Below are 72089 nucleotides of genomic sequence, written 5' to 3' on the forward strand. Positions count from 1 at the left end.
CTTGTCCGAGTTCAGCTTCAGACGGCTGATCTTCATCCAGTCGGTGACGGACTTCATTCTTTTGTGGAGGTTGGCTTTGGCGGTGATGGGGTCCTTGGTGAGGGAGAGGATCAGTTGGGTATCGTCGGTGTAGGAGATTATGTTGAGGTCGTGCTGCCGGGCGACGTGTGCGAGCAGGGCACCCTTGTGTGCTGCATGGCTGTCTGGAGTCTGTTCACTGTGCCATTTCTTCTCTAGTTTCCGGCAAGCTTGCTTGGAGGCTAGGAGTTCTGGGGTGAACCAGCTGGCCCTCTTGCTGGCGTCTCTGTGGGGGAGTTTCTTCAGCGGGCGAAGGTGTTGGCGCAGTCCTCGATCCAGCATCTGAGGCTGTGGGCAGTGTCGTCGGTGTTGGAGGATACAGTGGGTGGGCTGAGAGCGAGGTTTGCATGTAGTTGATCTTCAGTGATTTTGCTCCAGCAGCAGCGGGGGATCTGTTGGGTGCGGTGGTGTGTGGTGGGTTTCTGGAAGGTGAAGTGGATGCAGCGGTGGTTGGTCCAGAGGAGTTCGGTGGTGTGGTTGAAGGAGACGTGCGGGCTTGAGGAGAAGACGGGGTCGAGCGTGTGGCCAGCGGAGTGGGTGGGCATTGTGACGAGTTGCCTCAGTCCGAGGTTGGCGAGGTTATCGATCAGGGTTGTGGTGTTGCTGTCATTGTTGTTCTAAAGGTGAAAGTTCAGGTTTCCGAGGAGGATGTAGTTGGTGGAGGTCAGGGTGTGCATGCTGATGAAGTCGGCGATGGGGGCGGGGTCCGGTGGTCGGTAGACGAGTGTGCCTCTGAGGGTGGAATTGGGGTCTGTGTGGATCTGGAAATGCATGTGTTCGGCAGTGCTGAGAGTGTCGTCGGTGCTAGTCGAGACCCTGATGCTGTTCTTGTGGACGATGACGATTCCTCCTCCGACTCCGTTGGTGCGGTCTCTGCGGGTGATCTTGTAGCTGTCTGAGATGGCTATGGCGATGTCGGATGCGGAGGAGTCATTCATCCATGTCTCTGTCAGGAAGGCGACATCTGGGGATGTTGTGTCGAGCAGGTCCCAGAGCTCGATGGTGTGTTTGCATGCGTAGCAGGTGTTCAGTAGTACGCATCGGAGGTGGTTGAGGTCTTTCTTGGCGGGTGGTTCGTCACTTCTAAGGCTGATCTAGCTGCAGTTCCGGCAGGTGAAGTGACCGTGTGTGCGTTTCGGGGCGGCCTTGAAGCAAGTGTGGGTCAATCCGGGGTTGAGAGCATGGACCAGGGGTTCAGGCACTGGGCGCGGTCCTGGCGTGGATGGGCGCAGACGGGCAGCTGGGGCAGGGACACATAGGCGGTGCTGTGTGGAGGGGGAGCGACCTACCTGGTAGGGTCATGGGTCGCTCTCCTCACCGTGCAGCGGCTGGCATATATGGGGAGGTGGGAGGGAGGAGCAGCTGGGAGGCGAGGCAGCGAATGGGCAGTCAGGGGGGCGGGGTTGCAGGGGATGCAGCGGCGGGAGCGGTGCAGGACGACGAAGGGCACGGAAGGCAAAAGGTCACAAAAATAGAGGGGCAACGAGTGGAACAGAAGGCAAAAGGGCACAGAAATACAGGGACGACTGCAACAGAAGGCAAAAACGGGCACAGGGTTACGGGGCATTGAGGGAACAGAAAGCAAAAACGGGCACAGGGTTACAAAAGCGGGCACAGGGTTACAGGGGCAGCTAAGGAACACAAGGCAAAAACAGGCAGAGAGACACAGGGGCAGCGAGGGGGACAGGAGGAAAAAACCGGGCAGGGAGACACGGGGACAGCGAGGGGGACAGAAGGAAAAACCGGGCAGAGAGACACGGGACAGTGAGGGGAACAGAGGGAAAAAACGGGCACAGATCAGGTACAGGCAGCGGGGGAGGACAGAGAACAGTAGTCACAGACACAACAATGACAGTAAAGGCAATACAGTGAATACAATAAATAGCGGAAGATGAGCAAACCTACCTACGGCCTACCACTGGCCACCAGGGATGAGGCGCAGGTGGTAGCCTGCAGGTGGAGGAGGGCCTCAAACTTCCTCAGCAGTGGCAGCTGGGCCAGGGACACACAGGCGGTGCTGTGCGGAGGGGGAGCGAACTACCTGGTAGCATGGTTTGTAGCTATGACATATTTATCAAAATACATACATAAATAACATATGCTAAAATGTGATACTCATCTGATGCTTCTAACTTGTTCTACCCCAGTGTACCTAACCTAAGTGTAGAGCGAGGTTTGAAGTAGGTGCTATTTCTAAAGTATAGCTAGCTATATTTTAGTGTAGCCATGAGTTGCCAAAAGTTTCTCTAAGTTCTAGTCAGCTCCATATCTGAGAATGAGAGAGGTTGGAATCTCTTTTCTGGACTCAATAGTCTAACCCCCCGCAAGGGAAGTCAGAGAGCACTGGAGCTGGATTCTCTGCGAGGAGGATGGCAGCGTCTGGTCAGTGGATCAGGCTGGAACTCGATCTCCTTCCGAACTTGCTGTGGCAAACCGCATAGTCTGGGTTGGATCGAATCCTCCGGGAACCGCAATTTGCCAAGGCAAGTGCTGGTATATTTATACCTTGAAGGTGTCTAGGAATGCCAGAATTGACGTAAAAGTCGGACAGAGGAACGTCATGAACGAACCCCTAAGGAATAGATGTTCATGCATACTTAATGAGTTCTTGGAGAAATCAATATTCAAGCTGGGGGAAACTCCTTAAGGCTTAAGGGTCTGGTTTTCCAAGAATTTGTTGTGACGTGGATGGACGGATGTAGGTGGCCATGCATGTATTTGGTTTGTAAGGAAAATGTCTAAATAAGGGACGTATTTCTATGTCCAAATAAGGGCAATGTGAATTGTACCTATGTAAGGGCATAAATCGGGATACCTATAAACAGAATCTAAATCTACACACAACACTAGGGGAGGCGGGGAAAACTCTAAGGAGTGTTGTTTGCATTTCAAAGCAGGAGTAGGGAAACACTTAACTTGTGTATACTTTATCATTTGTTTTGGGAATGGCATTAACAATGGAGGAAAGTGAATAGATAAAGGTAGCTGAGAAGGACACAACCTTAATGTATGGGATACATCTTGCAGCTGGCAAACTCACTATACTTGAAACTAATTCTAACCATTATCTAGATAACAATCAATTCAAGATAGTAGTACAGAAGGTGTGCTTTCTAGTCTAGATTAGTTGTGCATTTGTTATAAAAGCTTTTCCATTTATTTTCCAGCCCTAAAAGTTGCAGATTTTCATCACCCATGCAGAGTCAGATATACAGAGATCCTCAAAAAAGTATACCAAAAGTTATAGCGAACACAGACGTTTATGATAAAGTTATTCATTGCTGTAAATAGCAATGCTCCCAAAGGCATAGCGAGCCCATCAGGAAGAACAGGCAGTGTGAAGATATCCAATGTTTTTGTTATCTATCTATTGTCCAATTCCTCTTTACCAGGTCGACTGCAGACCAGCATAACATACTGGCATGGTGGCGATTGGGATCAGGGAAGTGCAGATAGTAGCTTTGCTACCTGATAACAAGACCTAAGAGCATGCTGTATCTTTGTCTTTTATACCAACCCAGCTTTTCTGCATTCTGACACTGTTGGCAAGAATGACTGGTCTGGACTCATCAAACTTTATCGTCTTCTATGCAGGGTCAGTATTAAAGAGAATTCAGGCTTCGCTCGTTTTATCACCCTGATGTGCACTGCCAAGGGAATGTCATAGGACAACTGCATCAGGAAGTTAAATCTACAGCAACCACCAGCAAATAACTCCTGTAACTTTGGAAGGCTCAAGGACTCAAACACCTAGCTAGAAGCAGGGTGCTACCTCTCCTACATCCTTAGAAAAATGTTCATCTAAGAAGTCTGGTCTTGGTTCCTCTTGGGCATCATGGGAATTCCCAGTGCCCCTACTGCATCACGGTTGTTCGCATGATCTTGAAATAGTCTGACTCATTCTAGAATAGATGGTCCCATCTTGCTGACTTTTATTATTACAGAGATGCCACAACAACACGTTTTTATATCAGCACTTTGAGGATGAAGCTCTTGCTAAGTACTCTTGACTAGGAACTTGAAGATGTGGGAGTTCTGTCTACTCTTTAAGGTGTGGGAATTAGATGTCCTGCGTACTTGGGGCCAGATGTATGAAGGCAAGTGTTTGCGATTACCAAATAGCGAATTTTTGCGATTCGATAATCGCACACAGCAATGTACAAATATGCGTTTAACACATTTTGTGATCCGCAGTGGGTCACAACTAGACCTACCGCATTAATATTCATGAAGTAGGTTCCGGTTTGTGACAGTAATGAAGGCCATGACCATTAAAGCTTGAATTCAAAGGCCAATTTATTGCGAGGTAACACCCACAACGTCCTGCGACCTGACAGGATCCCCTTCAGGAATGTCTCAACTGAATCTGCAATCCACACTCACTGCTCACAGGGCACACAAGATACATTTATATGTACACGCATTTAATTAACAATATCAAACTACCCACTTGCCTGTCACCAGCACAAAACAATAATCACACAACAGGTGCGCTTAACATATACACTAATACTTACTACATCACCTTCCCCCCTCAAATAAAATGAAATGAGAAAACTCAAGCAATCAATATTATCTCTCAAAACAAAACGCACCAAAATACATGTGAAACTAAGTCACCACATATAAGAACATTTTTTAACCTGGCTGGTACCCTAATATCACGTGTCGCAGGCTCAATACATCAGAAAATCCTTGAACTTGGTTGGCACCCTGATATCGTGTGTGCTTCTCTGTCTCCTGTGTGTAGGTGTGGTCACAACAGCAGAATCAGTCAGGCAGGAAAATTCAGGTTTCCTAAAATCATCAGATGTGGTCTGCGTGGATTGTAACAAGGTTGCCCAATCATGTTCCAATCCAGGTTTTCCTTTGCTCAGTATAATGTTGGCTTGGTGTTTATTCCACAGCCCTCTGCCCTCAAGTAGTGCAGCAGTGTTGCTGACACTTACAACTTTAAGAGAAGCTGAGTAAATGGATTCTCCCTTTTTAACTTTAACTGGACTTCTAGTACCCAGTCACCTTTATCAATGTCCTGGGATAACACATTGTGCTTTCTGTCAAAATTCTACCTTCATCTTACTTTGATTGGCGATTTCTTTTGAGACAACGTTTCTTTGTGCACAGTGCCACTTGTCTCCGCATTACCAACTTGTTTTTGCAACCAAGTGGAAAAAAGGGTTGCATGAAAGTTTCTGCCCCTGAGCAAGGAAAACGATGTAACCCCTATACTACAATGGGGTGTGGTACTGTAACACCACACTTTCTGCTTAAGTAACACTTTCACATCCAGAATAGCAGCTAAAGCCATTTGTGCCTCCTCCTTAATGATCCTGTTCTCTCTCTTTACGTGTCCATTGGAGGAAGAGGGAATACAACGCCACCTGCAGATGTGTGATATTGAACTTGGACATGCATTCAGAGGTAAAGTGTGGCCCATTGTCAGTGACAATGCTCCAGGGTGAACCTTCCTTACTGAAAACCTGCGCTACAAATTCCACTGCTGACTCGGTGTCAGGTGATTTTACAAAAGAAAAGTACATCCATTTTGAGTGTTGGTCCACCACCAGAATCAAATACTTCATATGAACAGGTAATAAGGTATACGGTCCAGAAAAATCCAGACCTAATTTCTCCCAAGCTGCATCTGGTTATGGTACAGGAGTATTGTGCACTTTCCAGTGCTTGTCTGACAACAGGCATACTGGACACTTATCAATTAAATATCTAACTTGTGCATCAATACCTAGCCACCCGTAATATTGTTTCACTCGCATAATGGGTTTGGTTGCACCAAAGTGGCTTTGATGCGTAATAATGGCATTGTGTAGCTTGATGGGAGGTATGTGCACATCCCCTCTCAACAGTAGACCATTAGCCAAAGACAATTTATCTACCACATGCCAGAACTGCTTCAATTCTCAAACTAGTTGTCTTTAATTAGGCCACCCAAACAATGCACTCACCCACTTTGTGCAAGACCTCATCACGTTGACAAGCAGCCAACCACTCAGACCTATACTGTACTCCCTACTGACAGCCATCGACCAAAGCTACACACACCACTTCAACCAGCAAATCGTCATCACGCGAGTCCTCAATCGGCATACGTGAGAGGCAGTCTACTCAAAAGATTTTACCTCCTGGGACATGCCTAATCTCAAAAACAAATTCTTCTAGTTTGGAAACAAGCCTAGTCAGTCTGGCTGATAAGTTGGTGCTTGTCCCTAGAGTAAAAATATGAACTGAAGGCATGTGATCTGTATTGAACAGAGATTTACAGCGCCACACATACATTTTGAACTTGTGGATGGCCCACATACAAGCCAATGCTTCGCGCTCAATTGTACTGTGCTGTTTATCTTACTTGAAGTAAAGGCCACTGTGCATTATTTTACTGACATTCTTTGACTTAAAATTGCCCCAAAACACATCTGGCTTGCATCTACAGTGATAATGGAAGTTTGCCCTTCTTGAAAAGCACTCAACTCAGGGGCCTTTTCTAAGAGTACCTTGATCTCGTTGAAGGCACTTTCCTTGTCAGTGGAACAATGAATTTTCGCAGCTTTTCTCAACAAACTCCTCAGAGGTTCTACTGCCTGGGCATAATCAATCAATCAATCAGGGGTTTGTAAAGTTTGTTACTCACCCGTGAGGGTCTCAAGGCACTGGGGGGGAGCAGCTCCGGATCAGTCGAAGAGCCAGGTCTTGAGGGCCTTCCTGAACGTGTGCAGGGTCGGGGCGCGTCTGATGTTCACAGGTAGATCGTTCCAGGACTTGGCCGCGAGGTAGGAGAAAACTCTTCCCCCAGTTCCTTTCCTGCAGATGCATGGGACCTCTGCCAGGGCGAGTTTGGCACAGTGGAGGTCCGTCTTGGGTACGAGGAAGGATACTCTCTCGTTGAGGTATTTGGGCCCGATGTTGTTGAGGGATTTGTAGGTATGAGTGAGTAGTTCAAAGGTGACCCGCTTCTCCACAGGCAGCCAGTGGAGGTCTCATAGGTGCTGGTGTGTTCGTGGTGCGGAGTCCCGGGAATGAGTCTGGCTGCAGCGTTCTGGATGGTTTGGAGTCTGTGTAGAAGGGTTCTGTCGATTCCAGTGTATAGGGAGTTGCCGTAGTCCAGTCTGCTGGTTAGGAGTGCATGGGTGACGGTCCTTCTGCAGTCGGGGGGATCCATTTGAATGTCTTGCCGAGGATGCATAGGCAGTTGAAACTGGTGGAGGCGAAGGCGTTGATCTGGCGGTTCATGGAGAGGGTGGAGTCGAGGATGATGCTGAGGTTTTGTGCGTGGTCTTTAGTGGTGAGTGGGTTGCCGGGGCGGAGGGCCACCAGGTGTTGTCCCAGGGGGAGGTGCATGGTCCGAGGATGAGGACTTCAGTCTTCTCTGAGTTGAGCTTCAGACAGCTGTCTTTCATCCAGGTGCGACGTTCTTCATTCCTTCCTGACAACAGAGTCTGGTGTCTTCGGGGTTCTTCTTGAGTGAGAGGATGAGCTGGGTGTCATCGGCGTAGGATGCAATGCTGAGCCCATGCTGTCTGACGATGGTGGCGAGGGGGGCTATGTAGATGTTGAAGAGTGTGGGGCTGAGCGAAGATCCTTGATGTACTCTGCAGTTGATGTCTGTGGGTTCGGAGAGGAAGGGAGGGAGTCTGATCCTCCGAGTTCGGCCGGAGAGAAAGGATTGGATCCAGTCTAGAGCGGTCCCTTGTATCCCTGCTTCGTGAAGTCTGGCTGTGAGTGTTTGGTGTGAGACGGTGTAGAAAGCTGCGGAGAGGTCTAGCAGGATGAGGGCCGTAGTGTGTCCCTGGTCGAGTAGCATGCAGATGTCATCGTTGGCTGCGAGGAGGGCTGTCTCGGGTGCTGTGGTTGCTGCGGAATCCAGACTGGGAGACGTCCAGGACTGAGTTCTCTTCAATGAAGGCGGTCAGCTGGGCGTTTCCGAGTCTCTCAGTGACTTTGGCCATGAAGGGGAGGAGAGAAATGGCCCAGTAGTTTTTCAGGTTTGTTGGGTCAGCCGTTGACTTCTTGAGGAGTGATTTTACCTCCGCCCGCTTCCAGTCATCTGGGAAGGTGCCGATATGAAGGAGGCGTTGATGGTCCCTCCTAGTTCGGGTGCGATGGCGGTGGCGGCCTTGTGGAATATGTGCGGAGGGCAGGGGTCTGTAGGGGTTCCCGAGTGGGTTTTCTTCATGGTTGCAGTGATGTGTTCTACCGTGGCAGGATTCCAGGTCTTGACAGATGGCTTATCGTCGGCGTAGGGGGGGTGTCCGGCGTCTGTTCGCTGAAGTGGTCATAGAGGGTCTTGATCTTCAGATGGAAGTAGGAGCTGAGCTTGTCGCAGAGTTCCTGGGAAGGAGTGACCTCCGTGGCTTCGCTGGGGGGTTTCGCGAGCTGCTGTATGACGTTGAACAGTTCCTTGGCGTTGGTCGTGTTGGTCTGAACTTTGTTTCTTATGAAGGTACGTTTGGTGTCTCTAATGCATTGGTGGTATTGCTTCAGGGCGCTCTTGTGGTTGTTTCGTGCTTCCGTGTTTTTCTGGTTTCGCCAGGTCTTCTCTAGGCATCTGCAGGAGCGTCTGGCTTCTTGGAGTTCGGTGGTGAACCAGGCGGCCTTCAGAGGGCGTTGTTTGACGGGGTGGCGGAGGGTTGCCAGCTTGTCGGCGCAGCAGGAGATCCAGCAGTGAAATTCTTTGGCTGCGGAGTTGGTGTCGGTCATAGCGCTGGGGGGGGTCTTGGAGGAGGGTGGTGTTGAGGTGTTCCTCTGTTACCTTGCTCCAGTTTCTTCATGGAGGACGCTGGGGAGGCTGGGGTGCGGTGGTGGTGTTGAAAGTAAAATGGATGCAGTGGTGGTCTGTCCAGGGGGGCTGGGTGGTGTGGCTGAAAAAGATGTTTTTTCCTCCTGCGAATTTGGGGTCGAGGGTGTGTCCAGCTTTGTGAGTGGGCGTGTTGACCAGTTGCTTCAGTCCGAGGTTGCCGAGGAGAGCAGTGGAGTCGTGGTCGTCACAGTTGTCGAGGTGGAAGATCAAGTCTCCGAGTAGGATGTAGTCCGTGGAGGTGATGGCTTGGGGTGCGGCAATCTCGGCGATTGATGTTGAGGACTGGGTGTGAGGTCCCGGCGGTCTGTAGATGAGGGGGCCTCGCAACATGGTTCTGGGTCTGGACCTGGAAGTGGAGGTGTTCCGTGTTGGAGTGGGGTGTCACTCGTGCTGGATGTAGCGAGTCGGAGAGGGGTCTTGTGTGCGATGGCAAGTCCTCCTCCTGGGCGGTGGGGGCGGTCTTTTCTCTGGAACTTGTAGCCGTTGGGAATGGCAGTGGCGATGTCGGGGCCGGAGGTGGCGTTGGTCCAGGTTTCCTTGAGGAATGCAATGTCGGGCGAGGGGGTTTCGATCGGGTCCCAGATCTCGACGGCATGTCGGTGCAGGGAGCGCACATTGAGGAGAATGCATGTCAGGGTTTTGCCGGCGTGTGCGTTAGGCGGGCCTTCGGTGGTTGTAGTGAATTTGTTGATGGTGAAGGTTTTTCGGCAGTGTCTGCACGAGAAAGGTCCATGGGTGTCTTTAGGTGAGGCTCCTTGGCAGTCGGTGTGTCTATCGGGGTTGAGTGTACGGAGTTCTGCAGAGTTGTATTGGCGGGGTCCTGACGATCCAGGGTTCCTGGCGCTGGCCACGGTCGGGTCGCGGACGGGCGCAGATGGGCTTGCCTTAGGCACGCCTTTGGTGCGCCAGCGGCGCGACCGCGCAGCGATCACCATAAGTAAGGTACGAGCAGCTGGGAGGCGGGAGCGGGCCCCCCAGAACAGCGGGAAGAAAACAGTGTCGAGGGGACAGTGAGGGGGGCTGAGAGGGGAGATGGGCACGAGTGGAGAGGTAGCAATTAAACAGAAAGGCACAACATTAAAGCACACAATACAACAATATAATGGAAGGATAGGAAATTACAATACTAAACACCGGGCACAGAGCAAAAAGGTAGAAATGGTGGAGAGCAGTATCGAACCCTACCAGCTTGGGGCTCAGGGCAGCACAGTAACGCGGAGCTGTGGGGGAGAGAGCAGCCCTCATAACCGGGAACAAACCTAGCGTAGTACTCTGCAAGACCAAACAGGGAGCGCAGGGCATCTCTGTCAGATAGAGATTTAGCCTCCTTAATGGCAGTGCTTAATTTGAGCTGGTGGTTTCTGGTGCTCAGCACTGGCAGTTAATTGACAGCACCGGCACTTATGGCAGCCTGCCACATGGTGAGCTGTTTGCCTCATTTAGAGTGAGCACAACAAGAGCTGTTTACAAATTCAATATACGTTACAAATGACTAATACCTGCTGCCCATGTTAATCTTATAGCTTTCGGGCTTTGAATAGTCTGAATTGTCACACTCGTAGGAGTGTGATGTTAAGGAGCTGGTTTGGCACTGTCATTGGTAGCACTAGCAGGGGCAATGGGTGGTGTAGGCAGAAGTGGCATCCTGATGAGGGTCACGGCACTTAATTTTTTACAAATTAAGCCCTGCTTAACGGCCCTGATGAGGGAATACCTAGGCTTGATACCAGATGCAGAAATGGTATGACCTAAATAATTCTAGTTCACTGGTGGCAAATTTGCATTTGTCTTCTCTGACTGTCCTGTTTCTTTCTGAAACAATAGACAGTACCTGTCTCAGCAAACCGCTATGTTCCTTCATGGTGCCTGGTGCCTGCAAAAATTAGAACATCGTCCTTGTAGGCCTGCAGCCCCGAGATTGCCAAACAGATGATCCATGAGCTTTTGAAAAACAATGGCTGCAGATGCCAGACTGAATGGCAATCTCACGTACTTGAATGCCCAAATGGCATGACCAACGTGGTCAACTTCTGTGACTCTTTCGACAGAGCCATTTGATGATAGGCTGAACCTTAAATCAATCAAAGAGAAGTACTTTGCCCCCTAAGTTTGCTAGCAGCTCCTAAACCCTAAGGAGAGGATGCCAACTTATGAGTATGTTAGCATTTAGGCTCCTCAAGTCAGCACAGTCTGATGACCCCAGACCTCTTGCGCACGGCCACAATGGGTGCGACCCAAACTCAAGTGTCACAAAGCTCAAAAATGCCTTAAGAGCCCAAATCCTGCAACGTGAGTTTCAATTCTTCTCTGACACTCACTGGAACCAGTCTCACCTTGTGCACCACCGGTTGGACTTGAGGTTTGAGTCTAATGCAGTGCTCACAGCCAATTACACTACCCACTTCTTCATAGAAAATTATTACAATTCAGCCAGACTGTCTTTATCAGGATCTGTTACTCCACAGACCTAATCGGCGGTAACTCCCCTAATACAATAAGCATGTCATCACCTGCTTTAAATAGTAAGCCCATTTTGGCCAAATCCCGCAACGCCAAAATGTTTTTACTTTCACAGCTACATAGATCTTGGTGGTAGTTTCCCTACCCATGCAAAATACTTTGGCCAACAATAAACCCAGCATCTCTATGTCTCTCTTGCTAAATACCTGGAGGTTTACATCAGTAGGTGTCAAAGATCCATGCCAGTGCTCGTGAAAAGTAATATCTTTCTGGATCTTAATTGGAGATCCTGAGTCAGCCTTGAATTTTAATGTGACACCATCTATCAAGGCTTCACAGGTGGGATCCATAATGGATGTACAAATAAAATTGCATTCTATTGGCAAAACAAGATTATTGATGAACTCTGTACAATTATCAATGCCAGTATCCACACTGCTAATTCTGACAGTACTGTTCTTGCTACTTCTGCAGACTGACTGGAAATGGCCTATTTTCTTGTGAGAGAGGTAACGTTTCCCAATGGCTGGACATTGTAAAATTGCTAATGTGGCTCTTAGAACCACACCTGAAACACACGGTTGGAGGAGTTTTCAGCTGTTCACCTTCATAGTTTCAGTTTCAAGTATTCACCAAACATACAGGCTGAGCCTGACAAATCTCATCAGCAGACAGTGCATTCACTGAAGCCTCAGCATATAGAACTTTCAATGAGATAAAGAGATTGTTCAATGCGTTTGGCAAGGTCAATGATCTCATTTAATGTAGGATTGCGGCAACTAAGTAATCTTTCTTGAATTTTGCGGGAAGAGCACCTGAACACAAATTGATCATGTATACTTGTGTCTACATTAGAACCAAAACCACAAGTGGAAGCTAAGATCCTAAGCACAGTAACATATTCCTCTTCTCCTTCATCCTCAGCTTGCTTACATTTGAAAAAATGATAGCACTAACATAATACTAGGTTCCTCTGAAAATTGTTTTCATAATCGCCCGAGCGCTTCAACATATATATTCCATTGAGTAGCCCCAGACTGGGCTGCGGGCGGTAATATAGAAGGCAAACTGTCAAATATTTCCTGTTCTGCGATACCCAAACTGCCCTACAATCATTCGAACTATGTAATTACCTGCATCAATGGCTACAATATAATTTCCAAAATCTAAGCCATTGTGACCATTTGATGGTTAGCTTGCTAGGTCTGGCCAAAAAGGGAGGTGGCTGGGTGATTTGTTGAGGGGTTGCTGTATCACAAAAAGCCGATTTGTAACTTAAAGTTAGATGTACTCAAAGCTGCTGCAGAAAGTAATAATATGCAGAAGGAAAATGTAACACAAAATAACTGTTAGGAAGCCAAAACACCTTGTCAACTGCCAGCAGTCACTACCTAAGCAGTGATGAAAGAAGCAATTGTTTTGGTAGCAAGTGTGAGGAGCAATGGACACTTGAGGCAAGTGTTAGGAGCGGTAACCTCTGAAACTTGACACAATGTCAGAAATGCCCTGAAGTAATATGGCCGACACGTTGACCGACGATGTGACGTTAGGACGTTGCACTCTGGGATGTTGGTGTGCGCTCACAGGCATGCGTGAGTGCATGAGCCACGATACCTGTGTCGAATCCAAAAGTAGAAATAAGCAAATCCACTCCAGAAAATGCAGAGGGCGTGTGCCTGGTGTCTGCAAATGAAGACACTGTGGGGCAAAAAAGAATTAAATAAATCCAGCTGAAGCGGTGTTTTGGCGAAGCGTGATGAAAAGGTAATAAACTCCCAAAAAGGCATCAGTGGGTGAATAGTGATGCAGGGTCCGCTTGTCGCCAATATGTAATGAAGCGATGACCATTAAAGCATGAATTCAAAGGTCAGTTTATTCAGAGTTAACACCCACGATGTCCTGCGATCGGCCAGACAGGATCCCCGTTCAGGAATGCCTCATCTGAACCTGGAATCCACACTTGCCTCTCGCAGGGCACACAACATACATTTATATGTGTACATGTTTAAATAACAATATCAAATTACCCACGTGCCTGTCGCCAGCACAAAACAAAAATTACATGACAGGCCCACATCATCTGGCTTCTGAATCCTGACTTGGGTAAGGCAACCCAGCCTCTGGCTGAAAGGTGACTGTGACTGCTGTGGGCAGAGAGAAAAGAAAAAAAAAAAGGACAACTGTTTCACACAAACGTATTGATGTTTAAAAGGGGTATCAGGGGCCCTAAGTATTAGCGGGGCAACACCCCCATGCCCTTTAGGGCACACCGCTGCTAGTATTCATGCTTAGATATACAGTCAGACACCAGAGCTCAGGCAGAAACTTCAGTACCTTTCAAGCACAATAAATCTCCAAACAAAATTGATCCCACACATGTCCAGCTGTACATTTCATGAACCTAATAATGCATTGCATGCCTCTGAACTGAGGCACGGGTTTGGTAGTGGCTACTTCTATTAGAACTTTAGTACACCCCTCATCCCTTTCAACAGACTGTTATGGACTGCTAGGTCTGGGGTTCGGTTCACTCAGGGCATTCATTTTTAGTGTTCCCATTCTTGCCACTGCCAAAGCTACCTTCTTTCAGACGGAACCAAGCACCCCTGCCTCAGTGGATGGATCTATTACTATTGGGTTTCTGTCCCAGCTGAGTCCTAGGAATTGTCACAGTGCACAGTGTTCCAGTAATGCTGCAGGCCACGGTCCCCCAACCAGTGCAGCCTGTGCCTTGTATCCTACTGTTTCCTACCCATGTATTTATAGGCAGCTCCTAGGGACCAGCAATTTGAGTCAGGCAGCAAGACTCCACCTCATCCGGGGGAGATTCTGTCGGAGCTGCAAACTACTTGCCACAATCTCCAGCCAATGTCAATGGTGCTGAATGTCACCGCGAGCACCATTACCAGCCATTACCTGCATGCGGTGGGTGTCATGGTAAACCTTGCTAAACCTGGCAGGGTCAAGCATGGAGCTTGTCTTGCATCTGAATTGCATAATTAGGTGAAATGTGAAATGGACTTGGAACAGCAACAGAAGATCCTTGGATTAATTAAATTAAATTTCAGCTGGTAGATGCCTTTTGCATAGAAATAGTTTTATATGAAGCACTCTGCATTCCTGCTGTTTAGCATTTAGGTATCCTTGGGGAATCAACACTATCCCTGCACTTTCCTACCTATGAGAATACGTGTTGCAAGTATTGCACGTAAAAAGCAGGAATCCTCTTCAGGACTCCAACAGACATCACCGTGGAACCGTTCAGAAGGCTGGAGCTACCAGGGGGACATGGATCTCTGGCATTCTACTTTCGAGTCAACTTCCAGAGAGAGCCAAGATGTCTGAATACACATAGATTTTGGGCTGTCCTTTGTGTCCTGGTACTTGAGAGCAGAGCCTTAGTAGGCTATGAATAGTGCTGCATGGTTATTGTAGCTGCTATAGTTACTTGGGTATGGTTCCTATCAGCGTATTAATGAGTTAATATTACTTTGTTTTGATACCATATGTGTAGAAAGTCTTATCTTGTCCAAGTTCAAGTTGCTGACAATGTATGTATTGTCTTGTATGAATCCTTACAATTAATTGTGTCACTGATGACTGATATACTGATGCTGGCTCTCCAGCTTGATAAAAATTATCATCAGAGCAAGAAAACAAAAGAAGCACTGTAGGGGAGATGGGATCTTTCCCCAAAGCCACCACCCACAGGGCAAGAGTCTGCACATCAGTCTGCAGGCAAGAACCATTTAAAGTCTGACATTGATAAATTATTACTCTGATTAGGAGATAAATAGTCATTGGAGGGGGCCATTTCCTGCAGGTGCTGTGCATGAATTTTGCTTAGCTGGTTTGAGTGCTGAGCTACGAGCCACAGTCACCTCGGAGATTCCATCAAGGAAGCTAGAAACATTTTTATACCTTGTTGTTTTGTTGAATCCTGTTCATCTTAGTAGTGGCATCACCAGGAAGGGTCTTTGGAGCACCCAAACCAAAGACTGACTGCTTGGTGCTGGACCGGGCATGGCTGCTACCCAAGATGGGTACAGTGCTGAGCATTTAAAGACCAGCTGCAAGGAACAAGTGCATTCAATCTCCTTTCATTGTAGTCAACCTTTTGAGGGTTGCAGTCCAAATGGCCACAAAGAGATGGAAGTTTACCAGGCAATTAGCAACAAACTGGAAGCACCATATGATATTGGGAACATAGATGTGATTTGTCCTACACTGTTCCCTAAGAAATCCTTCAGTTGTGAAAAATTTCTGCAGTAAATTATTAAATAAAAGACTGTTTTTGTGCTTTGTTGATGAGGTGGTTAGCGCATTATTCAGTTAGGACTATGAAACACTAACATTGAATATATTTATTTGCCTTACAGAGTCTAATTTACAGTTTGCAGGCCTCTGACTTTTGAAAATTAAAGTGCTTCCTCAGGCCACTGTCAAGATAGATCTCAAAGTATTGTTACTAGGGCTGGGGTCTTCATGGTGGTTGTGGTATGTCATAAAGGTGGATACTTGGGATGTCTAGGTGCTCCTGAATGCAAAAATGCAGAATACTTTACATGTTATTAAAAATACAAATCTGTACGCCTACTGAGCATTTTCCATGATGCATTATTAAATACTGTGTGTTTTTAGATAGGTCTGTACATTTTACCTTTGATGACAAATAATTTAACAATATCCGATCACGGGGTTTGGTTTGGTATCCGTTTTTCTTGTGGACAGTGCCTCATTATGGGCATGTGTCAGATGCACTTCATGGCAGGATTGAACATAATTACTGGCATTCTAGTTAACAAAAGCACCTACCCAGCACATCTTTTGACTCCAGATTAGGTCATTCAGCAGCTGCCATGGCACCTGCCAAGGAGAACTCAACAATCTTATTTATTTGAACATAGATGAGAATTGTGATCACTTGGAAGTCTGCCATATTGGCATTTCTCATCCGTAAGATGATTAAGTATTGTCAAGTTTAAATGGATGTTGTGACTTGGAAAAACAATAGGGAATTGTGAAAAATGTCATTAAAATGAACACAAAACATGTTACAAGATTAATAAAATCATCTTCATTAACATATATGAATACCAATAAGGATTAACATCATTTTAATTTATATTAAGAGAAACTTAACAAACTTAAAAAACTTAACTTAAAATCCTCCACCAGATTTCTTTGTCAATGCTTAACACCATAAGTAGGCTTTTAATGTAATGGCTGTTCAAAGCCTATATCTCATTCATGTCAGATTATGAATTCATCGTGCACAGTTACTTGACTACAACAATGGTACATTTTGCTTATACACAAGTTGTCATGACCCCGTATTACTCAGAGAGATTTCATGATCTGCTTTTACTTGGGCATAGAAATATTTAGTCATGTTACAAAAAACTTTTGCATTTGTGAAACAACATTGCAAATCTACAGGCATCCTTTCTGCTGTTTGTGAGAATGGAGATAGTGGCATTGGTTCAATGGTAAACAGAGCACAAACTAATTCATAATATTTAGCTGTGCCTACAAAACAAGAAAAAACATTTTATCCAAATGCCACATGTAAAGGTTGGACAGTTTGATTACGTACCATCTACCCATTTCATAGGGTGAATGTACTCAAAAGCTAGCAGAGCACCGTACAGGGTCTGAGAGAGCTTACAGTCAATGGGTGATAGGAGGTGGTTGGTTTCTAAACAGTCAATGCACTGTGAAGTAGTATGCCTTAAATATGTGAGTCTTCATCTTTTTCGTACATTGGAGCAGCGTTGGGGTGATCCTCATGGATACGGGGATGTTGGTCCATATCCTGTGTGTTTAGATAGAAACTGCCTGCTGTCGGCTGGTGTCCTGGCTACAGGCGTGTGAGAGCCACAAGATGAGTCGGGTGCTGGGTGTGATGGCTTTGTAAATGATGCAAGTGATTTTGAGGATGGTGCAAGCCGGCCAGGGAGCTATTGGATTTTCTTCAGGATAGGGGTGATGTGATCATATTTCTTCAGGCCCTAGATAAAATGTGCTGCTTTGTCTATAATGCCTTTAAGGAGTGCCAGTGCGGAGTTCGGGAGGCCGTGGAGCAAGATGTTACCGCATCCAGATGAGTGAGTACGAGGGGTTGAATGGAAATTCTGAAGCTGTTTTCTGGAAGAAACCATTTAATTTTCTCTAGAAGAGAGAGCTGCTACCATGCAGCCTTTATTTTTTTGGCAATGAGTTGCTTCAGGATAAGGCCCGAAGACCAGTGTTGTAATGTATGAAACAAAATCAGTTCCTTGGTATTTTATAAGGAACAGGAAGTTTTGTTTTTTGAAAAAACGTTTGTCACAAGCCAAGATACTTTGTTGGATTGTCATGTATTCAATTTATACAACTGAGAAGCCCTAGCACAAAAATCTGTCTGTGGTACCAACCGGTGCATAACACCTTTTCCTTAATAAACAAGTAGAAAAAATGCATACATTGTTTTTCTCTGCTTTTGGCACCAATACAATGTGCTGTTCTCATTCTACAAGTCACATCATTTCTTCACTTACAAAGGGCGTTCATCATTGCTGGGGCATGGGACTTAATTTCTTAATCCCATGCCCGTCTGCTCAGTGATGAACACCGAGCACATTGACAAGTAGCTAAGTGCAGGCATAACATTATATTTCACTGCAAGGCTTTGAAGCGCCCTCTGTTGGACTCTCCAGAAAAAAGGAAATTCTAGTTCGAGTCTCCACAGCAGACAGTCAAAATTTCTTGCAACTTCTATTCACAAACTGCTCTGCAACTCCTGATTGTAGCGTGTTTACCCTGGTTAACAGTTTACTCCACTGATAGGTCTGTAAAGTCTGGACCTTACAATAACAGGGTTTATATTTATATCACTAATCTCTATAGTTATGTGCAAGTGCCCTTTTTACTGCTGTTGCTCAAAACTGCTATCCCTCCAGAAGTAATAAGGTCACTTGCATAGGCAGCCCATTCAGCAGTTCTTTAAATATTTTTGCTTAAGCAATGACGCTCTTACTGAAAATTAACATATTTCTCAATCATTGTTTTCCACGCCTTGTGAATCTCTAGTTGCACATGCTGCTATTTCATGATTTTTTTTTACTCTCTATGACTGAATATTACTGGGAAAGCTGACAGGGGAGCTTATTTTTGCAGTTTCTTCACAGACCGTAAGCCTTTGCATGGCAAGCAGCCCCAAAAAAGGCCCTTCATGTTTACTGCAGCTGAAAATATTTTCTTGTGTGCTTGCAGATGGTAAATTAGAATTGATAGCCAAGTGAGGTTATATTCTTTGATACAAAATTAGGTATGAAAAATGAAATAACTTGTTCCCATATCCAATACAATAGTAGGTTTTAGCTTTTTTTTCACCAGCAACGACCATTAGGTCAGGAGAGCTTCTCCCTTACTCAATGCAGTGTATGTTGTTTCATCCTGAAGCTAATCTCTGATGCAAAGTTAGACTCAATTATGCAATAAATTACTTTCCATAGCCACTGAGTGAGTATGTTTTTTCACCTGTGTGCATCTGTTGATGGATCTCCAGAAACACTGATTTAATAGAGCTTTTTCTACAGTCTCTCCAGGTGTATGCTTTTCTCCCTGTGTGTTCACTGATGGCTCTTTAGATGTGCTAATTGACTGAGGCTACTTCCACCTGTTTGGTTTTATAGAAGTGTGTTTGTTTATGTCTCTTTAGGTGTATAAATTGAGTAAAGCTCTTTCCACATTCACTGCATGAATATGGTTTTTCCCCGGTGTGTGTTCGTTCATGAGTCTTTAAAGTCGATGCTTTATTGAAATTCTTTCCACATTCACAACAGGTGTATGGTTTTTCACCAGTGTGTGTTCGCTGATGGCTCTTTAGGTTTGCAAAGTGAGTAAAGCTCTTTCCACATTCACTGCATGAATATGGTTTTTCCCCGGTGTGTGTTCGTTGATGAGTCTTTAAAGTTGATGCTCTATTGAAATTCTTTCCACATTCACAACATGTGAATGGTTTTTCACCAGTGTGTGTTCGCTGATGGCTCTTTAGGTTTGCAGAGTGAGTAAAGCTCTTTCCACATTCACAGCATTTATATGGTTTTTCCCCAGTGTGTGTTAGTTCATGTCTATTCAGGTGTGTAGATTGAGTAAAGCTCTTTCCACATTCACTGCAGGTGTATGGTCTTTCTCCTGTGTGTGTTTGTTTATGTCTCTTTAGGTTTACAAAGTAAGAGAAGTTCTTTCCACATTTACTGCAGGTGTATGGTTTTTCCCCTGTATGTGTTCTCTGATGAATTTTTAGGGCTGCTGATTGACTAAAGCTCTTTCCACATTCATTGCATGTATATGGTTTTTCCCCTGTGTGCGTTCGCTGATGAGAGTTTAGATTTGATATTGTATTAAAATCCCTTCCACATTCACAGCATGTGTATGGTTTTTCCCCTGTGTGTGTCCGCTGATGGTTCTTTAGGAGTGTTAAGTCAGAAAAGCTCTTTTTACATTCACTGCATGGGTAAGGTTTTTCACCTGTGTGTGTTCGCTCATGGCTCTTTAGACCCACCAATTGCTTAAAGCTCTTACCACATTCATTGCATGTGTATGGTTTTCCCCCTGTGTGTATCCAATGATGGTACTTTAGGGTTGTTAAGTAAGGAAAGCACTTTCCACATTCACTGCATATGTATGGTTTTTCACCAGTGTGTGTTCGCTGATGGCTCTTTAGGTTTGCAAAGTGATTAAAGCTCTTTCCACATTCACAGCATTTATATGGTTTTTCCCCAGTGTGTGTTAGTTTATGTCTATTCAGGTGTGTAGATTGAGTAAAGCTCTTTCCACATTTACTGCATGCATATGGTTTCTCCCCTGTGTGTATTCGCTGATGAGCCTTTAGAGTTGATGTTGCACTAAAATTCTTTCCACATTCAGAGCATAAGTATGGTTTTTCCCCTGTGTGTGTTCGCTGATGGATCTTTAGGGTTGCTGAATCGCTATAGCTCTTTCCACATTCACTGCAGGTGTATGGTCTTTCTCCTGTGTGTGTTTGTTTATGTCTCTTTAGGTTTACAAAGTAAGAGAAGTTCTTTCCACATTTACTGCATGTGTATGGTTTTTCCCCTGTGTGTGTCCGCTGATGGTTCTTTAGGAGTGTTAAGTCAGAAAAGCTCTTTTTACATTCACTGCATGGGTAAGGTTTTTCACCTGTGTGTGTTCGCTCATGGCTCTTTAGACGCACCAATTGCTTAAAGCTCTTGCCACATTCACTGCATGTGTATGTTTTTTTTCCTGTGTGTGTTCTCTGATGTCTCTTTAGGGATGTTGAGTCACTGTAGCTCTTTCCACATTCACTGCATGTGTATGATTTCCCCCCCTTGTGTGCTCTCTGATGAATCTTAAGATTTCCAGCATGAGCAAAGCTCTTTTCACAATCATCGCATTTGTATGGTTTTTCCTCTATGTGGGTTCGCTGATGCCCTTTTAGTTGTGTACCCCGAGTAAAACTCCTTACACATTTACTGTATGCATTTGATGGTCCTCCTGTAGATGTTTCATAATCATCCCCTTGAACTGATGTTGCATTATAACTCCTCTTTCTTTCAATGCATCTGAATGTTTTTGATCTTTGTGGTTGTTGTTGGCAAAGTATAGTGGCTACCCTTGCTCACCAAAATTTCTCCTGTGTAGTTTTTCTTCTGTTATTGTTTGTGAGAGGACTTTTAGCTGTGATGCTTGATGAATGGACTTCCCAAAGTCACTCTGCCTTCATGAGCGGTCTCCTGTTTGCTGATACTGCTTCAGTATCAAGTTGTAACCAAAGTTAACCCTTTGTTTGCTGTGTATGTATGATGTTTCTTCAGTGTTTAAGGTCCATGGGTCATTCACATTTTGGCATGCACATCAAAGGGGTGCTGAACTTCTAACAATGCTGACAGACTGTGGTTGCTGAAATACTGTAAATTTACTAACATTCAGTACATATATGTGGTATTTCCAACAGGTGTGTTTTGTACCTTTAAATATAATGTTGTCTAGAATCCTTGCCAATACGTATGCTGTTTCTGCTGAGGCATGAATCTTCGATCTTGATTAAACATTTTCAAATAACTGAGCAAAGAATAAACATCATTGCTGACTAACTACGTATTGCAATTGATTGATTAACTTGGGATTTCTAAAGTGCAACAGCTAACCAAAGTTTGCCCGAGCTCTAGTAACAACAGTAATTCTAATACGGAAAAGGAATTAACAACGGATTAGATTTCCCTGGAAAAGGTCAGACGCTGTTTCAGAAAGGAAAGCAAGTTGTTGCCAAGTCTGAGTTCAATTGGAAGGGAGTCCTTAGGGAGGGTACAAGAAACCTGTACGATCCATCTCCTTGCCTAGAAAGATTTACTCTTTTTATAGTTGCTAAAAGTATATTTTCAGAGCAAAGGCTTCTCCTACGAACATGATTCTGGATGTTACAGCTAAGTTATGATGATCCCGAATCAGGATAGGCTTTGTGGGTGATACATAAGAGAGGAGTTGGCCTAACGGCTAGGGCAGTCGTCCTTGAATCTGGGGATCTGGGTTTGAGTCTCGGCAACAACGCTGAACATCCTGTGATTCTGGACAAATCACTTAATCTCCCCATGCCTAACAAAAAATATGAATGTGTCCTCATGTAACGCAACTGGTGCTATGTAAAGCGCTCTGATACCAGATACCTTCGGGTCATGTTCGCGCTACATAAAACTCCGTAAAATAAAAAATTAACTTTAAAAAAAAAAAAGTCTTAAACCAAATTCCTTTCTTCACCAGAAGCCAGTGAAGTTTCACCAGATTTTCGAGGTTAATCAGACATCCGGTCTAGCTGCCGCATTTTGGACAGTTTAAAAGCCTTTGCGCAAGATACCGAGATTAGCCAAAATTTATGACATTTCCACAATCCTAGCTCAAGCCAAACAGTGGTCCGATGACAGTATTCCTAGAGGTAATGAGTAGCAGTAGAACAATTTGAATAGCATATCCAGAATTACATACCAAGTGGAAACGACCTTCTTCATGTGCTTAGTAAAAATTAACTGGCTATTCAAAAGGATTCCCAAAATGTTGGGCTCTTCAATTTGGGCCATTTTTGCCACACATGCAAGCACAGTATGAACTTCATTGCCAAGTCTGTGCATACTAGGATACTGTTCTGCATTGGAAGTAGCTGAAATATTCTATTATTTTAAACTTCAGTCGTTTGCCTCACGATTAATGTGTTGCACACATTTGATCTTTTTCTGTGGTTCATAAGGTATAGTGCAACAGATTGTATGATGGACTAAAGCCAAAGCATGGTTCTTATCGTGTTCGATAGTCAGCACATCCTTTAATAAAGAATGTCCAGTGCAATTACAGATGGTGTAATTTGATACTATGCAGATCTTAGGGGTAATGCGGCATGGTTGTTCTCTGATTCTTGGAGCGACTGGATTGCTCTTGATGCAAGTTGTAGCATTTCATCATGTGTGAGTTCTTCTGTCTCTTACTGTGCTGTTCGGTTTCTGGTGTCATCTTTGTTCTTCTTCATCGTATTACATATTTATGACTCTGCTCTCTGTGGAAATAAAAAGAATTGTAATCACTAAATGTATAGGATGCATATAGAACACAGCGTGGTAAAGGGCATAACTAATTTCGATTAAATGTACACTAAGTCTGACGATATTTATGTTACTGTAATAATCACAGCCACTGTACAGATTTTCAGTTATTTGTTGTATTGCTCACTTTGCCTCTAAAGACTGGAACCATCCTTATAAAAACATGTCTTGATCTTGCTCGATTGAGAACAGTGAAGCTCAAACTGCAAGGCAAACGTCACACTGAACAAGAGCAAACGCAACTCAAGACGGGTTTCGATATTCAAGATCCTTGTAAACAACATGCATCCTGAATTTTATGTCACAGCAAGAACATTATTGAAGAAATCTTTACATCGGTGTGCCTACAAGTAACCCAAGAATAACAAAATCATGAAAAACAAAACAATAATGCATATAAAACAGAATACATGTTTGTTTGAAAAACAGTATCATGCTCAAAACAAAACCATAACCAAGGGACAAGGTCCTTTTAAGGTCGCAGCTTACCAGATAGTGCAGCTGTCTGGTAAGCTAAAGACATCTTGGGGACTTTCAGAAAGTTGACCTAGGAATCCATCCGCCCATTATTTACTACTAGCTTTGTAACTCACATTTTCTGGCTTTTTGAGGTTTTATTTGCTGTAGGCTCTCCAGGTTCAATTAGTCTCTCCCATTGCCCAAACCATGTTTACTCTATTCTTCCTCAAACTCAATTTCTCTAAATGGGCCTTTAAATCTTGTTCTTGCCACATTTGCTGTGCGTTCAAAGACAGAGGTCAAACGTTAAGCTGTCTTCCAGAGAGCGTGGTGGATTTTTTTCCTTTCTCTGACTTCAAAGTGAGAGGATTCATGTGACAATAATGCGGGCTAGGAAGGCTGTACAAAGTTATTTTTTTTCAAGCACACAACAGCATTTAAATGTTTGTAAATGAATTGTGCTGATGATCAAATCAGTACCCCAGGGGATGACTTTTCTGCACATTGTTTGTGCGCTGCATAATCTTTATTAGTAAAACTGTATGTGAGTGCAAATATAATTAAAGCAATCACAAGGAAATGATGGACGGAGCGCTGAAACTTTTCAGACACTCACCCCCAGTCACAGATCTGGGTCGAATCCATCATCGTTCTTTAGCTCACTTTGCCACCCTAGTTCAGACCCAGCCATATGCAAATCAGTCTTGACCCTGTGCCTCATAGTAACTGTCCAGACCGAACTGCCAAGCCAGGTCTTCCCTGGACCAGAAACAAGCATCCTGGGACTGGTTTCGGGGTAACACCCCTCATCAGCCTGGCTAGCTTGAATCCAGTGGCAAAGTGATCAAGGGACCCATGTCTAGGCATACCCTGACAACTTAGGGCGAACAAAACAAACAAAAGGAGATGATGGACGGAGTGCTGAAACTTTTCAGACACTCACCCCCAATCACACTGAGGTGGTGAAGTGAGCTAAAGAACAATGATCGATTCAACCTAGATCTGTGACGTGGGGGCGAGTGTCCAAAAAGTTTCAGCGCTCCATCCATCATCTCCTTGTGTTTGCTTTGTTCTCCCTAAGTTGGCAGGGTCTAATCTACTCTGCACCACTACACTCTACTCTGAAACAATCTACTCTATGCCACTCAACTCTACTCTGCCTTACACTATGCCACTGCACTCTATACCACTTTACTTAAAATGTACTCTATGCCAATCTACTCTGCATCACTTCACTCTATGCCACTGCACTCTACACCAATCTATACCACCCTGTGCCACTGAACTCTACACCAATGCATTCCACGCCAATGCACTCCACGCCACTCTACAACAGAATACTCTGCAACACTGCACACTCTGCCACTCTACTTTATGCCAACCTACGCCACTGAACTCCATGCACTCTGCATCTCTCCACTCTATACCACTGCACTCTATGCCATTCTACTCTAATCTACTCTGCATTACTGCACTCTAAAATACTATGCTCAATACCACTGCACTCTACACCACGTCCCTCTACTCTGAAACAATCTACTCTGCGCCACTGCAGTCTACGCCACTCTATTCCACTCTGAGCCACTGCACTGTGCCAATGCAATCAAAACCAATACACTGTATGCCACAACACTCTAAACGATTTTGCTCTGCTGCACTGCACGCCACTATACTCTACGCCACTGCAATCTACGTCACTACTCTGCAGCACTGCACTCTCTATTACTAAACTTTCTGCCACACTACTTTGCCACTCAAATCTACTGTGTACCACTGCACTCTGACACTGAACTCTACGCCTCTCAACTCCACTCTAGGCCAGTGCATTTTACCTCCACCCTACTATACACCACTCCAGTCTAGGCCACTCCACTCTGCAACACTGTATTCTTTGCCAATACACTCTACGCCACTCCAGTTCAGGCCACTCTACCCTATACCACCCCACTCTACGCCACTTCACACTGAAACAATCTACTCTATGCCACTGCACTTTACGACACTCTACTCTGTGCAACTCCACTATAATCAACGCTGATCCAGTCTACACCACTGTACTGTATGCCACTGCACTTCTTCCTGCACCACTATACCCTGCATCACGCCACTTCACACTAAAACAATCTACTCTAAACAGCTGCACACTACACTATGCCACTGCACTTTAAACCACTGCACTCTATGACAATTCACTCTACACCACTTTACTCAAAACCAATGCACTCTACATCACTGTACCTATGCCAACTACTTTGCTCCACTGCAATTTCCTTGATTATACTCTGCAACATTCTACTCTGCACCACTTTACGGCCCTGTACTCTCTCACTCTACTCTGCATGACTGTACTCTAGGCCATAGCACTCCATGCCACCGCTCTCTACTCTGCACCACTCAACTCTACACCTCTGAACTACTCCAATATATGCTACTCCACTCTATGCCACTGCACTCTACACCACTGGAATTTGCTATGCGTCGCTGTACTGTATGCCACTCTACATCACTTCTTTCTAAGCCAATCACTACACTCTAAGCAAATGCACTCTACACAACTATACTCAAAACCAATGCACTCTATGCTGATCTGCTCTGCACCACTGTACTTTAAGCCACTTCACTGTAGGTCACCCTACTCCACTTCACAACACTCCACTCTATATTCTACACTATTCAACTCTGCTCCACTGACACTCTACTGCACACGAATCCACTCTATGCCATTCTACGACACTACTGCACTACACAACGCTCTATGCAACTCCCTCTGTGTCACTCCATGCCACTTTACTCCACTCTATTTTATGACACTACGTCACACCACTCCACTCTATGACAATATAATCTGCTTTACGCCACTCAACTCTAAATACAACTGTGTACTCCACTCAATGGAACACCCTCTACACCACTAAACTTAGCCGTACACCACTCCTTGACACTCTATGCCACTGAACTCTGGCACTGTACTCTACTTAACACTACTCCTTTCCACTCTACAAAACTCTGCTCCCTCCATGACGCTCCACAACACTGTAAGCTACTCCATGACAATCCAATCCACTCTTCCCCATGTCTCTCAACTCTACTGTATGCCACCCCACGCCACTCTACGCAACTCAGTAAAACTCCACTATACGACCCTCCACTCTTCTTTACCCCACTAACTTTTAGCCATGCTGAACAGCAGCCAATCTGGTATACAACATGGCTAAAACATATCGGCAAAGCAAATGCTCTTGCATAAGTGAGACTTATTGGCTTGGCCAGTGCTTGTTTTTTCTAGGCCTGCATCCCAATCCATTATTTTTTTTGACCACAATGCCACTTCAATTTGAACTTCACCATGTGCAAATCAATCGTGCTTCTGCTCCAATAGGAACAGTCAAGGCCAAACTGCCTTGAATGGGAACACAATCAACCCAGGACCTGTTTCCCCCCCCTTATTAGGGCTCATCAGCCAGTTATGACATGGTACCAGTGGCACAGTGAGCATGGGACCTACATCTAAGCACACCGTTACACCAGTCCAGCTTGAACTACCAGGCCAGGTCCTCCCTGAACAAGAACACAAGCAACCTAGGACTTGTTTCACCCTTATTAGGGCTTATTGAGTATAGCTTGATTTTAGTGGCACAGAGCATGGAACCCCCGTCTGGGCATGCTCATCACACTTCGGGCAAGGTGATGGATGGAATGCTTGAATAAGTCTCAGCACTGGTAATTGCTCGGGCCAGCCCAATACATTGATTTTGCCCACCATGCCACCTCAGTCTGGATTTCAATGGGAACAGATCAGCCCAAACCGCCAGGCCAGGTCCTCCCTGAACAGGAACTAAACAACTCAGAACCGGTTACCCCCTTATTAGAACTCATCAGTCAGGTAAAGCTTAGTCAGGGCCACGACTGGGCCCACCCGTCCCATGACTTGGATCCTGTGTGCACGGTTTCACCAGAACCAAGCTATATCTGGCTGATGAGCCCTAATAATGATAAAACAGGTCCTTTGGGAGAACCTGTCGCTGAGTACTAAGCTTCCTAGTGCATTCTGTGTCTCACAAACGGACAGAAAGGAAACCTATATCGTAGACTAAGGCGGTTAGCCAACCCGAGGTGGTTCTAAATTTATTTTACACATGTTAAACTAAAGTATTTGTATAATAAGACATATCTTGTTTACTTACGTAAAGTCTGATTTCCCACTCTACATAGAGCAACTGAGTAAAGGATGCCTCACTATCAGGCATCCACTGAGACCAATTTAAAAAGAAGTCTTTGTGCTCTACTACACGTAAGCGATTCCGCCAGGCTCTTCATACCAATGTAGAGACCCGCTTGCACTCACCATTATTACAGATCATAGGGCCAGAAAACGAGCTCCACCCTCTTGAGGTTCTGGACCTTTTAGAGTCCAGAGGTGTCAGGGAAACAACACCCAAAGACCCCTGAGTTCCTTCCTGTCTTGGTGCACAAATAAACAGAGACGCGGGCTTCTCGATGGTGGCGTCAGAGACCAAGATTTATTTACTGCAGGGACACAGAAGTCATAGGAACCACACAGAGGCAGAATCTACGAGACTGTTCCAATTGCAAGAAGTGGGTTGCTCCTTAAATACACGAAATATGTCTTTAGGCAACATTACACCAATATTTCTCATGCCCAACCCGGTATCTAAAACAGACAATAAACATACATCAAACAATAATTAGTTGTAGGTTTTCGGTATTCGATCACGTCTCCTTGTCAGATTTCCAGTCTTTGACCGATCCTCCCCATCATAAAAATCGTTTCCTCCCCATTGTAAAAGCCCAAAAGGAGAGGAGCAGAGCCAGGTGCAAGGGATAGAAAAGTAGGATAAGAGATGTTTATGGTTCGTAAACGGGCATGGCTACCGTATTCGGCCTCTCAATCAGGACAATGGACACGAGAACTAGTATAGCAGGATTGGCCTCAGGCAGGGGAGGCAGCTTGATTCTGCCTAGTCACGCAGCGTCAGCTTCCTCGGGCTTGAGCTTACGTGTCCTTAACAAGGTGATTCTGCCGGGGTCATCGCTCGTCCATTGACTATGTGAGGGCAAGAAACAAAATGGGTGCCGTATCTAAAATGGATGCCATGATTTTACAACAGAATGCCCTGTTTCTCAGTGAATTCATGCTCGTAGCGCAGCGAAAACACTGTCATGCATATAATGGATCATTTACGGTTCATTGGTACCAAAATCGTGTCAGTACTACGATACCGAATACACGGGCTTGGATCGCTACAGAACCTCAGACCGTCCTTTTGCCCTTACATAGGCAATAACTTACTCTATATCAGAGTCCATCTCTATGTTCATCAGGTCACTGATATGTTGCTGGAGCATTATTCTATCTCGTGGCGTATCTTCAAAAACAGGTGGTCTTCTTACGCATGTTGAAACACAAAGGCCACACAAGGCAGGACCACACTGAACACTGAGACAGCATGAGAATATAAATACCAATGCAACACCAGTGACTATCAGAACCTTCCATCCCCATGCAGATAACAGGCTCCAGAACCATCCCATTAGTGACCAGTTACCTTCCATGAATAGAGTCAGAGATTTTGTGTAACTTAGAAATGGCCTTATATACCGTTGGCGCATTATCTGGGATAAAAACACAGCAACTCGATTGGATCATCTTACATACCCCACCTCGATCTGCAAGTTATACATCAAGGACCATACGATTCTGTAACGTCACGAGGCGATCCGCTTGAAGCTCAGCTCTCAGGTTACTAAGGGCACCCGCAGTTTCGGTAATAGTGGATTCAACTACCCGTGTTAGTTGACGTAAGTTTCTGCTGTTGGCCATAGGCCCCCAGAACGGAAGGAAACCTTTGAAGAAGTCTCCTGCCTCTTGGCCAGCAGTATCTTCCTTATTGAAAACACCTCTCACAACTCTAGTTTTGTGATAATCCGGTGCAGCAGTGTATGTCGGAGGCAACAGTTGAGCGATATAACATGAGCCTGAAAAGTCAGCAGGTAGCCATGTATATGCTCTGTCTTTGCAAACAAAATAGGTGCCCTTAGCAGCTAAGAATGCAGGGGAAGACTGTGACGGGAAATCGTATGTTTCGGTACAGTCACTCTTCCCTAGTCGAGCTTTCGGATTCCTCCCATTTCCTTGCAAACAGACCTGACCTTGGTGGGGTACGACCCAGATCGGAGTCGAGCTTTTACGTTTGTTCTCACCCAAAGTAATGCCATATTCCGTAACATTCCAACCCATGTAAACTCGCAATTCATCCTTGGGAATAAACGGAGTGTTATTGACGTCTCTAACCATGTCAGTAATTCCTTTTACCAAGGCTCTATTAGCGGAGTTATACCTAGTGGAACGCGGAGGTCGTGGGGGATAGGTCTCTAGAGCATAGGCGAACATGGTCTGAAATGCCCAGAATGATCCATTATAACTAAAGGGCAGAACCAGATAAGGGATACCCTTGTCCATGGTATGTGGTATCAAGCCACACACCCAGCAGTTTGTTGTGTTAACCACTAGTTGATGTTGGTGCAAGAGCTGAATGAAAGTGTTATTTATAAACTCGGAGCGTCGAGCTTGCTCATGGGCAGGAAAAGGATGGAAAGAATGAAGAGAAACAACAGTCGGAGAAACAGAAACATGGGGAGTTACTGTAGATGTAACAGGTGCAAAGATCAATTGAATACCAAAAATGATTCCGCCTACCAGAGTTATTAAAACAATCAGAAGTGTCAGAGCACATTGCATTAGAAAACATTTGCTATACAATATTTCATATAGTTTTGTCTTGCGAGCATTTATGACGTAAGCCCGTCGCAGTTCAGGAAGCTCCATCTTCTACAACCGTTCGCAACGGATGGTTTGTACCTGTTAAAAAATTGCCTCTGTCTACCCTGGGAGTTCCCAAAATAAACAGAAGAAACCGACCTTGTGTCTGGTTCCCTGCAAGTTAAAACAAGGCACACGTTACAACCCTACGGTAACCCAGATGGCAAGGTGAGGGAACAACGAAAACAAAAAGGATAAAAATTATAGAGCGAACTTCCTGACTGAATGGAATGCGATAAGATCAAAACAGTTTTCAAATAGAAAGGTAATTATGCAATGTTATTGGTTCATAGACTGAGAACGTAGGTTATATCTGTACTTTCCGGGTCTTGTTTGATCTTGAAACAATTGTTCTACAGGTACAGTAATGTTCGAGTCCACAGGTAACAAATGTTCGCCTTGTATAACTCTCTGTTCAGGGTTCGAAGGCACAGTTCCTGGTGGGGTATCAGAGTTCTGCGTTTCAGTTCGTTTGTCCGTTACATACTCTGCATCACTGAAGGGGATGAGCCTAGGAACAGGTTCTGTCTCGGATGCACCAAATCCCTGTCTAACCCAGTTGTCGTAGGGGAGTGGGAGAGGGACACGCTTCGTATGGCTAGCGTGCACCCATTTCTTCCTTCCAGCTAGGCGTACAGCAGTTCTTGTTGCCAGGAGCACCTGAAACGGGCCCACGAATCTTGGCTGGAGGTTCCGGGTTCGTTCAAAATTCCGCACCACAACTTGATCACCGGGTTTCAATGTGTGGCCTGGACTCTCTGGCAGTTTAGGCAAGGATTCGAATACCTGTTGATGAATAAGGCTCAATTTAGCAGTCAGGTCAAAAAGGTAATCAATCAACATTGGATATTCGATCTGTTTGAATTCCTTTGGCCTGGGGACTCCCCAAACATTAGCAGGACGACCAAACACAATCTCATATGGGCTAAACCCTACTCGAGAGTGTACAGTCGCTCTGGTGGACAGTAAAGCTAAAGGCAGTGCGTCTGGCCAAGATAGACCAATGGAAGCTTGAATTTTAGCAAGTTTCATCTTCAAGGTACCATTGTACCCTTCAACCAAACCTGCTGACTGTGGGTGATTCGCACTGTGGAATTTCTGGGTAATTCCCAGACCCGCACACACACTCTTCATAACTTTCCCTACAAACTCACTTCCATTGTCCGACCAAACAATCCGTGGCATACCATATCTGGGGAAGTACTCTTTGAGGAGGATTTTGGCAGTAGACATAGCAGTGTTATCCTTTAACGGATATGCCTCAATCCATCTTGAAAAAGCACAGACTTTCACTAGGACATATTTGAGATTATTACACCTGTCCATGTGGATAAAATCCAACTGAATCACTTCAAAGGGACAAGAAGGGGGAGCAAAATGACCAGTTGGCGTTGGGGTTCCCTTGCCAGGATTATGCATCAGGCATATAATACAATTTTTCACCACTCTTTCCGCACACTTCGTGATTCCATCGTTCTTCCATACTGGAGCTAACATTTTACAGATCCCTTTCGAACTAATGTGCGCCGCTCCATGCGCCATCGTGACTACCGCGAGTACATACGCATCAGGTAACATCCAATGCTGCTGTTCAGACAAATCAACCCAACATCCACTTGAATCCATTTTACCCGTTTTCTCCTTCCATTCATTCTTCTCATTTTTAGTTGCTTCATTCTGGATTGCTTTCACACTTTCAATCGTATTCTCACACATTCCTGATTCAGCAATCCATCTTGTAGACATTTCAACGTACATTCGGCTCATCATGTTCTTGGCCGTTTCTTTGGCGACCTCATCAGCAAACGCATTTCCACAGCCAACATCATCCGTAATCTTTCGATGTGCACTGCATTTCACAATCGCAACCTCATTCGGTAGGGTCAGAGATTCCAACAGGTCGTTGACTAACTGTCCATGTTGGATCTTAGTCCCATGGGACGTGAGAAAACCTCTTTCTTTCCACAGACGTCCAAAGCTATGTGCTACGCCGAAGGCGTATTGGCTATCAGTAAACACATTCACTCTCTTTCCCTCAGCTAAAACACACGCTCTTGTTAGTGCAATTAATTCTGCAGCCTGAGCAGAATTCTGACTCACTCTTGTGGTCTCCACAATCGTACTCAAAGTCGTAACTGCATACGCGGCCGTCACATCACCATTCTGTAGTTTAAAACATGACCCATCGACGTACAAAGTGCCATCTGGATCTAGTAACGGAGTATCTTTAAAGTCAATCCTACCTTTTGTCTCTTCCTCAGTTCTAAAACAACAATCATGAGGCTCTGAATCACTCGACTCTTGGGTAGTCGGCAACAGCGTTGCTGGATTCAATATGTTGCATCGCTTGATCTGAATGTGACTTGCCAAAAGTGTCAGCTCATAGCCTGATAGTCTAGCATTGGTGAGGTGCTGAGTTTTCGTTCGATTCAAGAGTGTATCCACAGCATGTGGAACCATGACTACTAACATGTGGTTCATGACTAGTCCAGCAGACTGTCGAATAGACACTGCAGCTGCTGCTGTAGCTCTCAAACAACTGGGCAATGCTCTGGCTACCGGATCTAATGTGGATGAGAAATATGCACAAGGCCGTTGTTTGTCACCAAATTGTTGCGTCAAGACACTCAACGCACAACCTTCTCTTTCATGGACATATAAAGTAAACGGCTTACTGTAGTCAGGAGTACCCAACACAGGAGCTGAACACAGCGCATCACGTAAATCGGAGAAGCTCTGTTGACATCCATCAGACCATGGCAAGGGGCTCGGAACACCTTTTCCAGTCAGGGCTACCAATGGTTTTGCCATGAGAGAAAAATTTGGGATCCATTGTCTGCAGTATGACGTAATACCCAAAAACGCACGCACTTCTCTCTGTGTGCTTGGTACAGTCATCTGTGAAATTGCTTTGATTCTCTCTGGGGTCAACCTTCTTCCCTCCTTTGACAAAAGATGACCTAAGTAGGTCACTTCTTGGCAACAATATTGCAGTTTAGAAGTTGAAACCTTGTGATGCAAGTCTGATAAATGACGTAATAAAGAAATTGTAGCTGTTTTGCAAGTTTCCTTGTCATCAGCAGCCAGTAAAAGATCATCTACGTATTGGATCAGAGCAACACCAGGAGGAAGTACAAGAGCATCTAATTGACTTTTCAATGCTTGGCTGTAAATTGAAGGGCTCTCACAATAACCTTGTGGAGCGCGCTTGAACCTGAAACTGCGACCACCTAAGGAGAAACCAAAAATGTCTCTACTTTCCTCGGCTATCGGAATGCTGAAAAAGGCATTCTTCAAGTCGATCACTGTAAACCATGAGGCTGAGGCAGGAATGAACGTCAATAATGCAGTGATATCCGGGACCACAGGAAACTGCGGAATCACTATTTTGTTAACCTCTCTGAGCTCAATCACAAATCTGTAGATTGGAGGTTTGGAAGGGTCCGTGCGTTTCAAAATCGGCAGAACAGGACTATTGCAAACATTTCCTCTAGTTTCCTCTATCACATCTTTCTGTATTAAGTCTTTCACGATCAGTAAAAGTGCACGTTCACCTTCATTCGAAATCCGATACTGTGGGATTCGTGGGAATCTAACATTCGCTTTCAGACTTACCACCTAAGGGGGAATTTCCAAAAGACCTACGTCATTAGGACCAGTCGCCCAAAGAGTATCAGGGAGAGAACGCAGCTCCGGTGGGAGCTTATCCATTGACATGTACATTGGAGAAATAAGTCTCTTACCCAATGTGAGCTGTACTCCCGAAGGAGAACAGTACAGTGTCGCATGAACCAAGCAGATTCTCATTACAACCGGTTGTTAGGATAAGGGGTGCTTCTAGTTCGCATGGCCCAACAGAAATTGACAAAGGACTAGAAACAGGATTGTGAACAGGGGCGCCTGAGAAACCTACTGAAGTGTTCGTTAAGCCAGACAAAGGTGCGCCAGGGAGTTTCGCATGCATAATTGAACTTTTTGCCGCACCAGTATCCAACAGAAACGGTTCGACCACACCTGATGTAACTACTGCGACATAAGGTCCACTCTGATCAACTGGAACTGATACTACTCCCTCTCTTTGCCTGTGGCTGTCCTAGTACTCGCTTTTATGAATCTCTTCATTATTTTCATAGTAATCCTCAACATGATACTGTGAAGATCTACCTAGTTGCGTAGATTGTACATTTCGCTGGTCGAAATAATTTGATGGGCGGTCAGCCTGTGAAGTCATTGTACCACGTCCTCTACCTCTAGGAGCTTGCATAAACCCACCACTACTTCTCTGAGCTGGGACACCACTGGTCTGTGCGAGCAGTACTGGACACTCGTTCTTATAATGACCCTCCTTTTTACAATAGGCACACTGATTCCATGCTAACTGTTGTCGGGGAAAACCATAATTAAATCTTTGGGACGTCCCTTGCTGGAATTGTGGTTGTTGCTGAAACTGGGGTCGCTGCTGTGAGTCTGATTGATTCGAGCGAGGCGGATACGCCTGTTGCAAAAGAACTTTAGTTTTTAAGTCTTTTGTCTTCTTTTCGGACTTTTCCTTCTCTTCTTTCTCTCTATTCTCGTAATACTGAGCAGTTGCAAGTATCTGTGCTGTCGTCGACACTGCCCATGCACTCTCAGAATCCTTTAACTTGTTACTAAGCTCAGGCAGTAAATTAAACACAAACTTGTCGACAAACAACCTCTGACCTCCCTCAGTACTCATATCTTGCCCGCTGTGGTCTACGAAAGTCTCTTCAAATCTAGTGAAGAAGTCAGAGACGCTTTCGTCCTTCTTTTGCTTGCATGCTGATAGTTTATCCCAATTGACCCGTAACGCTGGCATCAGCGTTTTCATCAAATTAATTATTCTGCCAGGTAAAGCAGCAATCAGAGGCTCAGGTTTAGCACCACCAACTTGTTGCGCGTCTGCCGCTATAATAGCTGGCCAATCACCTCCTAAGGCGACTGGGTGGTTCTCTTGCCGAATCTTGGCCCATATAGGTTGTGGCACTACATTGCCAAATAGCATTTCAATGTCTGCCAAATTCTTGACACACGCTTGAACTGTCTGCGTTAACTCTTTATAATAACCAGCAGGATTTTTACGCGGGTCCGGCAACGCTTGTTTTACTGCTAATACTTCGGCCCGCTTCCAAGGGATGTGTATCCACACTCTATGGAAATGTGCCGGAGCAGCTGCAATACCATTAGCCGCATCAGCTTGGACTGCATCGCGCCATATGGGTGGAACTTCCCTCATCGGATATTGACCTCGTCTTTTCCTAGTAATCGGTGAACCATCAGAGTCTCTTGGTGCTCGAAAAGGAGAATCATCCCTATAAGCTAAAATCAGTTCTATCGCATCCCTTACTTCTGAACCTATCACCATTCCTGCGGCAAACTTTTGCTGAACATTTATCAAATCAGAGGGGACGGAATCTAAGTCATCATCGTCCCATTCCTCACGCACAAGAGAACACATCACGTCAAAAACATAACGTTGAGTTGGTTCATTCCATTGCATAAATGTATCTGACACTCTTCGTGCATCATACTTCGCAGCTTTCGACATCCACCTAAGAGCAGTCGAATCGAATAATTCTCGTTCCTGGGGACCAGGAAACTGGCTACGTCTCTGTGTAGAGTCAGAAACGGGGGTCCCAATTAAAGACCTGTAGAGAGGAGTTAAGATGTTAGTTACAGAGTCGGTTATTTTCCGACGAACGGAAAGCGGAGTCAGAATGTTTACAGGGTTCGGGAACAGGGCAGCTGGAGCAGATGAAATAGTAAGGGTGGGAGTAGTAGGTAAAGCAGTTTGTGAAACGGCAGGCAAAGGCGGAATAGGCGACCCAGGAAGAGGGGGTGCCGAGGGAACATTAACCACAGGAAGGACAGGAGCTTGAATCAAAGGAAGTGGAGCACCTATTCCAGGCTGACCAGCAGCTGGCTGCACAAAAGGTAGTAACTGTGGTGCTGTAATACCCTGTGCATACGGTGGGGGTGATCTCAACAGATAAGACAACAGAGGATCCTTTTTTGGGTCCTCTATCGGCTTAGCAGGACAAGATGGCAAGACAGGGTAGCATTTATCAATCGCCAAATTATGTTTTCTATTCGCCATCTCTATTGCTTTCTCAGTCTCGTTGACATGCAACTGTCTAGCAGACTCCATTAATGTCAACCCTTTCTCTTTCTGTTCCTTCTTCGTCTTCCTAATTTCTCTCTGTTTGGCTTCTTTACGCCACACACGAAAAGAATCAAACATTGCCGGCCGGGCTTTCTTTTTAAACAACTTCATTTCTAGATTGTCTAGAATTTCAATTTCAAAGCTACCATGCGGTGGCCAACTAAGGACACCATCTTTTCTGGTATAACGGACCCATACTTCATTATAAGCGATAGGACCTACACCGTGTTTACAATAGAGCTCATATGTAGGAGTTCCAATCGGAGGAACCGAACACGGATCCTCCAACCGGGAATCCCCGTTGCAACTTAACCAGAACAGAAAACAATTACTACTGTTAGTCATTATAAACTAAGACCAGATTCCAACCAAAATGCGCAAAGAACTTTTAGGCCTACCAAATGAACCAATACCAAAACAAAGATTATCTTAACAAGAGCAACCAATGATAATCTACGAATTCAAAAACAAACGTATCCAGAGAGCAAAACAAGAGCAACAAAGCACAACCAGACTGAGCGCAACCCACTTAATACTTAACTGAAATATGGAAGACGTCACCAAGGAGAACCCGTCTACGTCTCGCCGTACTAAGGTCTCACCTCGGGTCCAAGACAGGGCGACAGTCAGGGCAGCGGTCCTCGGTAGCCGTCTGGGAACGGGAACCCTCGTGGAAGAGATCGTCGGGCCACTTTTACGACATACAGGGATCGATGAAGCGGGGTACCTCCCTCCGGAATCTTCACACGAAGCTCCTCGAAATCTTCAGGCTTTGGACCGGTACCGGATGACGTCGCCCCACGTTGGGCGCCAATTTGAGGTTCTGGACCTTTTAGAGTCCAGAGGTGTCAGGGAAACAACACCCAAAGACCCCTGAGTTCCTTCCTGTCTTGGTGTACAAATAAACAGAGACGCGGGCTTCTCGATGGTGGCGTCAGAGACCAAGATTTATTTACTGCAGGGACACAGAAGTCATAGGAACCACACAGAGGCAGAATCTACTAGACTGTTCCAATTGCAAGAAGTGGGTTGCTCCTTAAATACACGAAATATGTCTTTAGGCAACATTACACAAATATTTCTCATGCCCAACCCGGTATCTAAAACAGACAATAAACATACATCAAACAATAATTAGTTGTAGGTTTTCGGTATTCGATCACGTCTCCTTGTCAGTTTTCCATTCTTTGACCGATCCTCCCCATCATAAAAATCGTATCCTCCCCATTGTAAAAGCCCAGAAGGAGAGGAGCAGAGCCAGGTGCAAGGGATAGAAAAGTAGGATAAGAGATGTTTATGGTTCGTAAACTGGCATGGCTACCGTATTCGGCCTCTCAATCAGGACAATGGACACGAGAACTAGTATAGCAGGATTGGCCTCAGGCAGGGGAGGCAGCTTGATTCTGCCTAGTCACGCAGCGTCAGCTTCCTCGGGCTTGAGCTTACGTGTCCTTAACAAGGTGATTCTGCCGGGGTCATCGCTCGTCCATTGACTATGTGAGGGCAAGAAACAAAATGGGTGCCGTATCTAAAATGGATGCCATGATTTTACAACAGAATGCCCTGTTTCTCAGTGAATTCATGCTCGTAGCGCAGCGAAAACACGGTCATGCATATAATGGATCATTTACGGTTCATTGGTACCAAAATCGTGTCAGTACTACGATACCGAATACACGGGCTTGGATCGCTACAGAACCTCACTCTCATGCCCATTTGCATTTGCCTTTACCCACCACACTATCAGAAACATCATGCTCATTCAGCAGAGTTGAGGCACCCCTCCCCTTTTTCCCCAATATGCTCTGGCCCCAATGCTGAGCCATATGTAGCCGGCAAGCAGAGCACACTGTGCTGTTGTCCCTCTTGCTGACTCCCAAGGCCTTGGTCCCATTGCATATATGCTTTTCCTGGAAACTCACAGCTTCGCTTCTTACCTGCTCCTCTCCCACCAACATCCTGCATACCAACAGTATCACCTAATGTGCTGTGCTTTTCCACTGCATTGTATTCATTTATATGTGTTGCTGTGTGACCCACTTCTCTCTACATAATAGGTGGCTGCCCTTCACCAACAACTCATCTTGCCAGGATCATACCAGTAACCTTGGTTTGCTGCTCACCACTGCCACTATTGTTTATCTGACAAGAACAACCTTCACCCTTAACCATTTCTCAAACATCGCTCCTAACTCATCACAGATCACAAGCATGGTCTTCAAATCAAACTAGGGCTGGCCAGTAACTAACCAGTTAGATAGAATAATGCAAGCATCATTTCTGACTGTTAAGATTTCCAGTTATCTTCACATAAAGATTGTATTTTATTAGGAAAATTGTGGCACAGTAAAACACGAGGCATGCAGGGAAAAGAACAGAATGATATTCAAATTCTAAAGAGGTACACTGAGCTCTTTTGCCTATCTGCAAAATAGCTCATAGGTTTAAAATACAAACATCTTCTATTTAGGCAGAACACATAAGAGACTAAACAATAAATCATCTTGCACATCAGTAAAGTCATCATCAAAGTACTTTATTGCGTTTGTGCGACCATAAAAGTGCTTGGGCAAATTAATACATTAAATACATAAAAATAATTGCAGCCAAAGTTGAAACACAGTTGCTTTATTCGATAAAACCGTCAGTTAATCTATTATAAAATCCTCTGTTAGGTCTGTAGATCTATAAGCAACATAAACCACAAGAAAATACCTAAAACTACACTAAAAAGGGTCTGCCATGTTGATTAACTAGTCCCTACCAGTCTGAAGATAACCGAATCTTAAGTCTCATGACTGTTTAAAGTGGCCACAATCTGCTATTAAATAATTCAAATCAGATAACGAGACAAAACAATTGCACATGCTCTTGAATTCAAATTTAAGAACAGTATGAGCTTAGTAAAAGGTGCATTTCTGATCAAATAACCTGTTTGTGCAGTAGACACCAAGAATTATTCATTAGGGTTACAAGTTTCCAGCTGCGAGTCTTTTTATTCGTATGGCCCAGGCCCTCTGTAGGAAGCATGAAACCGCAAACACTATTGACTCTTTCATGCCGCTTTTCAAATTTCGTTGCACATAGCAATAATGTCTTACTCCTATCTTACACAGTGCAATTATCTATTTTTTTCGTAGAATAGAGTATCTAGGGCAGAATAAAAGGAAATGCTCTTATGTTTCCTTTGTCAATGGACAAAAGGGGCAATACTCGGGTCCACACAGTTTTCTCCAGCTCGTGGTGAATGATCTTAAAGGCAGGGTACCACTTCTAAACTGGATGAACAGGTGTTTAGCCACAGGAGGATAAATCCTATCCATATAGGTTTCAAATCTAGGTGAGCTTTTATGGGACAAACACATCCCGGTTAAGGACCCCACCCTATGCTCACACCACATTTTAAACATAGGCCGTTCCCAATAGATTTTTTTGTAAGGTATGCTTAGCACCTTTAGTGGCTTCTTCAGGGGTATTCCACAAACTTCCTAGATTCAGCAAATCAAACTACTTTTTGAGAAGGTTCATCCATTGAGTGCGGACCTGATTATCACAGGTAATGAGGTCCCCAAGTGCCTACTTAAAAGGAGTTAACACCCGAGGTGGACCATACCCTCACCCAGAATAACAATGGTTTTAAAAGAGAAGTCAGTTGAATACAATTAAGTGCTAAGTTAAGTCTCAAAGGGACTAATGTGGAACTTTGTGGCAGATTTAAAAGACCTATTACGAATGTGTTCCCTTCTGTTGTTAAAGGGGATGCAATGATATAACCCGAGATCTCTGCTCCTTACAGAACTGCTGCCACCGCAGTTGCTTTGTACATTTTTAATGCTGGCGACACAGCTCCTCCTGTAGTGGACTTATGTTTCCTTCTAATTAGAAGTGCTCTCTGGTTTAATGCTGCCTTGCGCTTCTCCATTTGCAGCCCCCATTTTAATGACTGTCAGCCTTATACCCAGATAATCAAAGTGAGAGGTCTATTCTATTGGAGTACCAATAGTCCTCATTTTCCCGTTGAAGGTCCTATGAGGATTAATTTCCATGAATTTAGTCTTTGCGGCATTTATTTCCAAAACCTCTATTTTTTACAAAAGGCGGCAAAATAATTCAGTTCTTTCTGGAGACCCAAGTAGGGCATCATCGGCAAACATTAAGATCGGAACCGAGATACCTACATTTGTGGGTGCATCAGGTTCAATACGGGAGACCAATTTGATTGCCCCATTAATGTAAATGCTAAACAAAGTTGGGGCAAGTACAAAACATCGATTGACACCCCTTCTGATTGGGATCCTTTCTGTTAGATCACAATGGGATTCCACCTCACTTGTGTGTAGGTGTCAGTATGAAGCATCCACAGAGAATCCATAGGAGGTCTTCTGGTAACCCATAATCTTCCAAAATCCTCCAAAGGTTATCCCTAGGGACCAAATCAAAAGCCGACCCGGTCGATAAAAGCAGCATATAAATGGTCTATCCTTAAGGTGACATATTTCCAGCACAGCACATTAAAACGGAAGGCCTGATCAATAGTGCTTATTTTCTTCCTGAACCCTGCCTGGGTGACTTCTAAAATATGATAATCAACTAACCAAGTTGGCAGCCTTGAAAATACCCATCTGCAAAAAAAATATTGGCTATTGGGTCTATAGTTAGATGTTTGATCCCTACTCCCCTTTTTAGGTCTCGCCTACGCAGCGCGCATGCGCTGCATAGGAAAGAGACCTTTAGAAATCGCTCCAGCTTGCAGCCAAACACGTGCACGCGTTCCATTGCCTTTAATGGCAAAGTGTGCACGTGAGGCGATTAACTTGCGGGAGCGAGCGCCACCATATGGTAGCAATTATTGCTCCCGCAAGTAAATCGCGCAGGCCCCCCTCGTCCCCCCTGCTTCTAGCATGCGCGCGCACACACACACAATTCCAGGGCCTTTTTTTTTTTTTTAAACTTTAAGCGCAAGGCGCGCGTGCGGCCAATGCTTGTTGTCCTGGCTAGTTAATAAGATGCACTGAATCCGCCAAATTTTAACAGCCCCGGTATTCTCCTACTACTGCTCTTATCAAAGAACCAAACAGGCACTTTCAGACAATGGCGTTTTACAACCAAAGTTGGTTTGTGTCCAATATGAAGACACTGGAGACGAAGTCATGGAGCAGTGCTGACTTGTGTTTCACACGGACACAAGCTTCCCTGATTAACAGCTTGCTTCTTCATGTTTAATCGCAAATACAAACTGCATGTCACACGAGTAAAAGAATTAATCAAGATTCAGAGAATTCATTCACTCTATACATGGAAGACATTCCTCAATTAAAACTTAGACTACTGAAACTGTTCAGCATTTACTCTTATGCAATATTTGTTTTTTAAAACAAAATGTTGCTTATAAAACAGATTAGGTGTTGTAAATGGCATTACACAAACAAAGCAGATGAATGCGATTGAAATACCGAAAACAAAGGACTGCCACAGTATTCGATGCGACTTGTGAGGCTGCATGCTGATGTTAATTAAAGCTGTACAGGATGCTGGCTGCGAAAACCAGTGTGTTTAACTGGTTAAACATTTTATAAAATAAAATTTCCAGAATTCTGACATCTAACAATGCTTGCCCTCTCAAAATCCGTTCTAGACAGCTTAGAGGGATCGCTGTTTGCCGAACGTGATAGAGTGAATAAGAAGTCGAAGGTGCCACAGGATGCGTTCAGTGCTCCTTGAACCATACAAGTGCCCCACATTTCCTTGAGGTTTGCGTTGCTATAGATCTGCACTTAGTAAGCCTCCCAGAATTACTGAAGTGAGCAGATATTGCACACTCACCAATTCACTCCTCCACTTCAGAGCGATGCAAGCGACCATCCGTGAAAGGAGCATAAAGGAACAACTCACTACCAAATGTAACAATAACGAATTTCGATTACACACAACATAACATGACGCAGTCTTAAGACTGTCTCACTACCAACCAGGTCTGTCAGTACAGCATAGCCCGCCCCCAGTCCTCATCAACCCACGCCACTGGGCAGCAAAAAAGTACATTGTAGAAGAAACAAGCATTTGCAAAGCAATAGGTTTTTCATTTGCGAGAGTTTAAGCTATTTGCATTGTAAATGACAATGCCTTTTATTTCTCGGTTTTGAAAACCAACACATAAATAGATTGTCATTTACAATGCCAATAGCTCAATGTTTCGCGAATGCGAGACCTATTGCATTTATAAATGCTTGTTATAGATTGGTATGATGGAAGCACCCAACCAAGATGGTGGAATTCTGCTACCCTTCATGATAGCATGAGCAAATTATTAAGGTAAGGGACACAAACCTCAGGATGGGATAGAGAGAGATCTCCCAGGATTCTGTCCAGCCCTGGCCCCGTTTCTTTCTAAATTTGCTTTAGGGAATACTCCGTTTCACTTAAGGTACAACATAGGGGCTCCCTGTGTGGACTGACCTCACTCGGCACACGTGAGGTTAGTCGAGCTTGCTCTAATGTGTCAATAGACCTCTGGGACCCGTCGTTCATCCCGCTTTGGTCAATCTCTCTATAGAGAACCCTAAAATGGCCAAACCAGTTGTCAGGCTGGACTATTGCCACCAAGTGATCATCAATGGTCCACATGCCTGCTGCCACTAGTTTTCAGAAGGACTTCAAATGTTTTGTATCTAATCTAGTGCAACAGCAAGGTCTGACCATTGTTCCCACTCTCAATTATTTTTAGCTAGGGTCAGGGTGGACTTTTCCTAGCATTGGATATTTCTGGTTTATTGCCCTTTTTTAATGTTTCCAGAAAGGAGGTTTTGTGCTGCCTACATTCACTACAGAAACAGCTAGGGTTTTTGTTTTATTAGTGCTCCACTTTTTTAAGCCTTTTTAAAAAGTGGCATTAGGTGATCCATAGGTTGGCAATGCGCAGTATTAAAATCAAACTCCGAATTTGCCATATCGGGCTCACCGAATGTCAAAATGTTGTTGATAAAAAATGTCAATCAATCAAATAACTTTATTCGGTTATTTTGTTTTAAGCCACCAAAGTGTACAAAAGCAAAAAATTCATCAGTTTACAGTCTAAAACAAAAGAATAAGTTCCAGATGCTACATTTAAAATATGCAATAAAAAGTGGTTGAGATAAAAACATACATTAGAAGGCATAAAAGGCGAGTTCCAAAATGACAACCTTCTAGCTGAAAGCCACACCACATACTAAGATATTAAAAAGAATCTTGTATACAATACATTAATTCCATTAGCCAACAAATCACAGTCTGAAGAGATTATTTTCACAATGGGGCCTGGGATAAGAACTTCTGACGAATTATCCAGGAGAATAAAAAGCGACTAACGGCAAAGACTATTGTCCCCGATGTGTCAGTTTTTAAGATTCTATATGCAATCTGATATTGCCTGGCTCAAAGATTTAGGCAGATTGGTCTTATCCACCTCCTACGTATCAGTTGGTATTTAGGGCAAAAGAAAAGTACATGATCTTCAGTCTCTTTTGCTCTAGCGCAGGCAGGGCATAGATCTGTTAATAACCCAGCAGCCTCATTTCCGGGAAACTTTAGGAGCAGGTTGCCATATCTCAATCTGACATATAAACGTTTAGCAAGGGGAGGCGTGATTTGATCCAAAAAGGGTTCAAATCGAGGACATGGCTTAACAATTGAAAATTGCATTGTTAGCTGGCCATTTGATGATCTAGTAGCATAATGCTCCCCCACCACCACCCAATACCTGGCTTTCAGTCTCGGTAGATCACCCCTTGTTGCCTTTCCTGGACATTCCCATAGATCCAACATAGTCATCGATTTACACCAATCTGCGATATGTTTGAACCACGGTAGTTTTTTGGCACCACTGATCGTCAGTACCTTCCTCATAGAGTTATACAAATCACCTGGTATCTGATCGGGCCGGGGGCTTTACCTGCCATTAGTCTATGGATTGCTGACAAGGTGTCATCTAGACTGAAAAGCATTGCAGTGCCAGTTGTAATCGTAGCAGGGAGAATGTTAGTAGTGTTCTGATTGGCTATAGGGCTGATTAAGCACCCAGAATCCTCAGCCCTGGTATATAGTTTAGAAAAATGTTCCACCCAAACCTCCGGCTGGATATAACTGTGAGCAGTTGCAGTCTCCAGACTACCCTTTGCAATAATATGCCAGAACAAGCGACTATCATTACATTTTGCGGCTAGTACCAGGTCTTGCAAGTTTTATCTGCGAAGTCACGCTTAGTTTGATTAGTGTAGCTTTCGTAAAAGAAACTTGTTTTCTTTTACGTGCCAGGGCTACCCCAACTCGGCTATGCTCCTTAACTGCTAGTTGTAGTAGTAGCCCCTTGGATAGCTTGCATTCGCTGTTAAACCGTTTGCTATCCATTGTACCAGCAGACCTCCTGCCAGAGCTATTTTTAGTGAAACAGTTTGAAGGGCTTCAAAGAATTCCCTGTGCGCCGGTAGTATGGGAATTAATTCAAAATTCACTAAGCTGATCTACTATTGTAGACAGTATATTAGATAAAACTGATCGGATGTATAGATTAACAATGAGCAAATATCTCACTCCATGTGGCGTGTTCACTGTTAATTCAAGGCCCGGCAGGTACTTACTAATAGAGGGTACTTTTTTGTCCTTTGGGAAGTGATCCATCCTCGGCCAAATTAGGAGGCCACCTGAGGCTCTACCTGACACTGAAGGAATTGCATTAACATAGAATGTAAGAAAACCACTTCTGTATACTGGCTCCACTGCCCATGTCTCCTGTAGGAGAACAATGTGATGCTGATCAATGAAGTCCCCCCCATTCAGGGGCAGAGAGTTTAGCTCTCATACCCACTAGGTTCCATGATAGTAATCTAAGAGACGCTTCCTTATTCCTTCCATTAAACCAGACTGAAAGTTCACAACAGGTTCATTCAAGTGAAACGCTTTTATGTCTCAATATTTCGGATACTGTCGCCTCTGCTTTACTTCTAAAACCTCTTTTCTGTTAGCACCAAGGAGGAGAACGTTGCTATATGCTCAATTTGTCGACAAGGTGTTCGGCGGGGTAAGCTTGGTACAAACTATGGTACCGGAGGCCAAGCAAGTCATCTCAGAATACACCACACTATTGTGTGGGAGAATCACCTACTTCAGTTAAAAGAAAGTAGAAAAACTCAACCCATTGAAGTTGGTCAGAAAGAATCAGGGGGCGATATTATTGCGGTGGATGGTGAAGAAGAGGGAGGCATTTCTAGCCCTGTCCCCAGTAGTGTAGTGGTACCGCCCACATCCTCCTCAGTAACATCTGAGTGGCACCACAGTAAGAGCCATACTCAGAGTCTGGCTGAGACACCAAGGCGACCGAGTACCGTAATGAGACAAACTGTGTCGTTGAGCCTAAGTGGGTTAATGAAAACAACAGCACCACAAAGGAAAGTAATCTAGCCTACCATTGAGAGCATGCTTAGGTTGGAGGGGCAGTTCCATCGCACCACCCAACGGCACGGTTGTACAATGCGAAGCTGGCTAAAATGTTAGCGCTGGACCTTCTCCCTTTTTCATTTGTGAAAGGGGTGGGTTTCCTTGAATTTGTGTCAGCCATCTGCCCTAAAAGAAAAGGTTCCCAGACGGTCCTATTTCGCAAGAATTGCTGTTCCGGCACTACATCATAATGTGCTGGAATTGGTTGGACAAGCTTTGCAGCAGAGTGCTGTTCACAATATCCACCTGACAACAGACATGTGGACCAGTTGCCAAGCCACAGATTACATGTGCATCACTGCACACTGGGTCTCTTTTGTGGGGGTTAGAGATAAGCTATCTGAACGAGGTGCTGCTGATACAGCTGCGATTTTTAAAGGTACTCGGAAACATGCAACTGTAGCCATGTTCGCCATGGAGAAATCTCATACGGCTGTAAACATTTTGCAAGAGTTTCGCAGCAAGGTTTTTGAACGGCTGCGCCCAAGAGGGCTTAGTATTGGTTTTGTTGCCACAGACAATGGCAGTAATGTACTTAAGGCCATGGATCTTGGTTCCTATTTCAGGGTTCCGTGTTTGGTGCACTGCATAAACATTATAGTTCAAGACTTTCTGAAAAAAGAACCCACAGTCAGCAACTTACTGGCCATCTGCCGAAGAATATGCACTAATTTCAGCCATTCTTTTAAAGCTCAGAAGCAGCTGAGGATCATTCAACGTGAATATAGGATGCCAGTCAAAGCACTCATCCAGGAGGTGGCAACACGTTGGAACTCAACGTATTACATGCTTGATCGTCTGTTTGAACAGTACAGGCCACTCAATGAATATGTCTGGAAAAGAGGGGATGCTACTGTTAAAGGCATGAACCTTCAGATGGAGCAATGGAGCCTAATTAAATGCCTGACTGAGATGCTTCGTCCTTTTGAGGTCTTCACATGTGAAGTCAGCAAGGAGGACTGTACAATGGGCCAAGCTATCCCATTATTGCAAATGCTAGAGCATCAGCTGAAGGTGTCGGAATCATACAAAGGTGTAGAAGACAAAAGGGAAGCCTATGACTTGGTGGAGAGCTTAGCCCGTCGCTTAGCTGAAAATACAAGGATAGAAATTAAAATGTTGTCACAAGAACATTACATTTGTGCCACAATTCTGGATCCACGTGCAAAATTTGGACTGAAGACATTCTTTGCTTTTTCAGAGATTGATGTTGCCCGCTACAAAACTTGTATAGCTGAGGCAGCCAGTAAGTTGGAAAACGAACGGCTGCTAATTAAAAGCCCGCAAGATCAACCCACAAGAAGTACTGCAGTAGGGCATGCAGCATCAAGTGCAACTTCGTCGGCTGAGGGCAGTGCGTTTGGATCACAACACTCACCATCACTATCGACAACAGCAACAATAACTGGATCATTAGGCCCAGTAGAATCGTTAGACGATTGGTATATACAGTTAGGCATTAATAAGCACAGTGCTGATGCCCAGAGAAAAGAGCCAGAAAGCTTACCAGCAGCACCCCTGAACATTGAGCGGATGGTCCAGGCCTATCTGGACGACCCAACAGAGGTGTACATTGATCAAAACCCATTGCAGTATTGGTATAGGAAAAGGTCTGAATGGCCACTAATCAGCAGGCTGGCGATAAGCTATCTGGCTTGCCCTGTCGCAAGTGTCTCTTCCGAACGTGTTTTCAGTGCTGCTGGTTCCATTGTATCAGTGAGAAGGACCAGTCTCTCGCCCAAAAACGTGGAGGTTAACAATGATCAAAATGAATCAGCACTTCATACCACAGAATTACACAATACATGAAGCAATGGAGGAAGATGAGGACAGCGGCTCAGGTGACAGAAGTATTGTGTCACATGATTACCTACTAATGGCTGAACCCCCAGAGTTTGAGGACGAGCTATACTTCCCTGACAATTAGGCTTGCACTTACTGTCTTCCTCCCTTTTTTTTCCCCTTTATTTGTGTGTCTGTCGTTCCGGTTACAAACTTGTGAATCACAACAAATCCATTACCACCGTCTTCTACTCTTCTTATTTAATATACAAGTTTCAGGTGTCTGCAACTTGACAGTACAGTCCTCCGAATCCAGCTCCTCCACTCCATCATACTGACTCTCCCACCTAAATCCATTGCCCTCATGAATGATGATTGGATGATGGAAAATAGAAGAAAAAATAAAAACTTTCCTAGTCCCGCCAAAAGAAGTGGAGCATGAATCAGATGACTACTATAGCTATCCTCCTTTCAAAGCGAAGAGAGACTGCCCATTAACTGAAAATGAGATGGAACAGGTAATGATTGATGCCATGTATTGGACGCAGAGTCGCAGACTGAGTGATTTTGTTGTGCATGAAGTTATGTCATTGTACACTAATCATCTTTCTACAGTACACACTAAACGTAACTCAGTTAATTTTCCCCTTCTTGCAAATAAGAAATTTGTATTTCTCCTGCAGCTTGATACATTGCTTTTAAATGAATACAGGAAGGGGACTCAATCTGCGCACTGAGTATGATTGAGAACAGCACTGTCCATGATGATGATGGCGAAAAAGACGGCCCGTTAACTTAAGATGAGAAGGAACAGGTAATGACAATTAATGGCATGCATTGGACACCTGACTGAGCGATTGGAGTTTCTGTTTTCGTTGTTTGTTTGTTGTGCACGAAGTGAAGTCAAAGTGTACTAGTAGTCTTACTGTACACACTAAAGAGTGACTCAAGTCAATAATATTTCTACTCTTGTTGTTTAATACCAAAATTTTACTTCTACTGCAGGCCAATCTTCACAGTCAGTCAGTACAAGTATCGGAGATGATTGATGGAATAATAACAAGTCAGGAGGACGTTTCATGAGTGGCATAAAAGCCTAAAGGTAAACACGTCGACAACAACCACAGCAGACCCAAATGTCTGTGTAAAAGTGGAGTAGAGTGTAGCGGTGGGATGACTGCGGTGCATTGATTTACTAACCTAAATTGTAAAATGCTATGTTTGGAATGGATATGCGCTTTGCCTTTGTCCAACTCTTTAAATTTTTTTTTTTAAAGTACTCTAAACGTAGGATGTGCTAAGCAACGTGCCGTCAGGCCTGTCACTGTGGGCCTGCTCTCTCCTGTTGTTGTTGAAGGTCAATGCTGGAAACAGACTAGAGTAGAGATGATGCATACATGCCACCTTGGAAAGTGTTCTTGTTGTACTACACCATAACTTGTGCATTTGTTTCAACTTTGTTTCTCAATATCCCCTTTGTTTTTCCATCTACAATTACAGGCCGGGCCTTGCCCTATACTTGGGAAAACATTACAATGCACACTTACCTTACCAATAAATCGACATTTTTTTCCAGCCGGGCAGTGGCGAGTGGCGACACCCAAGATTGATGGACGAGAGGACCAAAAGGAATGCCGAGATGCAAATCCAGTCCACATTTTTGACCAGGATAACACAGTAACAGTATCAACTTTCATCTTCTTTTAAATATTTTGATTCATTTTATTGTCTACAATCTTTACAACAGTGTGTTCTTGTTGTTGTTATTATCATCATTAGGTTTGCTCTCTGTTTACGATTCATCTCTACCAATATTTAAAATTTCTATTTGCTATCTGTAAAAGTATTAAGGCCGGAACAACAGAACAAGAAGTGTATGTAATCCGGGTCTCCTCCTTATCAATCATCATCATGCATGCATTTCCTTTTTCTCCCTTAACATATGGATATGGTAGTCTTCAAAGATTGTCGTTTGTTTGACCAGGAGTACTGTTTTTCACTGTCAAACCTTTCCCCAAACCCCCTTCCCATCCATTCAACAAACCCTAACCCTTTTCCCCCGGGCTGTGTGACTTATTGTCGAGGTGTGACTAAGTTAAATGTACACCAATACTTAAGCCAACGCTTGCTGGGGCGGATGTGGCTAAAGCAACAGTACTTCAATTTCAAGGCAGAGCGATGATCTTCTTCTGCTTGCCCACCCATGAGTAGTATATTTTAGAGGTGATTTTATTTAACAAAGGAACATATACCTCAGCATTAATTGCCGGCATTGATTGGATTTGTTGTCATTCCTCATACACAGCACTAACTGTTACGCTGTAGGCCTAGTCAAGGGACTAGACACAACTATAGTTTGTAACTCTGTCTAGTAGGCTATCCCAACCACCATTATGTTTTGTTGTAAAATATTTTAGCATATTATTGTTGCTCGGTAAGTTCTGTACTGTACTTCATTCTACTACTCCTCGAACAGTCTCTCAAAGGCGACTGACTGTCTCATTTTCTTTTTTTGCAAATGCTGCAGCCCTGCCAGTGTCTGCTACTACTACTATACTACCACCACCACCCCAATCATGGCATGTTAGAAAAGGGAAACCATCTTCACCATGCAGCCATTGCTGTGCCTAAGTTAAACATCAAGCAAAGGTAAGAGAAGTTTGGGGGAGGCAGAATTAATAATGGACAGGTTTTCAATGAATTCAATTTCACACACCCATTTGAGTCCAGATAAAGAATGCATAGACTAGAGGAGAGACTGAAAGTACTAGTAGGACAAGTCATTCAGTGAGGGGTGTCACATCTATCGGTTTGTGTCTTACACAGTCAGCCAATTATTTAAATCAAACACTGGCTATGGGCGGGCCTGCACCAGCAAGGAAACAGTGTGATGTAAAACAGTAACCCCACCTACAAAACATTAACAACATTGCATGAAACGTAGAAAAATAGCTTTAATTGACCCTAACAAAAATAAACTAAATACCCACAAAAGCTGACCCACCCCCTCCCTAACCCCAACCAATGTCCGTAAAAAGTCCAGAAAATAGTCCAAAATCCCAACGCCCAATTCCCACCCACCCAAACAAGAATTAAAAACGGGGCATGTGGTGTGGGAACCCTTGGCCGTCCGTTACTCCCTCCCCTCCTTATCCTCAAAGTACTCCCAGGCAGTCTATGGGTTGCTGTTGTACTTTGTTTGTTTTATTGGTTCAACAAGTTAGGCAATAGGTCAACAGAGTGGGGTAATAACACAGGTGTGGGGTCCTCCACGTCAGAATCCTCGTCTCTCTCTTGCTCTCCTCCCAGCTCCGTTTGGTGATAGGTGAGCGGGGACCCAAACAGAAACAGAGAACAAACTGGGTTTAGGCTTCTACAAGTATGAAGCTTCATAAAAAAGGGGGGAGGGGGGGGCAAGTGTACCGTCACCAGTCCCTAGTGTTTGTGCCTAACGAGGGGGAAACAAGTGGTGACCTTTAGTGACGTCCCCTTAGACGAGCCCACAGCCCCTGAACAAGACCCTCCTGGGCCGTGGTGTTGGGAGACCAAGTCTCCTTCTCGTCGGGGAGTTTAGTGGTCCCGGGCGCAGTGCTCCTGGAGCTGTTTTCCCTCGCTGTGTCCCCGGCACGGGGTCCTTGATCGGTTCCTCCGGCTTCCGGCTCCTCCGTTCCTCCCGTCGTCCTCCAAGTGGTCGAGTTTCCCCGGTCGTCCTGTTCGGCTTCGTCCGCGTCCTCCTCTCGCTCCGACTCTCCTGCGACGCCCTTCACCTGTTGTACGAATCTTTTAACAGGCTCGTTCGCATAGCCCCGACCAGACGCTAGAGCGTCGACTTCGCTTCCGGGTTGCTCTTCGGCGGCGGCCATCTTGGAATGGTCGGTGCCGTTTTCGAAGGGAACTTCATCACATTGCCCTCCCTTTTATCGGTGGGCGTTTGGGCCACTCCATGACTGGGAACCTGGAGAGGTAGTCCACATTATTTTGAAGCTTTCCTGGAATGTGTATAGCCTCGAAGGTGAAGGGCTGCAATGCAAGGAACCACGGTAAGACTTTAGGATTAGAGTCTTTATGTAAAGAGAGCCAGGTAAGAGGGGCATGATCGGTAAGGAGAAGAAAGGAACGTCCCAAGAGGTAGTATTGCAAGGCCTCCATGGCCAATTTGAGGGCTAGGCATTTTCTCTCTATTGTTGAGTATTGGGTTTCCCTGGGAAATAGTTTTCTACTGAGGTAGAGGACGGGGTGTAGGTCTCCTAAGACATCTGGCTGTGAGAGCACAGCCCCTAGACCTCTTCCTGAGGCATCTGTTTGAAGGACAAAGGTTTTCTTGAAGTCAGGACAGGTAAGTACTGTGGACGTGAACAAGATGTTTTTTAGTTTCTGGAAGCTATCCTCTTGGGGAAATAGCCAAGGGAGGTGTTTCCCTGTGTGTGTTTTTGTGAGCAGATCGGTGAGGGGACTGGCTAATTCTGAGAAACGTGGGATAAACCTTCTATAGTACCCCACTAACCCAAGGAAGGAACGCACGTCTTTCTTACAAGAGGGTCTGGGTATTTTAGTGATAGCCTCTAACTTGCTGACTTGAGGTTTTATTTGGCCCTTGCTGATGGTATACCCTAAATATTCTATACAGTTAGTTCCAAACGTGGTTTTTTTGGGATTGAGAGTAAGACCGGCTTGTCTTAAGGACTGCAGGACTGCTTCTAAGTGCCTTAGGTGTGTATTCCAGTCTGGACTGTAGACGACGATGTCGTCCAAATAGGCGACTGCAAATTGAAGATGTGGGGCTAGCAGGGTGTCCATTAGTCGCTGAAAAGTAGCGGGGCCCCATGCAGGCCGAAAGGCAGGACTTTAAACTGATATAGACCCGTTGGGGTTTAGAAGGCTGTTTTTTCCTTGGCGGAGGAGGTGAGGGGTATCTGCCAGTAGCCTTTGGTTAAGTCTATCGTCGTCATGACTCTAGCATTGCCTAGTCGTTCGATTAATTTGTCTACCCTGGGCATTGGGTAGGCATCAAATTTGGACACTGCGTTTACCTGACGAAAGTCTATGCAAAATCTGATGCTCCCATCAGGTTTTGGGACGAGAACGACCGGAGAAGACCAGGCACTATGGGAAGGTTCGATTATATCGGCTTCCAGCATCGCCCGTATCTCCTGATCTACCGCTGTTCTTCTTGCTTCCGGGATGCGATATGGCTTTAATTTGATGGGTTGGGTGGTTGTTGTGATGATGTCGTGTTCTACCAGAGAGGTTCTCCCAGGATCTCCCGACAGAACTGTGGCATACTTGGCGCATAGTTCCAACATCTGTTGTTTTTGTTTGGGAGTAACTTGTGGTCCTAAGTGAATTGTGGTATCCTCCTGCCCTCCTTGGGGAACGTAGGACACTTCTATGGGTTTGTGTACCGTAATGTGGCCTATCGATGCGGCGGCATTTGATACATCGGGCAGGGGTCCTTCCCAGGCTTTGAGCAGATTGTGTGGTATATCTGTCCTTCATTCTTTCTATGTGGGACGTCTATCCGGTACGCAACAGGAGTCACCTTCCCCAACACTTTGTAGGGTCCCTGCCAGGTGGCTAACAATTTTTTTTCTGAACTGGGCAGAAGTATGAGTACCTGATCTCCTGTCCTGAACTCCCTAAGTTTTGCTCGATGATCGTATTGTCGTTTTTGCCTAGTTTGCGCCTTCTCCATGTTTGCATGCACCTCCCCCCACAATGAAGACAACGTGTCTTTTAGAGCAGCTGAATACTGAAGTAGAGGTCTACCCTCATCTTCCTCTTCTGTCCATTTTTCTATAGCCATGTCAAGGAGCGTTCGGGGTTGTCGCCCGAACAAGAGTTCAAAAGGTGAAAAACCAGTTGATGTTTGCTCGTGTGTCCTGATGGCGAATAGGACCAGGGGAAGTTGCCTGTCCCAATCCCTGCCTGTTTTGTCTATACATTTTTTTAAGATAGTCTTAATCGTGCGGTTGTATCTTTCAACCAACCCATCTGTTTGTGGGTGGTAGACTGAGGTGCGTATCTGCTTTACCTTGAGGATGTTACATATTTGTTTCATTAATCTGGACATAAATGGGGTGCCCTGGTCTGTCAGTAATTCCTGTGGGAATCCTACTCGAGAAAAAAACGAGACCATGGCATGTGTGACGGCAGAGGTGGTTGTTGAGGAAAGGGGTATGGCTTCTGGGTATCTGGTAGCATAGTCTACCAAAACAAGGATGTAATGGTGGCCCAGAGCGGAGGGAATTAAGGGACCCACTAAGTCCATCCCCACCCTTTTGAAGGGCACATCTATGATAGGGAGGGGTTGAAGAGGTGCTTTGGGTAGTACTGGGGTGTTAACTAATTGACACCGGGGACAGTGGGTGCAATATCTGGCTACTTCTTGATATATCCCCGGCCAATAGAATCTAGGCAACAGATATTTCAAAGTATGCTCCTTCCCATAATGTCCTCCCCCAGTCTGACTATGGGCCAATGATAGTACCTGTTCCCTATAAACTCTTGGAACCAACAACTGTTCTTTTCTTTTATCTCCCTCACTTGTAATTCTATATAATAGACCCTTTTTCACACAGAAGAAGGGGCCTACCTGTTCCGGTTGATCTTCTTGCACCTGGTTCCAAGCATGGAGCAGCGTGGTATCATCCCTTTGGGCAGCCCGGAAGCTTGGTCCTGACTATTGTGAAGTGTCTGGGGAGGAAAAGATATTCGTGGGTAAGAGGGGTTCTGACAGTAGATACATAGCTTTTTCCCTTCTTTTTTCCTTGCGGGTTTTTGATGCTTTTGGGAACGTTTCTTCTATCTCCTCTGTATAAAAAGGGGCACTGTCTAGCCAAAGGGCAGGGGGGGATGGCGTGGTGTAGGCCTGTAGATAGTCATGAAACCTAGGAAGGTCTGTTCCCAGCAGGACCGTCTCAGGGAGATGGGGCACTACCCCTACCTTCCGTAGTTGAGACTCTCCCTCAATATCCAACAACACTTCGGCCAAGGGGTATAGTTTTTTATCCCCATGGACGCATGTTACTTGTATTTGTTCATCCTCTAGCACTTGGGAACCCCGCACCAAGAACCTGTCCACTACTGTATGATGGCACCCTGTGTCCAGAAAGGCTAAAACCGGCTTCCCATTCACATGAATCTGCTTCCTATACCTTTCAGGAGGTTTTCCGGTCATCAACACCCTCCCTCGGGAATACCCCACCTCCATAGGCTCTTGCGGGGGAATACGCAGAGGGCAGTTACGGGCTATGTGTCCCCAATCTGCACAGTGAAAACATTGTGGTCCTGTTGTGGGTGTTTGCGGAAGGTGTGGTCGAGGTATGGGCCGTGGAACGGGGTTTGGTTTGTGTTCGACAGGGAGGGGGCTGGGCCTCGTGGGTGGTCGTGGGAATCCTGTCAGAGTTTTGTGAGCCGAAGTTTTAAACTCCGGAGAGCGGTGGAATGCACAGGCTAAGTCCACTGCAAGGGTCACCGTCAAATTAGGGTGTTGCTTGATCCATGCTCTGGTACTAAACGGTAGGGCCTTCAAGTACTGTTCGAGGTACACCTTTTCAGTCAGTTCATCCACCGACGAGATGTTAGGTTGCAACCAGCGGTTACCCAAGTCCCTTATCCGGTAATATAATGCTCGGGGATTATCGCCTGCTGTCCACTTTTCTTTTTGAAAACGTGACCTGTAATATTCCTGATCGCACCCTAAGCGTTCCAGTATGGCCTTTTTTATATCTGTATAGCTCGTAACCCCTGCCGGATTGGCGGCCTGATATGCTGCCTGTAGCTCGCCTGATAGAAGGGGCGCGATGTTTTGACCCCATCTTTCCGGGGGCCAGGTGGCAGTGGAGGCTACCCTTTCGAAATTAACAAAAAAGTAATCCGGGTCGTCCCCTGGCTGGAATTTCTGAAGGACGGACCCCGGTACATTCGGGTGGACACGGGCGCTAGATATAGCATCGGTCAGGCGAAGGACCGCGGTGTCCTGGACAGCTTGGTTGGACGTGCCGCTTTATCCCTTAAGGCTGTTTGCAAGGCCTCCCTTTCTTTTTGAGCCTGCTTGGTTTGTTCCTCAAAGACCAACTGTAAATGGCGCTGTCCTTCTGCTAGCTGAGTAATAATGGCTTCCATGGCGGGGTTCTGTCTCTTTCCGGACTGATATCCCACTTCTGACACCACTGTGGTGTGGGAACCCTTGGCCGTCCGTTACTCCCTCCCCTCCTTATCCTGAAAGTACTCCCAGGCAGTCTATGGGTTGCTGTTGTACTTTGCTTGTTTTATTGGTTCAACAAGTTAGGCAATAGGTCAACAGAGTGGGGTAATAACACAGGTGTGGGGTCCTCCACATCAGAATCCTCGTCTCTCTCTTGCTCTCCTCCCAGCTCCGTTTGGTGATAGGTGAGCGGGGACCCAAAAAGAAACAGAGAACAAACTGGGTTTAGGCTTCTACAAGTATGAAGCAGCATAAAAAGGGGGGGGGGGGCAAGTGTACCGTCACCAGTCCCTAGTGTTTGTGCCTAACGTGGGGGAAACAAGTGGTGACCATTAGTGACGTCCCCTCAGACGAGCCCACAGCCCCTGAACAAGCCCCGAATGGATTGTAGGTACTTGCCTCGGGCCACGACCCTCCAGGGCCGTGGTGTTGGGAGACCAAGCCTCCTTCTCGTCGGGGAGTGCAGAGGTCCCGGGCGCAGTGCTCCTGGAGCGGTTTTCTCTCGCTGTGTCCCCGGCACGGGGTCCTAGATCGGTTCCTCCGGCTTCCGGCTCCTCCGTTCCTCCCATCGTCCTCCAAGTGGCCGAGTTTCCCCGGTCGTCCTGTTCGGCTTCGTCCGCGTCCTCCTCTCGCTCCGACTCTCCTGCGACGCCCTTCACCTGTTGTACAAGTCTTTTAACAGGCTCGTTCCCATAGCCCCGACCAGACGCTAGAGCGTCGACTTCGCTTCCGGGTTGCTCTTCGGCGGCGGCCATCTTGGAATGGTCGGTGTAGTTTTCGAAGGGAACTTCATCACAGGGCAGAAGACAGGGACTAAGGTGTGGGGCGGGATTGCAGAAGGACACGGATCTGCTCCTCTAGACGGGCGAGGCAGCGTCTGATAGTAGTAGTAGTACAGAGAGTCATCATAGCAGAGGCAGGGATAACAAGATTTTTGAAACCGTACAGATCGAAAGATAATTGTTGGTAAAAAATAGCATTGGGAAACAAACAATCGTTTGTGAAAAATATGGTGCAGTAAAAGTTATGGAATAAGAATTATTTTTAAAAACAAGAAGACTTACTAGGGCCAGCAGAGGAGCCCTCGTTGGTGTCCTCCTGGTGGTGTTGTTCTCCCGCCGACTGCCCACTACCTGTCTGCCTGCCCCTGGGTGCTGATGAACAGGAAAGATATAAGAAAGAGACAAACATTGATGGATGGTGTCAAACAAATACAATATTTTTAAAGAACGGTCAAAAAACACTTCAGTAAACAACAATTGCAATAACTAAATTGACCGATCTCATCTGGTCAACAAAGTAGTATCAGGGGATTCGCGGATCGACTATTTAAGTTACTATTCATGAACAGTAATCCAGTCTTCCATTCTGATTCCAGAATACTAAGTTACAACTAAGCCTAAGTATGACGTACCACCCGACCTAGCCCACCTATTCCAGACGTGCCAATTGTACATTAAGTATGCATTTCCACTTCTTTTAGTCCTCAACAATGCATATGGTCAAATGGAGGACACGGCTACATTTTTTGTATACACCAAATTTTGGGTTGATTGATTGATGCTGATGTTCTGCTAGTGCTAAGCCAATTACTACCACTCATTGAACAAAGTAGAAAAGGTTCTAATAAAGACTGGCGTACTAGCAGCACGTGACGTAACTGAGGGGGCATCACGCATACCACTAAAAAATTACAAACTCATACAAAGTACCTAAACCTAAGTATCAATCCGCCCCTATCTCTTAGTGACAGGACAAAGTAAGGACTAGAGTCACTGTAGCATTACGTAACTTAATTTTTCTATAATAAACTCTTACAGAATCACGCTAAGCGAGCGCAAACGCAAAGTTGCAAACAAGTAAGATTAGTAGTAGCGCAGAGGAGCACCTGTGTCATAACAATCACAGAAGACTTTTAAACGTAATTAACCTGGAATGTAAGCAGCAACATTCTAGCTGGTTGGAATAAAAAAAAAGATATTTGCAATATATAACACAGAGCAGAAGAACACACACAAAGTAGTAAAAATTAAATAGTTACTCACCAAGACCAGGACCTCCACTCCTAGCAGGTCCAGCAGGTCCTGCTCATGGTCCAGGATGTCAGACAACCGGTGCGTCAACTGCGCCTGGGTGCGCCGGACCCCAGAGCAGCGCAACACTGCCTGGCGCACCTTCCCCCACCGCTGTCGACGCTCCCGGAGGCCGTACCCGGACCCAGGCCTGCCACCTGCTGCCAGGGTTGAGGGGAGGTGGCGCTGCACAAAGAAAATGAGTGCAGCCAACTCCACCTCCCCAAAAAAGGCTTGTGCCTGCACCCCTTGTGGGTGCCGCCTTCCACAAGGAAGGCGGTCGCGGCTCTGGCTGCGGCGAGCCCTACCCTTTGACATGGTTCTGGGGATGAGAGACGGGGCAGGAAAGAAAAGGTAATAAAATTAAAAAAGTAAGTAAAGGAAATAAATAGCAGGCAATAGAAAGAGTGAAAAAGTAGCTAGAAAAATAAATTCAAGAAAGTAGACAAAAACCAAAAATATAGAAGCAGGAAAATAGTTAGAGAAATAATAAATAAAAAAGATTAAAAAAAAGTGGCTTCAAACAATGGATTGGAAAGATGCAGGGAGGATTAAAAATCAGGCCCCAGAACCATGCAATAGAGTGAAAAACAAGATGGCTGCACCCATTGCGACCACGTGCCCAAGTTTGCGTGATATTTTCTCCCCGAGCACGCAAAAAGCAATGCGAACAAGTAAAAGAGTTTGCGAACAGGAAATACGTACTGCGAACGGGCGCGAGCATGCATTGCGCGAGCCGGAACAGCAAGTAAGAATCACGGGAGGGCGAGACAAGTGAAAACAAGATGGCCGCGCCCGTAAGCAACCGCATGAGTAGGTTGGCGAGCCGCGATCACGCAAAAAATACCGCAAACAGGCGGCAAAAAAACTTCAGCGTCTTCGCGATATTTCCGGCGTGTTTGCGGAGATTTTCAACATTTTCGCGATAGTTTGCGAAAGTGAATTTCGCAAATTCCGCCCGCCCCTATTAAAGACAACTGGTTAGGATCATTGAAAGTTTCCGGGTGAGGGATGGGGACATGGTTAGATTTTTCCCTGTCCCCCAATTCCCCCATTGGTTGTACTTTCCCGAAATATGACGCAATACCCTTTTGAGCGCGTCCCTTACCTCTCTTCCCTATACTGCTACTGGGGTCCGTAGTAGCAAACAAGCCTCCCAACTCTTCGATCAATTTGTCTATTTCACTCAAGGTACAGTTTTTCTGCAGAATGCCTGGGTACCTTACAATCACCTTCCACCCCAGCTGGTTTATCAACGGTCTGCCGCTTACCCATAATGAGCACCTACTCGCTGTCTGTCTAAAAAAGGATAATCACTAGCAATTATGAGGAGCTATTACAAAAGAAAAGAAAAAAAAAAAGAACAAGGCAGCACCTCGGATTATTTACATCTATAATGTTACATTCCACAGAGATGGGTCCTTAAGAATTAAATGGAAAGGGCAGAGATAAACTCAGCTAGTATATATAGCCACTGATCAATCCACTGTATTACAGATAAAAGTAGCAGACTCAGTTATAAGACTTCTGTCATACACAAAACTTGGCATGGGTGTTGTAGGTGGCAGATCCATGTTCCGAAAGCTGCAGACTCATAACACGGATGGTGGGAAATGGGACGGGTGGGGGGCTGCCTCTTCCTGGTACTGACGGGTGAAGGACGGGCCCGCCCCTTCGCCTGGGTACAGCACGTGCACCTTCCGTGCTGCTGGAATGCAGAGCGTCTTTACACATGATGGCTGGAGGACCCACCCGTCAGGCAAGTATCAGCAGCTGAGCCTCCTGCCGCAGTGAGAGATGGGAGAGTGAGTTCCCTGCAATCCTTAAGTGGTGTGACCCCAACTTGCTGACTGGATCTTTACCCGTAAAGTCCTCTAGATTTAAAACGCAAATACTGTCAGAACCTCTTTAAAGGAATGGCACTGGACAGGCAGCAGCTACTGGGCCAAACAAGGAGGGTTGAGACCTTTTACTTCTGATGCCTGGGGGCCACACCTACGATGGGTCTGGAGTAGCCTGGTCAAGCACTATTTCATCCAGCAACTGACTCTCAGTGGTGGGGCAGGTCGAGCAGTCCTAGGCTTCTCAGGGGCAGGCAGATGCTATGCAAACTCAGGCCCATGATTGAACAAAAGAACAGTAGCAGCAATAATTAGACTGTCCACAAAACATTTAGGACACACTAAACAATCCAGACAGCCTTTTTAAGGTCGGTGTACTAGTGCTATCGGGGGCAAAATCCCCAGACTTGCTCTGCCCTTTAAACAGAGGTGGTTATTTCCAATTAATTCAAACTCAAGAGAAGACTCCCAGATGCAACACACACTGGTCCTACACACTCCAAGGTCTTATGCCTTGCCTTAAGAGTTCGTCAGCCCCTGGGAGCTTACTTCGTGCAAGTCCTTGTGGGCCCACGGGCCCAGATTGTCTTGGCTGCACTGGTAAAACCTGGGCAATCCTTAACAAGCCTCAGTCTCCTTTTCAGATGGTTCAACGTACACTAATGATCTTTCTCTGGCAACGTATCGGGGGTTCTCTTGCAGCTCAAGCATCAATCAGTAAGTGTTCTCTACAGGATCCTTGACATGACGACCCAGGGCAACAGCCCCGTCTCATTGATGGCCCTAACCTGGATTGCGGGGGAGGGGTCACCAACCTTGGCTCTGTTACACTGGTAGCCTTGGCTTTCTAGTATCTCCCTCCTCCTTGTGGCTCACAGGAGGGTCACCGAACACAGCACCTTCACTGGTGACTGCTCCTCATGGTGGCCCCCTCCAGGCACACAGAGATCGCCAGTCATAGGGCAGACATGGACAACAGCCCACTTTTCATGGTGGCCCCTTTCTGGAACTTGGGGGAGGTGGTGGGGTCCCTGAACACAGCTTTGTTATGGGAAACAGCCTGCTCTCCACAGGTTTGGGAAGACGCTCCACACTCCTGCAAAGGTCCCAGCTGGGCTGGCCATCTCAAACTTTGCTCACCAGGATCCACTAGGCATGATCCCTGCAGAACCTCACTCCCTCCAGAGGTGCATTCCTCCTCCTCACATGGGTTCCACAGGTTTTGGCAGGCAGGCTGACTTTAGATGCTTTCCTGCTCGTAATGTCCCCTAGTCTTGGCAGGCAGACCTCCTCGTGGCTTTCTGCTTCTCACAGTGTCCTCTGGACTTGGCAGACAAATAGACTCCTAGGTGCTCTCCTCCTCGCAGTATTCTGTGTTCTTGGAAGGCAGGCAGAGAAAGGCTGAGGATCCAGGCTCAAGGCATGGGGTGATGCCTCCTCCTCCAGCAGGGAAGCTGGCAGACCTTGGCCACTAGAACGGTTTACAGCAGCAGAGGTCATGATGATCTCTCTCCTGATGAAACGGTGCGGTTCAACAAAGTATGGGGCACAGACTTACAGCTTTATGGTCCAAATCCAGAAGCATCTGTAATTTAGTCTCTGGCCTTTGAAATTTGTGTTTGGGGTGTACGCTCCTTTGAAGTACCCTCTCCTCTGCACTGCCCTTTCTCATAAACCATTTTTATATTGGTGTTCAAACAAGGCACTGCGAACTCTGGTGACACTCTTTTTAGGGAGAATCTATTTTACTACTATTGTTTTTCTTACCGGATTACGCTCTGCCTGTGGGTGCTCCCCTGGCTCTCCGGTCCCCCGCCTGGTTATTCCCAGTTTGTGTGGAGAGAGCTAATGGGAGGTGTCCACACTCTTTTAATTAGACACACTTCTGGGCTGACCGCCATCTTGGGGGTTGGCGCTCTACACCTCCTTCACTTCCAGCCATATATGCCGGAGAGTGACCGGGCACACAGGAACCTGTTTCACCAACCCACTACACAGGGAAGGAACTCCTTGCCTCATGCCATCGGATCGAACAGCCACTGTCTCCCTCATGACTGTTGCGGAGGCTCAAACGAATATAGGTGTCATGTGTGTAATTTATCCCCCTGTGTTGACGTTGGGTCAGGGCCTGTCATCCCCAGAGTCCACATCAGAGAAATAACAAATAGGCAGACGGCCGCTAAGACACACCACTGTATGCTCCTTAATACCCGATCACTCATTAAGAATAAATATGAATTTGTAGATTTTATGATTCAGCATGATCCGGACATTACCTTTCTTATGGAGACCTGGGCAAACAGCATGTCTGATCCGGACATTAAAACTGCTATCCTGGATGGCTTCAACATCGAAAGGCTAGACAGAACAGGTAAAAGGGGAGGGGGTGATTGTCTATCGCAAATCGCTTGAAGCTAGTTTCACTCCATTATTTCATCTGGACTGTGAAGCGCTCAATTTCAGCATTACACGAAACAAATCGTAAACGTTTCATGGTATGCTAATCTATCGTCCACCTGGCCCAGAAATGGGCTTCATTGACAAATTCCAGTCCTTTATGGAATCCTCTATAACACATGCAAGCTTCACGCTGGTGGGGGTTTCAGCTTTCGCCTAGAGTTGTCCTCCAATACGGACACGGGGCACCTGGTTGACACTCTCAATAGCTTTAACCTACACCAACGAATTGAAGTTCCCACCCACACGGCTAACAATACGCTGGATGGACTCTTCACTAACAATGCAGACTTAGTAATAGACAAGATCCTGCCACACCCATGGTCGGATCATAAAGCCATTTTCTTTTCAGTTACAACCCTGTGTAACAAAGCAGAAGTAATGAGCGCAATTAGAACCATTAAATACAGGCCAAGGAAGTATACCAAGGTGGAAGTCCTACGGGATGCTCTTTCTAAATCAGTTCCAGCTCCCGACAAAAACTTAGAATATGCAGCTATCCGCTAAACGCGCTTGCTGGATGCGGCATACATCATAGTGGTGTCCGATAAAAAGCTGAAGAGCCATAGGAAAAATCCATCAGCTCCATGGTTCTCACCGGCACTGAAAGCAGGGCAGCTTAAATGCAGACATCAGGAGCGCATCTGGAGGAAAGCCTACTCTTCGGATGAAAAAATTAAATATAAAAGATGTCTTTTGCGGTATAAAGAGCTAGTCAAAGCCGAAAAGAGTTATTCTCAGGAAAAATTAGTTTAGCTGCAAACTCCACTAGGGAACTTTTTAAAATGGTCAAAAATCTGTCTACTTGGAACAAGAGTAATGTTTTCATACCGGATGTACCCTTCTGCAACAAGTTGGCGGAGTTCTTCCAATTTAAGGTCAACTCTATTTTTCAGGAATTCTCGCTGAATGCACTTAGTACTGACCTATCTCTTCATCAGGAAGGGGCTATGAACCTTGGTGTATCCTCAAGGTTCTGTGTACCTCCGGTCTTTGTGAAGTTCTCTTCTCTCTCGTGGGATAAAACAATCAGTCTCATGAGTTCCATCAAATCAGGCACCCCCTCGAATCCTTGTCCCCCTCTGATTATCAACAAGGTGGCTAGCATGGGGGGGGGGGTGGGCACTTACAGATCTATTAAATGAGGTACTCAGCTCCAGGCACTATCTAAATATCTGGAAAAAAGCTTCCATTCTTCCCCTGGTGAAGAAACCCTCCCTGGACCCTAAGCCTGTGGAAAGCTAAAGACCAATTTCCCGACTTCCATTCCCTGCCAAGCTGCTAGAGAAAGCCATCAATGAGGAAAATTCTAACCTTTCTGGACACTCATCAGTGGCTAGATTCTGGTCAATACGGTTTCAGAGCAAACCATTGTACAGAGTCAGCTCTGATGGCTGCAGCTAAGGAAGTAAGAGTTAGGGTGGATAAAGGCAGCAGAGCAGCATTAATTCTACTGGATCTCTCCGCCACCTTTGATACGGTCCACCATGCACTACTTATTAAGCGTCTGCACTCCTTAGGCTTTAGGAACTCTGCACTAACACTGCTGAGGTCATTTCTGGCAGACAGAATACAATGGGTAGAGAAGGGAGATGCAAAGTCCAGCCCTTTCTTGCTCCTCTGTGTGGTGCAACAGGGCTCGGCACTTAGTCCCACTCTTTTTACCGTGTATGTTACCCCCTGGTAAAGATCATCCACAGTTTTGGTCTGACCGTACTGTCTTATGCAGAAGATACACAGATAATGGTATCCATCTCATCACAGGCTGAGAAAGATGCAAATCATTTCTGCAGATGTGTGGCGGCTGTCGCGAGTTCGATGCGGAGTAATTGCCTCAAGCTAAACTAAGACAAAACTGAGGTATTGCTCTTTGGGAAAGAGGCCTCCTTTTAGAATGCATCCTGGTGTACGTCTGAGCTGGGCAACCTTCCGAAGCCAGTGAAGAAGGCAAGAAACCTGGGAGTCATTTTTGGCACCAAATTGCGTTTCTCTGCTCAAATTAATGCGGTAACCTCACGGGGCTTTTTCATGTTGCGGGTTCTACAAAAATATCCTCCCCTTCATTCCGTTTGACTTATAGAAGACTGTAATGATGGCCCTCATCGCTGCCAAAATGGATTACTGTAATGTTCTTTATCTAGGCACCTCCAAATACCGGATAAATAAATTGCAGTCCCTACAGAATGCTGCAGCAAGAACACTTCTGAAAATTCCCAATTTCAAACCAGCTTCTCATCTATTGCATGGTCTTCACTGGTTGCCAGTGGAGAAGAGGATCGATTTTAAGGCACTTCACAAGACAGGCCCATCTTATTTGCAAGAATGGTTCTCGTGGTACATGCCCAGCAGAAATCTTAGATCTAGTTCTGTATTTATGGCCCCAAGAATTAAAAGAGTAAACTGGGGCAGCAGAACACTGGCCTATTTGGGGGAAATGTAATGGAATTGACTTCGCCGTGCTATCTGTTCTCATCTGACCCTGCAGCTTTTCAGAAAGCAGCTAAAGTCCTGGCTGTTTCCACTTTAATTAGCAGAGTCACCCAGACTTCCCTCAGCCTGCTGCACCTCTTTCAGCTTTTGATCTGCTCTGCGCTAAGACACCCTCGGGTAATGCGCTCTCTATAAAACTATTTAATTCATTCATAAGGACAGTCAGACACAGAAGGAGTGTCTCCTATTCTGAATGACCCACTACACAGGCCACACTAGTAAATGGGGTTCACAATTGGGTGTCTACATCGACTGAAATGTGCCCCATTAAGGTTCAAATACTAAGACTTACTCGCTATCAGCTCTTCTGGTAATGCCAACCTTATTGGTCTCACCATCTTCCTGACAAAACACCCAGGGCACACTGACCAATGCCTTTACCAATTCAATGAAATGGTCATTGAGATGATTACCATGATCCTGAATAACAATTTCTTTTTGCATGACAGATGCTGGTACCAACAAATACTTGGTACCGCGATGGGCTCCAGGTTTGCTCCCTCTTATGCCTGCCTATTTATGGGCTGGTTTGAGAGGGAGTTCGCCTGGGGCAAATGTGCCTCCCCCTGGACAAATTACATTGTGTACTGGGGGAGGTACATAGATGACATTATATGCCTTTGGTCTGGAACCAGGGAGCAGTTGCAGCAATATCTTCTTTATCTAAATTCCAATAGCTTCAATGTTAGATTCACTATGGAATGTAATAAGGAGAAGATAAACTTTTTGGATATTCATTTTTACGTTCATGACCAAGTGGTAGAAAGTACCCTATACAGGAAAGAGACGGCCTTCAATGGGGTTCTTCATGCCACGAGTGCCCATTCTCGCTCTGTCATTAATAACATCCCCTTTGGGGAAATGACTAGAATCCGTAGAAATTGTAGCCAGGACGACACATATCATAGGAACCTTGATGAATGCGAACAAAGGTTTCTAAAAAGGGGATATACACAGGGAATTCTCTCCAGAGCCCTCAGTAAGGCAAATCGCCTAACGAGGGAAGAGACCTTAAAAGAGAGGCTTTCAAAAAGGAAAGAGAATATCCGAGAAAGGCCAGTAAGCCTTATTACTAAGTACAACATGAACAGCGGTAGGGTTAGAAATATCCTAAAAAAGAATTGGGACTTACTCTTAGAGGTACCCGGTTTAAGAAAAAGCATTACTGACATTCCCATGCTCACATATCGTAAAGGAACAACATTACGGGAAACATTATGCCCTAGATATGTAAAGAACAAGCAGGGAATCGCAACTTGGCTGCCATCAAGACCTATGGGCTTTTATACATGTGGCTCATGTAATATGTGCCCTTTTGGACGCAACAAAACAAGTACCTTCTCCTACAATAACCCTAAATGTTTCAAGATTGACCACTTTATAAACTGCAACACAACCCATGTGATACATGTCTTGGGATGTGATTGTGGTTTAATCTATGTGGGCAGCACTGTCCGTCCTCTAAAGGTTCGGTTGCAGGAACATCGGAGAGCCATCATCAACAGTGACAGTCGATACCCCCTCACTGATCACTATAGGGAAACACATCCCAATAACAATGGTTTTTGGTTTCATGGGATTGACCATGTTCCCTGTGGAGACAGGGGCGGGAATCGGGAACTTTTGGTAAGACAACGAGAGGCTAAATGGATCTGTCGTCTTCAGGCGACTGAGGGGACACAATACGGATAGGGAACTACATTATTTTTTGTAACCATTCATGAGAGGTTTCCCTATCTTATCAAGTTGTTTGCCATCTCAATATATGATGCTGTTCTTGAACAAGTAAATGATATCTGTTAGCATGTTTGTGCTTTTATATATATTTCTTTACATCATCACGCCTTTTTCCTCTCTTCTTTTATCCTGTTGCCTGTTCTCTTTTGTTTCCGGTATACCAAACAAAAAATAAATAAATAAATAAATAAAATACAATATGGCTCATATACATGTGACTGCTATACTGAAACACACTTGCTTAGATCACACTATTGCCTTGGTTATATACTAGACTTCGCCATTACGATTTATGTGCCGATTTGGTGGATTTTGTCTAAGGTTCACTAATGGGCCTTCCGTAATGTGGTGACACGAGGGTACTCTCTAGTTTTGTTTTTGTTTTTAAGCCTACCTTGACTATTATTATTTGACATTATACCATTGCCCTGTACTGAAATTGACCTTACAACCTCAATATGGCATGATTTTGGGTGATTGTTGCTGTTTCTAACTCCTATATGGAAATCATCTGCTACATGGTGGCGATTTGCGAAATCCTCCGTTTGACTACTATTTTAATTTCCTCTACTCGGGAAACAACCTTTACAACGCAACTATTACATCGCACTACACTTACAACGCAGGCATTACAACGGCACATCCTTTACAACGCATGACACTACAACGCATACCATTACAACGCATACCATTACAACGCAGACACTACATCGCATGTCACTACAACGCAGGCATTACAACGCATACCATTACAATGCATACCATTGGAGTTAGAATATTAATTTTTAACCCCTACACTATCCAACACTTACCCTACTGTTGCACCCCCTGGAGTTAGAATAGTAATTTTTACCCCTATACTATCCAACACTTACCCTACTGTTGCACCCCCTCGAGTTAGAATAGTAATTTTTACCCCTATACTATCCAACACTTACCCTACTGTTGCACCCCCTGGAGTTAGAATAGTAATTTTTACCCCTATACTATCCAACACTTACCCTACTGTTGCACCCCCTGGAGTTAGAATAGTAATTTTTACCCCTATACTATACAACACTTACCCTACTGTTGCACCCCCTGGAGTTAGAATAGTAATTTTTCCCCTATACTATCCAACACTTACCCTACTGTTGCACCCCCTGGAGTTAGAATAGTAATTTTTACCCCTCTACTATCCAACACTTACCCTACTGTTGCACCCCCTGGAGTTAGAATAGTAATTTTTACCCCTATACTATCCAACACTTACCTTACTGTTGCACCCCCTGGAGTTAGAATAGTAATTTTTACCCCTATACTATCCAACACTTACCCTACTGTTGCACCCCTTGGAGTTCGAATAGTAATTTTTACCCCTATACTATCCAACACTTACCCTACTGTTGCACCCCCTGGAGTAACAATAGTAATTTTTACCCCTATACTATCCAATACTTACCTTAAATGCAATTTAACATTATGCGTTGTAATGGTATGCGTTGTAAAGGTAGTATGCGATGTAATGGAATGCGTTGTAAAGGTAGTTTTTAAAAATGCGTTGTAGTGTCATGCGATGTAATGGAATGCGTTGTAGTGGATGTTGCGTTGTAAAAATTGCGTTGTAAGTGCATGCGTTGTAAAAGTATGCGTTGTAACGTCATACATCCCTCAACTCGCGTTTTGTGGTACGATCTGGTGTGCGACTTTAGAATTGAAATGAATACCGTTTATGAAGGCTACTACTAACTATGGTGTTTAGGACATCACTGCCCTGTTTTTTCAGTCTATGAATAACCAATATAATATGGCCGCCATTCATGAGTTACATGTCCGTTTTTAACTCCCATATGGAAATCATCTGCTACATGGTGGCGATTTGCGAAATCCTCCGTTTGACTACTATTTTAATTTCCTCAACTCGCGCTTTGTGGTACGATTTGGTGCGCGACTTTAGAATTGAAATGCATACCGTTTATGAAGGCTACTACTAATTATGGTGTTTAGGACATCCCTGCCCTGTTTTTTCAAGCTATGAATGACCACTATAATATGGCCGCCTTTCATAAGTTACATGTCCGTTCTTGATTTTGAGCACATAGCGCTAACCCACGTGACATAAATCCCACGTGACTATATTCAACGTCGGGACGCGGGATGCCAGATGAAGACTTTAAATAGGGAGTCCTTTCGCCTGGCCAGTTGATACTTGACAGCTACCCTGCTTAGACCGAACGCCGGATACAAGGTAGAAGGTTTTCGCTTCATTTACGTTCAAGCACTTTTGTGTATATCTTTATGGGGATTAACTGTTCCTTAAGCCTTACGCGTACGGGCGTGGGTGTACGATGTTGGTTATCTGGTTTTCTGGTCTGTGCTGCACTGTGCGTAGGTCCTTGGAGTTTTGGATATGGGGGATATGCAACTTAGAATAATGTTGCGGATGTGGCCTACACAATGCCCCCATTCCTCTGAGGTCTTCATAACGCTTCTTTGCTACGCTTTTTTAAATACAACTATCGCTGCTGTGTGTGGGTCCTTGGAGCTTTGGATATGGGGCTAATAACACCTAGATTTACGTTACGGATGAGGTTAACGTAGCGTCCCCATCTCTCCGTGCAATTTGCAACGTTTTTTAAATACAACGGACATGGCCCGCAAACTAATTATTGGGCTTTTATGTTGTTTGTGAAATTATCACTCAATACCTAGATATTAATGAGTTTTGATTACTTGCTATTTTATACACCTCTTCTGGGGGTCCGTGTTTTATGGATAAATGACCTGTAACTTTAATGATGTAATCACAAACATTTCTTTTCATTGATATTAACTATTGTGTTCACACAGGCTTATACTGCACGTTCTTTAGGAATATTACTATCTTCAATGCATCTCATCATTTGGATCGCATGAGGGTCCATTGTGTATTAATTGATATATGGGATGACAACACGCAAGGTGAGCTTATTGGTTCATTTGTGCGTCTAAAAACATGTTTCTATCTAGGGATAATCTTCGCCTAGATATCCTTTACTCTTTTGATAATGTGTTTTATTCTCATATAGGAATGAAATAATCTTCCTATGGCTTATTAATTTTCTTTGAGACGCAACGAGTCATAAAGGAGCACATACCGTCTTAGGAGTATTTTATCTATATTCTACTCTCTTTGAAAGAGGTGAGATGTCAGTGGATTTTCTGTAGATTGGGTTTTATACTAATCACGGTTTTTGTATTTGAGACATTGCACTACTCATCGTTTGTGGATGAGGGTGACAATACCAAATGATATTAAAGACTTGGTTATAGTATTTATTTGTTTAGATATATTTCTTCTAATATAGTTGTGCACATTGTGATTTTTTACTTTTTAGACCCTATTCTTACCTATATATTTTCTCATCTTCACTTTAAATCATATCATTTCTTTTGCTTTTCTCCCACTCCTTCTGCTTTATTCTTCGTTATACTTTTTGTTAGTTATATATGATCCCTATATCATTCGTACACATTTTGTCTTTTAATATTGAGTACTGTCCAGTTATCTGAATTATATGTTAAATTATGTGTTGTTGCAATGATTATTTTTGTGAAAATTATGTATTTGTATTCATTCATATGTCTAGGAGTTTTTATATATATGTCCCCTCTTTTTATGTGCCCTTTTCTCTAAAGATTGAGTAGTTATGTATTACATGTTTGTTTTTATGATTGTCACATATAGATGTCCTTTTAAGTGTTGTTCTTTGTGTTTGTGATTATTGCAGCCCTGATGAAGTTCCTGTACGGAACGAAACGCGTTGGCTGTACATTGTTCGTGTCTGAATCATCAAAATAAAAAGAATATTAAGAATAAAAAGAAGAGAAATACTATACCATTTGGACTATTTGATTTAATGTGTCCAAACACAATGAGTGCACCTTCCATCTTTGGACTTACACACTGACCAATACCTCCATATTATGTAGCAGTCACAGGCACACATGCACCTTAGCAGGCGCAGGCAAGTAGCATTTCCAATCTCACGCTGCACACAATCCTTGCAAGCCAAGGGTGAGCAAAGTACCCGGCCATGGACCTTCACATGAGTGGATCAGTAGGGCCCAAACATGCTACACAGGTAAAAAGGCCTTTTTGCATTCCTGATACTACTGAACATCAACACAGATACACTTCCACCACTGACCTCATGTCACTAAACCGCAGGTAAGGACAGTAGGCCTCTACCTTCACAAAGGTAGTGCTTGGTGTGTCCCTCCCAGTCGAAAGTCTGCATTACAGATAGACAGGCCTAGGTCATGGCAGACAACCATGACCCATGATCGCCTATGACGAATAACCAGTACCAGGGATACAGATATTGTTGCAGGTGGGACACTCAGGGCAGGGTTGCATGCCAGTTACCATGCAGGGGTCTTTTTACTCCTAACAAATACATAAAGATACAGCCAGACAGGTCAAGTTCCACAAAGTTTCTGTGCGAGTATTCACATTCTGAACATAAATTTGGCTCCCAGAATTTTATCATTATGAATCTCATAATTATTAATCTCACTTTGACTTTATTGCGATAATTCAGTTTACACTCTTTCGGAACATCTACTTCTACAAATTGCTAATGGTTCAAAATTAAATGACCAATCTCCATTAACAAATGAAGAAATCCAACGGGAATTGGTGATTTGGGTTTCATGAGAGTTGTTTGGTGGGGAGTATTTGCATATATATAGGAAGAGATGTTCAGCGACGCAGCTTTCTAGCAACTTGCAAATTAACAAGATTTTAGAACTGGGTTGAAAGTATTCGCTTTGGGTAAGCTGTTGAGTGTTTCAGGGCATGAAAGGCAATGCCTTTCTCAGGTGCTCTGGGTACAATACCATGTGAGTGGGAGGAGTTGATGATGTTGAGCCAGTTGCGAGAGTTTGTGCGGTGGTTTAACAATGGAGGATGTTTAGAGATCTACTTAATAGCTCGAAGGTTTGGTATGAGAGGTGATGCATTTTAGTGTTGTGGCACAATTGGATAGAAAATGTATTAACTTTTTGTATATCTTCAGGTTGGGAACATTATTAAATTTGGTGGTGGGAGAGGGATTTAATTTCAATTCCTTCTTAGTTTTAAAGTAGTTTTGGGGAAACAAAGACAGTGATGTCTATGCAGCAGTTGGTAGAGAGGCTGTCACTACCAGATTCAGGAGACGTTTCGGTCCTGAGGATTTCAGAAGTGTGTTTGTTTGATTTTTACAATTGTTTCTGAAAGAAGGCACTTTGGATTTAAAGATATTTCCTTTGAAGTTCTTCCCAGAAAGTCGGAGAGCTAGTTTTAGTGATTGAGAGGATATTTTTCTCCTGAAGAGTATGTAGAGGAATTTATTCCTTTACGAGGTCAGGTGGATACCACTGTTGATGTTTTAAAGTGGTTTCTATTTTCCTTTGTAGTACCCTCCTTTGTAGGAGGGTACTATTGTCAATTATTTTGGTTAGTTTAGCACTGTAGTGGTCCTAAAGAGCATACCATGCCATTGGCAAGAGGAGCTTAATACAGGAGGTTCAGATACGAGTAATGTTTTTGGTGGCTATGCAGTGGTTAACTGTGCTTGTTTAA

The 72089-nt window shown here is 44.8% G+C and overlaps 1 protein-coding gene across 1 annotated transcript; it reads right to left on the bottom strand.

Annotated features, from left to right (window-relative positions):
• Window positions 1–16407: 16407 nt before the first annotated feature.
• On the bottom strand, window positions 16408–56660 carry LOC146799905 (uncharacterized). The gene is made up of 2 exons (XM_085623691.1): window positions 56318–56660; window positions 16408–20995 (listed from the first exon to the last, which is right to left on the bottom strand). Exons 1-2 carry the CDS (start codon window positions 56658–56660, stop codon window positions 18987–18989), a joined length of 2352 nt encoding a protein of 783 aa, XP_085479817.1. The 3' UTR covers window positions 16408–18986.
• Window positions 56661–72089: the final 15429 nt, after the last annotated feature.

This window comes from Triturus cristatus, chromosome 8 (genome assembly GCF_964204655.1).
Source record: "Triturus cristatus chromosome 8, aTriCri1.1, whole genome shotgun sequence".
NCBI classification, from domain to species: domain Eukaryota; kingdom Metazoa; phylum Chordata; class Amphibia; order Caudata; family Salamandridae; genus Triturus; species Triturus cristatus.

Bases quoted from the DNA above. Each gene is read 5' to 3' on its own strand.
- LOC146799905 (XM_085623691.1), bottom strand. From the start codon at position 56,660: ATGGCCGCCGCCGAAGAGCAACCCGGAAGCGAAGTCGACGCTCTAGCG. The intron at 20,996-56,317 runs GTCGTGGCCCGA...AATTTTGGTGAG, and splicing joins CAACACCACGGCCCTGGAGG to CAAGGGTAGCCACTATACTT.